The 72089-nt window shown below is 40.9% G+C and overlaps 1 long non-coding RNA gene across 1 annotated transcript; it reads left to right on the top strand.

Annotated features, from left to right (window-relative positions):
* The first annotated feature begins 11941 nt into the window (after positions 1-11941).
* LOC122235109 lies at positions 11942-39609 on the top strand. The gene is made up of 3 exons (XR_006213238.1): positions 11942-12183; positions 34332-34452; positions 39408-39609. It is a non-coding gene; the product is annotated as an uncharacterized LOC122235109 (long non-coding RNA).
* The last annotated feature ends 32480 nt before the right edge of the window (positions 39610-72089 follow it).

Genomic DNA, 72089 nt, shown 5'->3' with positions numbered 1-72089 from the left:
TTCCCTTGGATTAAGGCAGCGCGGTAGCAGAGAAAAAATAATTAGCTGCACAGCATATGTCCTTAATGGTTTGATAAAGGACCGCAAGGGGCATTGTGAAGAAGATGAGAATGGAAAGGATTTCCTTTTATTAAGCTTAGCAGGGGAGGGGGTTTAAGATATTCATTTCCATAGATAAACAAGCCAAGGAAAGGAACATCTGCCGGGAAGGCTCCTCCAACGTGTAGCAGATGTGTTTCAACAACAAAGCATATCCAAGAAGCATTTTAGCATTTAATTATTTAGCTATCTCACTGAGTTGAGGAGCAAGGAGGTGGGATGGATTGAGGAAGCATATTGTAAATTTACTGAGCCTGGAAATTCAATTCCGAATGCCGTTTAAGCCTCCACATGCTGAGGTTTCTCTCAGAACATATGCTAACTGCTTTTTGATACACAGACCCCAAACGCACCCACCCCTTCCCACACGTGTGGCGGCTATCACTGTGAAGCATCCTCCCCTCCATCCTCCCCACGACTCCCTCTTCTCTCCCTTGCGTTTCTGTAACTCCTTTTCGCCTCTCGTTGCTTTCAGTTTTCCCCTGCTTGAAACCCTTGCCCGGGTAACAGTCTTTCTAAAATGCAAATCTGATCACTGGATCTGTAAGAGAGAAAGAGAGGGACGTGGCATGAGGGCTTAAGGAAGGATTAGTGCAAAGCAAAAGAAAATTGATCAGGGGCAGGAGGAAGGAGTAAAATAAAGCAGAAGCTGTCAATTAGCCACAGGGTTCAGGGAGGAGAGAAGAGTTTGGAATCATGTGCAATACGCCTCGTCCTGGGAGGGGTGCAGGTTCCACAGGGGTGCGTCAGTAAAGAAAGCTATGCAAGTCTGTGTGCACTTTCCGGCCCGGCTGGTCAGGTAGAGGACCAAGCAGTCCGGTTCCGGCGGCCTAAGAGAAGCCAGACGACCCGGTCCAGATTCCGTCACGCTCTTCCGTTGCTCCAGTATAGAAGTCCAAGGACTTTAGTGTGGTGTGCTGGAACTGCCCCTTCCCTCTCTCTAGACTCTTCCTCCAAACTTGCGGCAAATATTTGCATTTCCTCAAATATCTATCATCTGTATGATTGCGCTTGCTTCTCTTATCACCGGATTTCCTGTAATTTCTTAACTCCGTGGTAGATTCCTGCCAGTCCTCTCAGGAATAATTCCATCTCTTCCCTTCTGAGGCCTTCTCTGCTCACCTCCATACCTAGTCTGTCAGTTACAGTGCCTGCAGGGGCCTTTCGTAAGGCCTGCTACTTCAGTGTACCTTCAGCCGTTGCCATTTCGTTGTTCAATCCTTCCCGTAAGTAGAATATAAACTTTTGGGGGTCAGAAAGTGTTCAGTGTATGTGTATTGATGAATGAACGGCTTAGTCAGTGTTGCAAAGTCCGGTGTAACTGAGTCACACAGTGTGAGGGTGGGATGGGGAGGCTGGGGTATGCAGGGACATCTCTCTCCTGCTAACTTATCAGAGGAACAACTCTGGCCCAGAAGCACTTGGGGACGGTGCAAGTGCCCCATCCCTTTTATTACATTTATGTTTTTCAGTCAGTACTTTAGTTAGGATGCTTTGAATTGCAGCTACTGGAAAACTCATCTCGTCGAATTTGAGCCAAAACATCCAGAGTTTGTGTAGCTTCAGAGATGGCTTGATCAAGGACCTGTGATATCAACGAGTAGGATTCAGTTTCTCCCATCTCCTGGTTGTGTTTTGTCTCATGGTGGCTTCATGTTCAGGCCCCCTGGCAAAGTGTGTACCAGCTCTGGATGCCCAGCCCCTTCATTGTTGGTGCATCTGGGAGAAGAGAGAGGCTCTTCTCATTTGGCATGAGGCTTACTGCTCTGATCACAGCATGAACCCATCCCCAACGTGGTCCCTGTTCCCAAGTGAATGTGATGTTCTGGTTGACTATGCCCAATATACATGCCTGTCTCTGTAGGCTACTTCATTCCAAATGCTTATACAGCAAGTGGAGAGCAAAGGGGTCTCTTGTAGGTGCAGAAACTATATAATCTATATAACTCATTGAACAAACCCAGGCACTTTTGAGAGTGAAGGGGGTACTGTTAATAATTAAACCACGGCATAAGCATAAACAGTACTGTCCCAGGTGACTCAGATGTATCATCACCCTAGCCGTATATGTATATGTATATGTATATACACATACACATATACATGTATATATACATGTATACACATATATACATATATATGCACATATGTGTATGAGTAGTTATAAAGTGTTTTAAAATTTTTGTTTTACATAAGATCACAGAAAGGACTCTGGCTTGCTTCACTGAAACGCATTCTTAGTTTTACCTCTTTTCTAACTGACAACTTTGAGGAAATCTCTTCACTTCTCAGATCCCTGTTTCCTCATCTTTTAAACATGGGTGCCGTACTAGGAATCTCTAGCATCCTCTCTGGTCTTGTGGTTCTCTGGGAGGACACTATGATTCAAAGGCAGGACTAAACCCAGATGGGTTGGGAGATCACTGACTCTTGAGACAGATTTTATCACATGTGTGTTATATTGTTGGCTCTATGTGATAGATTTGATATTTCCGAAGCCATAAAAACAAAATGAATAACAACAACAACCCTGTGTCCATGCTAATTATCTGCCAGGAACAGTATTGAGCTCTTTATATGATATTTCATTTGTCCTCACCCAGCTCAACTTAGGAAGCATCATCACCCCCATTTGTGAATGAGGAGTCTATCACTTCCATCAGTCACTCAGCTAATATAGAATGCCTCCTGAGTGCCAGGCCTGTTCCAGGTACTGAGGAAACAGCAATGAGCAGATAGTCTAGGTCTCAGACTTCATGGGATTTACGTTCTTCGGAAGTAAAGACATTAGGAGTTTGCCGAGTTCCAATTCTTTCATAGTTGAAAGGCGAGACCAGCTCCCAGAGGGATGCAGAGGTCTGTGGAAGGCCATTTGCAACTCAGGACTCCACCTCTGTGAGAGCTCAGAGCTTAGAGCAATGTCTGGGGCTGGGCCTGCGGTCATGGTTGGTTAGCAGGGCTGGATGTCAGGGAGCAGACTCGAATGTGGAGTGAGGAAAAGTGAGGACAAATTAGACCCTGCTGCCCTCTGCTTCTGTCCCTCACCACCTCTAACCAATACGGTGACCTTCAGAGAACCGTGACTCCTCACTCCCACCTCTCAGATCTCCAGCAAAATGCTCTGAGGGCCAGCCCTAACCTGGTTCTTTAAGGGAAGGGAAGTCCGAGAGGTCCAGCTCCAGTTTTGCTAGATGGACACGGCACAAGACCACCGTAGAGACGACGTGGAGGTTTGGGTTTGTGGTGAGTTAAGAAAGACAGAAAACAAACAAAACGATTTTAAAAACTAAAAATATCAGGTACCAGCATGCAGACAATCACAGTGTGGGGTTGTGCCAGAGTCACTGGTGGCTACTTCAGACGGGCGTAGCAAAATTTCAGTCGATATGGGAAGAAGCGAGAGTCAGACCCAGGCAGTGTGGCTCTGGGGCCAATTATTTTGTCTTCCACACAAATTCCGTGCAAACCTGCATGATGATAATAATTTCCTGGGGGCAGAGGATATGTCTTTAAAAAGCAAATTCTCAGGCACCTCGCGAGAACAACGGGATAAGAATCTCAAGGTCCTGGAACTTGTGGTTTTAATAAGTACCTGGGGTGGGATTTAGCAGACCAGTTGCGAGAACACCGAACCGGTGCTTTGCAAAAGAGTAATAAATTCCTGAAATGGACTGCTCACGTATTTCCAAAAAGAAGACCAAATTATCCCTGGGTGAGTTTGAACCACCAACCTTTCCGCTAGCAACCAAATGTGCTAACCAGGTGCACCACAGAGACAACTGTACAGCTTAGCTAAGGCTTTAGCTCCAACAGAGAAGCCACCTCTATGTGCCATTTTGTCTGGAATACCATGCAAGCGCCCAGTATTATGCACACACACACACACACACACCATCAACTTTTCTAGTTTATCATAAAAACTGTGTGTGTGTGTGTGTGTGTGTGTGTGTGTGTGTGTGTGTGTGTGTTCATGTTCAGGAAGCAGAACCAGCAAAGCTTTTTAACTCCTCAAAGGTACTTAAAAAGCACTGTGTTTAGACATCTCAGCAACTCCCTCATACACCTGGGAGAGATATGGGAATGAAAATGTGCTTCATTTATATGGAAAGGCTTTCAGGCTTTAGAAGCACAGGCTGAAAGGCGAAACTTCACCAATAGCAATAGACATTCATCAACATTAATGGAAATGTTCACTTCCCCCAGTGCTGAGGGCTTCCAGGGGGATTAATTGTTTAATATTCACAAAGGACTTTGAAGATGAAAAGACCCACATAAAGGCTGAAAATGAACACTCACTTTGTTTGCTTTTCTTATCCTTTAGTTGAATCTGCAGAGCCACCATGTCTTTGAAGCAGCTCCAAGATTATAATAATGATGGCCACCCTTGGATTTGGGAGAACAGAGAGAGCAGGGAGGAATAATTTACCCTTAGTCTAATTCGAGTGACTGCAGAAGCAAGGACTTTGGTATCACACAGAGTCCTGACTCTACCACCTGCCAGCTGTGTGACCTTGGGCAAGTTACTTGCCTTCTCCGATATTCTATTTCCTTAGCTGAAAAATGGTATAATGATATCTGCCTGGTTATGATCGAGTGAGAGGTGTTTAAGGACTTAGGTAGCACCTGGCGTATTGCTAGTAGCTGTGCAATTAAAATTACTGTTTCTGTTGCCAGTGTCTGAGGGATATTAATAAGTAAAGTTTCCAAGGCTTGATACGACAAAATTCAACACTGATCCTAATTAAATAACAAATGACAAAACAGTAAAATGAGCCAGGCTGACGGGCTAGAAATCTTTTGAATCATTTGTGGGTATGTGGACCTAAGAGAAGACTGAGCTATTATTTACTCAAGATTAAATCATTTTAAATTGTCCTTTATTTCATAATCGCTTTATTTTTTCCCTTCTAATATCCCAGCTAATCTCTAACATAACTCCTCTATCGACCCGCCTCTTCTACCCTCACGGTACTCGGTACTCGTTAATGTTATTGCAGTGTGGGTCAAAGTTGAGAACGTAAGGTGTTAGTTCTGTGAATTATCTGGGCAACTCTGCATTGAATGGAGACTCTTGAATACAGTGACCCTAACCTGTAAGATCCTGTGCGAGGAGACACGTCTGTTTTAGGCCCAAACCTGCCTGTATTTCGTTTGACATTGGGGATTATCTTCCCACTTTTTCCAAATCGGGAGCCTTCCAGGGAATGAGGTGGGAGTTGGCAAGAAGGGATTGGAGAACTACAATATTCACTCTGCCTGAGGTCCACTGCCCAACTCACTGCCCCCTTGGGTTGGGGGCTGCTTCTTCAATAATCTCAAGGAAGTGATGACATAGGGATTTTCTTCCATGTGCCAATCACACTGATTCTCTGGACACAATGGTTATGGGGACATGGATTAGACCATACAGCCTTGGGGAGAAATAAAAAGAAAATCAAGGACCCCAACTGGCATACCTTCTCAGATTTGGAAAACATTTTTCTATAGCCCACTGATTTACAGGGTAAGATACCCCACTTCTCTGATATGTACAGGTTAGGTAACTTGGGAACCTAAAAATTGCAGTGCCAGAATATGATGCTGTGCATCTGTGGCGGGGCTATGGCTCTTCGGAAATCAAGAAGGAGTTAGGAAAAAGAACAGAAGCCAAGAGTTTCTCACTGGTCTCCCATGTAGATTGTCGTGTTATAGGAGGGAGTGGAATTAGAGGGGGGCTTGGAAAAGTAAGTTATAAGGTCTTTAAGAAAATGTTCTCCATCCAAGTCAGGTCTGAGGGAGAAATTTCAGGGCCACAAGAGTTGGGTTGTTGTGTTTGTGTGGTGATGCAGAGGTGGGGGGTGGGGAGGGAGGTCCTTATAACAATATTAATAATATTGGAACAATATTAATAATAAAGAGCTCACCAAAAAACTCTCTAATCGTTTGTGAGTCAGGAGAAAAGAAATTTTAATTAGGATGCAGAAGACCTGAGTTTGAGTACTACCATTAACATTAATTAGCTCTGTGATGTTGGGAAAATCAATTAAACTTTGCTGGCCTTGTTTTTTGTGTGTTTGTTTGCTTTTTTTTTAACTTGTAAATTGAGACACCAAAAGAAGGTTTAACTAGACTGCTCACAAAGCTTTAGCAGGAATTCCTCTGCATGTGAATATTTTCCTCCAAGGACAAAACACATAGTTATCACTATTTAGCTTCTCGGTGTCCTTACTTGGGAGTTTGGAGTATGCTGGATCCCTATGATTGCATGTTGGTGCAGAATGGATCCAGGCAGAGCACGGAGGGTAGAAATTTGGCTCAAGCATCCAGGGCATTGTAATACGGCCTGTCTTGGTTTGGTAAGGATAGATATCCATGGATGTCCAAATGAGGAGTACGTAAGTAGTAATTAGGAATACTTAATCCAGAAATAAATATACTATATAGGGAATGCCAAAGGCAGTAGTAGATCAACAACTGAACACCCAGTAACAACCCAGGATAAATACTGAATACAGGCGACGTGTGCAAGGTATGGGGCCTGGTCAGAAATTTTAGGGACTGGTCTCAATGGCTTCAGAGGAGAGTTCTACTGGGAATGTAGAGCTGGAAAGGAGGAAACTAAGGCAGAAATCCAGGCAAAGAGGACAGAATGGTGGCAAAGATGGCACAATGGTAAAGAAAAGTACCATCGAATGGGAACTTGGGCTATATATTTGACAGAGCATTGAGTAGATCTTGACCCTTCTCTCCAGAGAACCAAAGTTAACAAATGTCTAAGCTGAGGGCACCATGAGAAGCGAGCTGCTAGAGATCTGCCTTCAGCCAAGATGGAGTAACAGATGACATTTACCCCTGCACCTAAAACAAATGCAAAACTGCACAAAATAGATGAAGTGATGGTTGTAAGACAATGGAGGTGGGTAACGGCAGTGATTTCTAGGATTCAGGAGACAATTTGGTGAACCCTACAACTGCTCTAGTGAGAAAATTTTCAGTCTGTGGTATGTACAAGGAGGTGAAACATAGTCGAAGCCTGGTAGAGTCTTTGAGATGGAGAAAGAGTCTGGAAGACCCAGGTGACCATATTTTCAAATGCCAGAGAGAGGAAGGCTACACAGAGAGAACTTTGCACCCATAGAGAGAATCTCCATTGAACATCCAGCAGAATACTGAGTGCTTGTGAGGCCAAATACCTGAGGCTAGGGAGAGATCCACCCAAAGGTATTGGTACTTGGTACTCACACAGAACTGTTAATACTGCCTGCCATGATGATTATCCTGAGTGTAACAGGGAACCAGTAAGGAGCCTGAAATAGAGCAGTGATGTGGTCAGAGTGGCCCTTTAGAAACAGAGCTTTGGGTACAATGTGGTGAACTGCTCAAAGAGAAGGAAACCCAAATCTAAATAAATGTACAAAATAAAAAGAGATCATTAACTTTTTAAAAGTTATTGTATTGTATTGTATTAATTTTACAAATACAGGTACTTACTATGTTCCAGGCGTTGTGCTAGGTCAAAAACATGCACAATCTTAATCCAATCACTAACTGAGGTCAGAGAAGCAAATAAGTTCCTCAAGTTCACTTGGTTAAAAGTAGATGAACCATGACTCAAATGTAAACATGTGGTTCCAAAATCTCTGCCTGGTCCCTAAATCATGCTGCTTTCCTGGCGTTGGCTAACTCAGTCCTGAAACTACAAATCAAAGTCCGAGATTTGTCCTAGAAGTAGAACTTTGAGAGCAAAGCTCTTGACTTGACACTTGACAACACAGAAAAATAATATTAATGTGACAATAGTAACAAATAGCATTTGTTTAATATTTAATATGTATCCAGTCTAAGTGCTGTACCTGCATCCAAGCATTTAATACTCCCATCAAGCAAGAAAGGAGTCTATTTATTTGTGCCTTGGAAGAGTCTAGCTGTCAGAGCCCATATATTATCCATGCAGGCATTTCACAGTTGACTGCCTTTGTATCAACTGGCCTCCTGACTTCATTAGCCACACACCCAAGATTAATGTAGTAAGAAAAGGCAGCGCTAAAAGGAGAATAACATCACAAGTAATAAACAAGCTTCTCTTTAACTACTTTAAGATCTTTATTCAATGTACAAAATGCAGAGACCCAGAGTGGTTCCTCCATACTAGGGGATAGTTGGAGCCTTAACAGGATAATGTGAACTTTGATTCTTTTTTCCTAAGAACTGCATGAACTTCTGAGAACTTCTTTTCCTAAGAACTGCTGAGACTTCTTTTCCTGTTTTGTGATCAAGTCCAAGGTTTAGCAAAACCTACTAATCCTCAACATGAATATTTCCACGATAGAGAATCTCTGTTTTTAAGTCCCAGCATTCCATGTTTTCACATTGTTCTAATTGCTTGAAGTTCTTTCCTGTATTAAATGAAATTCTACTTTCAGTTCATATCTACCCATTGGTCTTAATTCTGTTTTCTGGTCCAAGTGGAAAAATAAGTGTATACTGCTCTACACCCTGGAGATGGCTTTCATAATCCTATCTGCAAATATCCTTATTCCATTCAGATTCCTTCATCTTTTATTCAAGAATGGAGTGTTTCAAGACACAATTATTCATTGAGTATCGTATTTGCTAGTGGAGGTAGAATAGTGAGAAAGCAAACTTTGTTCTTGTTCTCATGTAACTTTCTATCTTATAGAAGAGACAAGAAAATGGCAATTACAGCAAAGTGTGACATGTGCTAAGATAGGAGAAGTGTGGAGGGTGATGGAAACATAAAGGAGGGGCCAAGAAACCCTGAAATCTGGAGTGAGCGCTGGCAAGAACTTTCAAGATAAAGTGATGCCTGAGTTAAGCCATAGAAGAATGAACAGGAATTAGCAGGCAAAAGGTGGATAGAGGGAAAGTGTGTAAGTGGAAGTTGGGGGTAGGAAAGCAATCCAGTAAGAGGAGGAAGTGGGAATCAGCAAGATCGGCTATGGGGTGTGTGTGTGTTTGTGTGTGTGTGTGTGTGTGTGTGTGTATAGAAGGAAATGTGTACAAGAACCTGAGGACTTTTTGTTTTTAAGTTTATGTATTTATTTTGAGAGAGAGAGAGACAGAGAGAGAACAAGTGGGGGAGGGGCAGAGAGAGAGAGAGAGACAGAATCCAAGCAGGGGCTCTGCTGTGCAGAGCCCAACGTGGGGCTGGAACTCGCAAATCGTGGTATCACGACCTGAGCCAAATCCAAGAGGCAGACGCTTCACCAACTGAGCCACCAGGACTGACTTTTAAACCGGAAGACTTTTAAAGCCTAATTAGGTGATTTTAACATAATTCCCAAGGCTTTGGGATGAAATGCAGCAGGTACAACATGAGCACCTTCGTGTTAGACAGACCACCCTCCCGCAGGATCGATAATGCATGGCGAGACCAGGAGCTCATAAAGGCTATTACTTTATGAAGCAAGAAGAGGTGGGCCGACCGTAAAAAGAGACTCTTAAATACAGAGAAAACCCTAGGAGTTGCTGGAGGGGAGGTGGGCAGGGGGATGGACTAGTGGGTGTCGGGCATTAAGGAGGGCACTTGTTGGGATGAGCACTGGGTGTGTTATATGTACCTGATGAATCACCGGGTTCTACTCCTGAAATCAATAGTACACTGTATGGTAACTAACCTGAATTTAAATAAATAAATACATAAATTACAAAAAGAAGATAAGGTGGGCAAAAATCAGGATAGTGGCATCATCTTGTCATCATGAGGGTCACTCACATCTCATTAAGTTCAGTTTTCCAAAGTTCCTCTGATGATCTAATACTCCACATTGAATAAAATATTCCAGGTGTAACCTGACTATTGCTGAATAAAGATGGGTTATCCCCTTACTTGTTTTGAACACTGCAGAAAAAGGTCAATTTATTTTTTTATTTTTTTGATATCTGGACCACATTGTTTATTAATATGATTGCAATAGGCTAGAACACATTAATCCTGTTGGGGCTATATAGACACATATATTCTTTCCCTGACAGTTGTACAATTTTTGTTTTTAGTTCAGGTACAAAATGTTGCATTTATGTTTGGTATAATACATGCTTTTTAAATTTGGCCCAATATTCCAGATTGCTGAGAACATTTCAGATTTTAGTTCTGCTATCCAGATGGTAACTCAGATTAAAAAGACTATGGTCTTTAAAGTCAGAAAGTATATTGGTGAATATACTGGCCTGGCCACTTAAATCAGCATTAGATCCTGAAGGACTTAGCATTCCTAACTGTAGTTTACTGTTGATTTAATGTAATCAAAGATTGAGTATAGTATCACATGACATATCACGCAGGGATTTTATGACCTCACATCGTCACAAGAAGGGTGAATAATTTCAATAAGCTATACTGATTAAGACTACATTCACATAACTTTTATTACAATATATTGTAATAATTGTTATATATATATCTGTATATATACAGTAGTGCCCCCTTATTCAGGGAATACATTCCAAGACCCCCAGTGGATTCCTGAAATCACAGGAAGTACCTAAACACACGATGTTTTTTTCCTATACATACATACCTATCATGAAGTTTAATTTATAAATTAGGCATGGTAAGAGATTAACAGTAACTAGTAATAACATAGAACAATCATAACAATATGCTGCAATAAAAGTTATGTGAATGTGGTCCCTCTCAAAATAACTTATTGAGCTGTATTCACCCTTCTTGTGATGATGTGCGGTCATAAGATGCCTGTGTGATGAGCAAAGTGAAGGGAAATGATCCCTCTGTCCCCTTATCTGGGAGTGGGAGCTGTTTCCTGCAGTTACTGTCTCTGTGTTACTGCTGTGCTTCCTTCTTGGCTTTTCAGTCCTCCCTGATTAACCAGTTCCCTATATTAAATTCCCTAAGTTAGGGGGCACCTGGGGGCAGAGAGGGCTCAGTTAAGCATCTGACTTCAGCGCAGGTCACGATCTCGCAGTTTGTGGGTTGGAACTCTGTATCGGGGCCCTGTGTTGACAGCTCAGAGCTTGGAGCCTGCTTCAGATTCTCTGTCTCCCTCTCTTTCTGCCCCTTCCCCCCCCCAAAAAAATAAATAAACATTAAAAAATTATAAAAAAATAAATTCCCTATGTTAAAACCTGGTGTGAATCTGATTTCCTTACTAGACCCCCTTTTCATCCCAATGTCCTATCACTGGAAATTTTTATATTCTTTGGGCTAAATAAAAGGCAACCTTGGGGCACCTGGGTGGCTCAGTTGGTTAAGCATCCAGCTCTTGATTTCAGCTCAGGTCATGATCTCACAGTTTGTGGGATTGAGACCCAAATCAGGCTCTGTGCTCATAGCATGAAGCCTGTTTGGGATTCTCTCCCTTTCTCTCTGCCCCTCCTGCTTGCTTTCTCTGTCTCTCTCTCAAAATAAATAAATAAACTTAAAAAAAAAAAGACAACCCTGACAGACTGTTGACATTTCCACAATGGAAACCTTCTCTTAGTACTAAGGCAAAATAGCTACAGAAATGTGGGCAGAGTGCTCTCCAGAGTGCATATTCGCCCTGCCATCGTCATAAACAGGAATTTATTAGCTCTTGTGCTTTCTTGTCTTGGGTTTTGTTAAGAGAGCTTTGAATTAACCCAAGAGCAGAAATTAACAGCTCTTCAGAAGTTAACTCCCCATTATAGCAAATATTGTTTAGCAAAGAATACTTGTTATTTACCAGCAACTCTTTAAGTGCTTTATATGTATAAACTCATCTATCCCCAGTAAACTTATGGGGGAGTTTACCATCATCATCATCATCATCATGCCCATTATACAATAGGTCACAATGGACACTGTACAGTTAAAAAATTGCTTTTAGTTTGTTGTAGTGCGTTGAGGGGTGATCCTCCAAAAGATATGTCCATCCAAAACCTGTGAAGCCAACCTATTTGGAAGAATGCTTCCTGTAGATGTAATTAAGTTAAAAACCTCAAGATGATATCATCCTGCATTAAACCGAATGATAAAATTGAATGAGACGTGTCCTCATAAAAGAAGAAAAGGTGCCATGGAGATGGCGGCAGAGATTGGATTGATACATCTGCAAGACAAGGAAAGCTAACGATTGCTGGCCACCACCAGAAGCTAGGAGAGAGGTGTGTATTTCTTTTTATTTTTTACTTATTTTGAGAAGGAGAGCAAAGCACAAGCCGGGGGGGGGGGGGGGAGGGGCAGAGAGAGAGGGAGAGAGGGAGAGAGAGAGAGAGAGAGAGAGAGAGAGAGAGAGAATCCCAAGCAGGCTCTGCACTGTCACAGCCAGAGCCCAACACGGGATTCAAACTTACAAACCATGAGATTGTGACTTGAGCCAAAATCAAGAGTCAGAGGCTTAACCAACTGAGCCACCCAGGCACCCCTAGGAGAAAGGTATGGAACAGATTTTTCCTCAGAGCCTCCAGAAGAAACCAACTCTGGTGACACTTTGATTTTTGGATTTCTGACCTTTAAACCGCGAGATGATAAATTTCTGTGTTCTTTTTTTTTAATTTTTTTTTTAACGTTTATTTATTTTTGAGACAGAGAGAGACAGAGCGTGAACAGGGGAGGGGCAGAGAGAGAGGGAGACACAGAATCCGAAACAGGCTCCAGGCTCTGAGCTGTCAGCACAGAGCCCGACGCAGGGCTCGAACTCAGGGACCGCGAGATCATGACCTGAGCCGAAGTCGGACGCTTAACCGACTGAGCCACCCAGGCGCCCCTCTGTGTTTTTTTTAAAGTCATGTTTGTGGTAATTTGTTATGGCAGCGCTGGGAAACTAATGCATTCATAGAGTTAGTAAGCGTGAAAATGGGGCTTGAACCCAGCTAGGCTGCTCTGGGTGCTCAACAATTAAGGTATACTTCCCTATTTGCAAAAAGCAGGTGACATGATTTATGCTGAACTCTCCCAGCAGGTGGAGCAGAGGAGATGAAAGCTATAGGATTTGAGAAAACCTTTAGAGTTTCTCCCCTAGAGCTGGGATTGGAATTGGAATTTGGGAGGGGTGGGGAGAACTCAAGGATTAGCCAATAGCAGTCCCCCATCCTCCTGCATGGTCACCATCATCTGTTTCCCCTGGAGGTGATAATACCTCTGATGGAGTGGCTTGGTGATGCTGATGTGACAGAACATGAGGAGTGAGAGCTTCTAGAGCCACACGGAGAAACTGCCTGCGCAGGGTTGGCAACAGGAGCTTGTGGCCCTGGACCACGAACACATTAGCCGTAACTAGTATAAACACTCCTGATGGTCTGCACTATGAAAGACCCAGGACATAATCCTGGGGGAATGGATGCGGTAGCCTTCTTAATGAAGATTGAGCTGGACTTTTCTACAAGCCTAGTGAGTAGGAGCTAGAAGTAGATGCAATTTAATTTGGAAAAATTGATAAACTTATGAATGTGGCATTTATTGCACTTTACCGTTATAGGGAGTAAACTTCATAGCTGATATCCACACTTCTTTGTTAGTGCATACAAGATTTCATTAATGGGCTTCCGTGGATGGATGAGAGATCATGGATGTCCTCCAGGGAATACTGTCATTGAAACTGTATGTAAAGTGTGTGTGAGTGTGTGTGTGTGTGTGTGTGTGTGCCCACAACTTTGAAAATGTACTTCAAAAGTTCACATTATTCAGCATGGTAGGGACCACTAGTATACATGAATTGAAAGGCACCTTCCAGTTCTGATATTTTTTTTGATTCAGTTATTTTCCAATGGCAAAGATTAGGAATCTGTACAATTCCTTTTTTTTTTTTTTCAAGCTTCATTTATTTCGAGAGAGACAGAGACAACACAAGTGAGGGGAGAGAGACAGGGAGACAGAGAGAATCCCAAGCAGGCTCCATGCTGTCAGTGCAGAGCTAGACATGGGGCTCGAACTCACAAACTGTGAGATCATGACCTGAGCCAAAACCAAGAGTTGGACACTTAACCGACTTAGCCCCCCAGGTGCCCCAGGAATCTGTATAATTCTTAATATCAAAGTACCCGTGAGGTAAATAGATATTAAAAAGGTACCTTCTAGTCTTGCTCTAGTTGAATAAAGAATATAAAGACATATTCTGCTATTCTATTGTTCCTGTTCTTCTACAGCTAAAATATCCTCCCCAAACTGTATTTCAATGAATTAACCTTTGTTCTGATCATGGGACTCATGGGTTTTCAGGGTTGTTAGGCTGTTTAATCCTGGATTATAACTAACAATGGCTAAATTTAGAAATCAGAGGTTTTCAGGTTGGTAATATTCTTTCAATTAAATAAACACAGCTCAGAGTATTAATTCAGGGAGATCTTATGTGCTCATAAAAAACATCATACTTATTTTTTACCCCCCCAGGATATTGCAATACTTCAATGAGACTACAGTCTGTGGTCCATAACGAAGCTGGATAAGGCTCAGAGACGTGATGGTTCTGTAGAGAAGTGGGGCTCAGAGGAATGGTTGACATATAGAAGTCTCAAAACTTCAAGTAGATGGGTAGATGGATGGGTCGATATGTTTGGCAGCGAATAATGGACATTGGTTCAAAAAGGTCAGGGTAACAGGGATAAGATTTTCGTCCTAGGAAGGATGGGAGAAGGAAAGAGACTAGGGAAGACTCCAATTCCAGTCCATTCAATTCAACATACAATTCTTGAGACCTTGTGTGCTCCATACCTAATGCTTGGCACTGGGGATACAAGGTAGATGAGGCCTTCTCCCTATCCTTGTAAAACTCATGTTCTGCAGAAAGAGAAACAGAAAGAGAGAGAGAGAGAACATTATGAGCAGTTAATCTAATCCAATTGATAAGGGCTGCCAGAGAGATATAAACTAAGACAGGAAACTACTGCTTCTGCAGAAGTTAAGGAAAGACTTTGGGAGGGAGTATATTGGTTAGAAACATGCTATGTGCTATAAGTAATAGACCCCAGATGTATAAGTTTATTTTGGCTCATGTAACAGTATCAGTGATTGAATGGGTCTGTAGATTGACTCCTCACCACGGAGTATTTCAGAGACCCAGACTGACAGGTGCTGGGCCATCTTCAATGCAGAGCTCCCCAAATCATCCTGTGCTTCTCTGTGTCAGCAGGCAGAAGTGGAAAAGACACATGGATAAGCCAACGCAAGAGATTTTTATAAACTACGCCCAGAAATGGTAGTATCACTAGGAAGTGATACTACATTCCATGCCTAGAACTAAGGCACTTGGCGATACCTACCAACACGGGAAGCTAAAAAACGTAAAGTAGTTGCGTGATCATGAAGAAGAGAAGAGAATGCAGTTTTGTGAACAGCTAGCAGTATCTGAGCAGAATTTTGTAGGACAAGAAAGAGTTCACTAGTTCACTAGTTCACTAGTTCACCAGTTAGAAGGATTGAAGGTGCACTGTGATTATATACAGAAACATTGCAAACTCCCAAGCAAAACTGAACATTCTGTACATCCCTTCTCAATTACCTGCCACCCAGCCCTGCCACCTCTGAAAAGTTTGTTTTCATAATTGTCTCCAAAGACACTCTAGAGAAAGGAGAAAAATAAAGACTTATTTATGTGTTCCTAGTGTTACATACATTTATATCAGGGTAAATAATCACGTGGCTGTATTTTTTCCATGCTGTAGTGTATAGTAAGGGCAATCAATCTTTTCTAAGACTAGAGAATCAGAAAAACTTGGAAACATTTATGTCTTCTTCCATGCAGAGACAAACTAATTTAACTTACTGATTCAATAAGGGCCCATCCAGAAAACAAAAACACGCCAAGTAAATTAAATAGAGGGACATTAATATAGGGAATTAGTTACAAGGATGCTGGAAGAGATGAAAGAAGAAAAGGGAAGGTGAAAAATGAAATTAGAAACTCTAGGAGGACACTTCCATCCTGAGGGCTGGTGGGAAAATGGAGGTGGGGGTGGGGAGTGCTACCAGAGTGGGAGCCAGGACTAGAGGTATCAGAAGAGGGGAGGGAAGGTGCTGCAGCCACAAAGAGACACCAACCAGGGCACAGAAAGGGAGATGTACCCCAACCCTGTATCTGCCCTTGCTTCAGTCAGCCCCTGGGGATTTCAACTGGCTCCTCTAACACCTCTGTAGGTTTATTTTAATATTTATTTATTTTTGAGAGAGAGACAAGAGTGTCAGCGGGGGAGGGGCAGTGAGAGAGGAACACACAGAATCCTAAGCAGGCTGCAGGCTCTGAGCTGTCAGCACAGTCTGATGCGGGGCTGGAACTCAGGAGCTGTGAGATCATGACAGGAGCTGAAGTCCACCTCTCAATCACCTGAGCCACCCAGGCACGCCACACCCCTGTAGTTTTCAAGGACCTGCTTTCCCATGATACAGATCAAGGAAAGAGCAGGAAATGGATCTGAAAGCAAACAAGCAAGTGGCTGGCCGCCTGTCTTGATTGTATTCACAACAGCTAATTTTCCGTTTAAGTCAACAATGAAGAGTAAGTTTCATTCCCTGCTTTAAGGGTTACAATGGCTCTGCACTGCTTTATGGCTGTTGTTTTCTGAAGCGGTGGAAGCTTTAACAAGCTAGGTTAATAGAAAAGCAGAACATGGAATTCTGTTTGTTTTTGTTTTGTTTTGTCATAGTCTCTGCAATTAGGTTAGGAAAAGGATAGAAAGTTAAACTTTGGAAACAAATAGCCATTTGATTTCTTCACTCCATATTTGAAGATTCTAGCTGATGTAATTGAAAACTAAAATAATCAGGTTGGCTTATATTTCCACAGTCCTTTGTGACAATGAATTGAACAGTGCTAGACGGCTCAAAACATTTTCACAATCATTTTATTCTCAGATACTCACTATCCCTCTGAAAATTAGTAGATCCGGGAAAGATTCCCTTTTTTTAGGAGAGAGAAAAGGCCTAGGGAAAGTCAGTACCTTTCACAGAGTCTCAGTTTTGGATGGTTACAAATCAAGAATGAGATCTGTTAACCTTAAAAAATAAAGTTGTCAGCAAACTTTATTTGAGCAAAATGGGTTATTTGAGAATAGCAGAGAATTACAATTTGAGAAAGCAAGCTCTAGGCAATCCAGGAAAACAAAGGCGAGAAAAGGGAGAGGTAAGAGGAACGTGGTAAACATAAAGGTCCATTGGAGGACAGTGGGACTCTGAAGTATGGTGGCTTCTCATTGGCTGAGTCGTGGCTGTCTCTCATTGGCTGGGCTATTGCTGGGGGAGGAGGAAAACCTTTCCTATTCCTGCCGGGAAAGTAAAGTAGTGGTTAAAGTAGTATTTGCTTACAGGGTAAGTCTTCCGGTTAAGTCTTCAATTGACAAGGAGTGGTAGGGGGTAGTGCTCCCCCTGCTGGCTTCCTGATTCTATTTTAGTGATGAGGTTTCCTTTTATTAGTTTTCACAGATCCTAGCTCTCTAATTTTGAATACTTGCACTCTTTGCACTAAACTGGTGGATGGGGTCCTGTGGAGAACTTCCCTGTTTTCTAACCTCATCCTTATCCACATTTAGTAAGCGCTCCCTTCCCTTGAAACGCTGGGGAAAACGTACTAATGCATCTTTCATTTTGAAGCCATTTCACTCCAGGGACCATTGAATTGGTAATGAAACTAGATATTCTCCCAAACAAATCCTGTATTAGTTTCCTAATTAGGGCATCTGCACAACTGGGCGGCTAAAAATAACAGAAATGTATTGTTTCACAGGCTTAGAGGCTAGAAGTCTAAAATCAAGATGTCAGCAGTCCCAGTGGCTTCCCCACCTCCCCCCAAGCTGGCAGATGAGAATTCTTCCTTGCTTCTTCTACCTTCTTGTGGTTGCAGGAAATCTTTGGAATCCTGCATCATCTAGTCTCTGCCTGTGTCTTCTCTTGTCCTTCTTCCCTGTGCATCTATGTCTGTATGTCCAAATTTCTCTCTTCTTGTAAGGATACCAGCTTTATTGAATTTACAACCCATCCTAATTCGGAATCACTTCATCTTGATTATATCTACAAAATCTTTATTTCTAACTAAGGTTCCATTCACAAGTTTTGGGTAGACAAATTTTGGAGAGGAACTATTTTTGCCTCTATCAGTGCAAAACCCAATGTAGTAGCAAATTATATTCCAAAAATCCATAAGGACAAAGCAGGCTTTAGCTAGTTTTAAATATTAGTGTTCCATTCTTTATGCCCTGTTCCAAAGCCCCAGAATTTTCCGTTTTAAGTATTTTAGAATAAAATATACTAAGCTCTAGAGATGCAGATACCAAAAGCATTGAATTTCGAGTGAAATAAACTTGAGTTTGGTTTTTTGCTTGGCTACCACCTGGTTCTCTAGCTCAGTTTTGTATTTGGAAAAGCAGGAACCTTATTAATTGCACTATCAATATTACAGGTATATGTACATCATAAAAAGTGTTAGAGTTATCCAAGATATGGAAACAACCCAACTGTATATGTATGTGTGTGTGTGTGTGTGTGTGTGTGTGTGTGTGTGTGTAATCTATGTCTGTCTATCTCTATCTATCTATCTATCTATCTATCTAATCTTCTTTATGTGTGTATGTGTGTATATATGATGGAATATTATAGGTATGTGTACATCATAAAAAGTGTTAGAGTTATCCAAGATATGGAAACAACCCAACTGTATATGTATGTGTGTGTGTGTGTGTGTGTGTGTGTGTGTGTAATCTATGTCTGTCTATCTCTATCTATCTATCTATCTATCTAATCTTCTTTATGTGTGTATGTGTGTATATATGATGGAATATTATAGGTATGTGTACATCATAAAAAGTGTTAGGGTTATCCAAGATATGGAAGCAACCCAACTGTGTGTGTGTGTGTGTGTGTGTGTGTGTGTGTGTGTATACACACATCTTGCCATTTGCAACAACATCAGTGGACCTAGAGGTTATAATGCTGAGTGAAAGAAGTTAGTCACAGAAAGATGAATTGTATATGATTTCACGCATGGAATTTAAGAAACAAAACAAATGAAGAAAGAAGAAAAGAGACAAACAAAAACACAAACTCTTAAATACAAAGAACAAACTGGTGGCTGCCAGAGGGGAGGTGGATGGGGGGAAGGGTGAAATAGATAAAGGAGATTAAGAGTGTGCTTATTGTTATAAGCACTGAGAAATGTATAGAATTGTTGAATCATACTGTATACCTGAAACTAATATAACACCGTGTATAAATTCTACTTTAAAGAAAAATGAAATGAAACAGTTAAGTGTGTTGCAAATTCTATAGGGTACAAAATTATAGGTCCTAATAGTATTAGGGAAGGCAGCCATCACTCAGTACTTTACAAGGTAACATAATTGGGATTAAAGGCAAATAGGAGAGAGCCTTCTATTCAGGCCCCTTTAAACTTAGTGTAAATTTTGACATGTCCAGCAAAACCTTGTTGGGAGACACAGTAAACAAACTAGATGGGCGCACCTGAGTGGCTTAGTTGGTTAGGCGTCCGACTCTTGATTTTGGCCCAGGTCACAATCTCACAGTTTGTGAGATCGAGCCCTGTATCAGGCTCTGCGCTGCCAGCAGGGAGCCTGCTTAGGATTGTCTCTCTCTCCCTCTCTTTCTGCCCCTCTCCTGCTCTCTTCTCTCAAAGTAAATAAATAAACACTTAAAAACTAAACAAACAAAATAGATGAAAATGGAACTATTCTGTTTGAAGTGGTTGTGGTGAGACGGAGCCACCGTGACTTCTCTCCCCCACCCCCATCTCTCTAGACAGCTTTCAAGCAACTCTTCACAAGTGCCAGGGCTCAACTTAGCACATCTTAAATACCACTGGATAAAAAGACATTATAGATATTAGAGTTTCATCCATTGCTAACATTTTGATGAAATATTTTGATACTTTAGTCTTGGGAATGCAGAAGTTCTCAGGTTCACCTATATGCTCAGCTGTCTTTGGCCCCTAGTAATAAAGAATTTATGTCCAGACTCTAGCTTGCTCCATCCATCGGTATGTCTACCTTGACGCCAACATCACACTTGGTAATTACACACGGAATTGTTTTCTTAATTTCATTTTGGATTGCTCTTTAGAAGAATATAGAAACAAAACACGTTTTTGTCAATTCTCTATTCTGCAACTTTGCTGAAATAATTTATTAGCTTTAGTGTGTTTTCTGTGGGTTCTTTAGGATTTTCTGTATTTAAGACCATATCAAATGGGAAAAATATAATTTTACTATTTTCTTTCCATTTTGGTTGATTCCTTTTTTTTTTTTTTTTGTCTTATGTAATTTCTCTGGCTAGAACCTCCATACAATATTGAATACATATCACAAAAGCAGCCACCTTTGTCTTGTTCCTGATCTTAAATTTTTTTAATGTTTATTTATTTTGAGAGAGAGAGAGAGAGCGAGAGAGAGCATGGGGAGGGGAGGGGCAGAGAGAGAGGGAGACACAGAATTCGAAGCAGGCTCCAGGCTCTGAGCTGTTAGCACAGAGTCTGACATGGGGCTCAAACTCACAAACTGAGATCATGACCTGAGCCAAAGGTGGACACTCAACCAACTGAGCCACTCAGGCGCCCTTGTCTTGTTCCTGATCTTAAGGGGAAGGAAAATGTCCAGTGTTTTAGCTGAATGTGGTCTTACTTGTGGGTTTCCATCAATACATCATGTGGAATAAGTTGTATTCTCTTTTTAGTTTGTTCGGTGTTTTTATCATGAAAAGGTGTTATATTTTGTCACATGCTTTTTTCTTCATGAATTGAGGGGTGTGTGTGTGTGTGTGTGTGTGTGTGTGTGTGTGTGTGTGTGTGTGTTTCTTCATTCTATTAATGTGGTTTATTACATAGAATGATTTCTTACTACATTCCTGGAACAAATCCCACTTAGTCAAGATGTATAATCCTCTTAATCTGCTGCTGGATTTCATTTTATAGTATTTCGTTGAGGATTTTAAAATCTCTTTCTTTTTAAGTGGAATGAAGTTATAATTAAATTGTGATGCAACTAATATTTGTTAAGTGACTTTGTGTCAGCCACCAACTCCTAATCACAGCTCATTTAGATAAATTCCAGTTTCTATCTGAATTTTAAAGTAATACCTCTATACATTGCTTTATAATGTACTATAATTTAGATTGTTTACTCATCCACATGGCAATTTCCCCCAAATTAGCCTGAGATCAACAGCCTACCTTGTCCAGATAAAAGTGATCTCATAGAAAATGAACTGTTTCATTTTGATATTAAAATTTCAGTTTTGCCCATTTTAAAATGTCAGGGATTGTCAGTTAAGAACTCTGAGATTATTTGAAGGTCATCTTGTTGAATTACACTGTTGTAGACTTAGGTTCTGGAATCAGGCCTGGATTTGAATCAAGGTTCAAATACAGTACTTGTGAGTTTTTAGACAAGTTATTTAACATCTCTGTGCACCTATTCCTTCATTGTTATTCACATTATAACAATGGTATCTACTTAATAGCATTCTGGAAGCATTAAATGAGAAAATGCAGGTGAGCCATTTAGAATCATGACGGGCACACATTGAGCATTCAATTAAGGATGGCTTTTATGGTAATTATCCTATTGGATTCCAGACAATCCACTTCTCTATTCTCACTTAAGTTTAATTCCATTTAGGGAGAATCGGTTACTTACTGAATTATACATGTTTGTAAATTTTCTGTAAATATCTCTGAGAAAATATTAAATAATAGGAGGAAAGGGATAAAATGATGGGCAAAACAATGATACAGGAAAGAATAGTGCCACTTTCCCCAGAAATATGTAATATGACACTAGGCTATGAAGTCAAAGTAGCCAGCCCGAAGGCTTCTTAAATGGAATTAAGAGGAGTCAAGTTGGGGAGAAAAGGAGGCGTTGCCACACATGGCAAAACAAGTGGGATACCTTAATTCTTCCCGTGGAAAATGTATTCCACATTAAATCAATCCTGTCCATTCACAGATTGACACACAATTCTGAAAGTGGCCAATTAAAAGAGCTAATTTGTATCTGGATAGAGTTTATTATGTTAAAAATAATTACATCCCTTTTCCTATTGTGCCCTCTTTCTGAGAATTTTTCTTTTCGTTCCATTGACGTCAGGTTTGCCCATGTGTCTGGCTTTCTCCAATGAAAGGTGAATGGATGTGACATGTGACTTCTCAGCAAAAATTTAAGGACCATTGAGTGGTAGCACTATCTCTCTTCCCTCCTCTGTTATAAGACTTGCACTGTCCAAACAGAGGTTTGCTCCTTCAGCCCATGTCTGAAATGAAAACAATATGGAGTAGAACTTGTCTGTCAACTTGCAGTAGAAATGAGGCTTGGTTATTGTAAGCCACGTGGCTATTGCGGTTACCCTTGCTGCAGTATGACTTTGCCTAAGGAAAAAAAATGTCCTTCCAAAACAGTGCTAAAGAGACATCCACCACAAAAGGATATTTTTAGTGATACAACTACATGACTTACATGATTAGAAAAAAACCGTATTTACCGTGTGCTATAAGACATCGTCTTATTTTTTAATTGCAGAAATCTGATTCTGAAATCCATATGGCAATGCAAAGGACAGAGAGTACCTAAAATAACTTTGATAAAGAACAAGTCTGAGGACCTAATCTTCCAGTTTTTAATACGTGTCATAAAGCTAGAGTAATCAAGATAGTCTGGGGTTTTTGTTTGTTTGTTTGTTTGTTTGTTTGTTTGTTTTGCTGAAGATAGACATATCAATGGAACAGAGTAGAACATCCCGAATTAGACCCACACATATGCAGTCATTTGAATTTTGAAAAAAAAAAAAAGTGCAAAGAAAAGACAGTGGAGGAAACAAGTCTTGCTGGAATAACTGAGTTCACTGATAAAGACATGAACTTCAATCCATGCCTCGAATCCTTTACATATGTATGGAAATAAGTCAATATGGATTACAGACTAAAACCCAAAACTATAACATTTCTAGAAAAATAATTGGAAAAAATTTTTGTGACTCTAGGTCAACCAAAGATTTCTTTTTTTTTTTAAAGTTTACATATTTATTTTTAGACAGGGTAGAGGGTCAGAGAGAGAGGAAGAGAGAGAATCCCAAGCAAGCTCTGTGCTGTCAATGCAGAGCCCGACCTGGGACTCAATCCTACAAATTGTGAGATGATAACCTGAGCCGAAATCAAGAGTTGGACACTCAACCAACTGAGCCACCAAGGCACCCCAAAGATTTCTTACGTATGACTCCAAAAGTATAATCTATATTTTAAAAAGTTATAAATTTGGATGTCATCAAAAGTTAGGAACTTCTCTTCAAAAGATACTGTTAAAAGAATAATAAGCCAAGTCACAGCCTGGTGGGAAATAGTTTCATAATAAATATCAGATAAAAGATTTCTATCCAGAATATACAAATGACTCCAAAATTTGATAAGAAGGCAAACAATGCCCTGAAAAATAATGAGTCAAGTACCTGAACAGACACTTCACCACAGAAAATATATTAAAAAGATTCTCAACATCGCTAATCATGAAGGTCATGAAAATTGAAACCACACGTTTCCATTGGAATGTCTAAAATGAAAAGAGTGACCCTATCAAGTGTTTGTAAGGATGTAGAACAGTTTTCTTACACTATCAGCAGAAGTGGAAATGGTTCGACCACCTTGGAATACAGTTGGGACGTTTGTTAAGAAGTTGAACATACACATTATAGTGGAAATGTAAATGACTCAACCACTTTCGAAAATAGTTGGGAAGTTTCTTAAGAAGTTAAACATACACATTATAGCCATAAAATGCAATACTACTCATCAGTAAGAAGCAGTGGGCTATTGATGCACATAAAGACATTGATGGTTATCAATTTAATTATTCTAAGTGAAGGAAGCCAACCAACAAAAGAGTATATAGTATACGGTTTTATTTACACAAAATGCCAGGAAATGCAAACTACTCTGTAGTAAAAAATCAGATCAGTGGTTGCCTGGGGCCTGGAGTGGGAACAGACATGTGGGGAAGATTTCAAAGAGGAATGAGGAAACTTTTGAGAAGATTGGATATATTCATTATCTTAACTGTAGTGATAGTTTCACAGGCATATACATATTTCAAAATGTGTCAAATTGTACAATTATAATAGTGCAGTTTTTTAGATGTCACTATTACCTCAGTGAAACCCTCAACTGCTACTTAATTTCCAACCAAGGAGATGAAATTTAAAATCCTCATGTGAGGTCTTCCCAGATTAACTCTGATACATGATCAATATTTGACCATTTCTAGACTTTCTTATTATATCCTGTGTCATGTTAAGCCTTCTTTTTCTCAGGAATAGGTGGCCTGTTCATAACAGATTCTTGGAGGAGAAAGAGTTCCCTATAGCTCTCTTTTCTCACCCCCTTTTTCCTCCCACCTTCCCTCTGCCCCACATTTACCTATAGAAATTTAATGTGTACCAACCATAAACTATTTATTCCACTCATTCCTGTAGCTGTGGACTTGAAAACAAAGCAAAACAAAATAGACAAACAAAAAGTTTTTGCTAGGGGTTGGCTCAGTCAGTTGAGCATGTGATTCTTGATTTTGGCTCACATCATGATCCCAGGGTCATGGGATGGAGCCCTGCTTTGGGCTCTGTGCTGAGCATGGAGATGACTTAAGATTCTCTTTGTCTCTCTCTGCCCCTCTCCTCTGCACGTGTGCTCTCTCTCTCTCGTGTGCACGCACTCTCTCTCTCTCAAAAAAAAAAGCCTTTGCTCTCAAAAGGAGCTTGCAGTATAGTAGAAAAATGAAAAATTATACTCTTATTTTAAGTATTCTCCCAAAAAGTTCACTCTTAAGGAGGTAATGTTTAATTTTTTTCTGGAAAATCATTTTTTATATACTTGAAAATAATCGTTTGAGCTTGACCAATAACTAAAATATAAACAAGCAAACAAATAAGTAAGTAGATAAATAAATAAAATAAAAACATCCATTATTCCAAAGTCTTTTAAAATTTAACCTCGGTTTGGGAGAAGTATCTTTATACCGTAATTAATGAAAAGACTGAAAAGAAAAACATCTAGTTGCTCAGTTTCAGATCACTGTCCCTGCCTTTTACTAAGTCCTGTGTTGCCAAATATGGTTTCTACCACTCTACAGTTTAGAAAGTGGGAAACAGGAAAAGTCCACTCAGAAGAACTACCTTCCCATGGGAACCAAGAGTCCCAGTGCAGCCTGCTACCCGTCATGCCCACTAGAGGGTTGGAGGGGACGTTGGTAAATGCCTTCGAAATGACCAAGATCCCCCTTATGGTCTAAAATAGCACCTCCACATTAGAGGGAAACATTAACTGCACAAGTATGTGTTGACATCCTGCTGTATGCTAGACATTGTGCAAAATTTTCCAGGTGAAGAACAATGAGAGAGGGTGTTCGAGACAAGGGCAGGATTTATGCATCTCTTAGAAAAAGTAGAAAAAGTAGAAAAATTCCTTGAGGATCAGGTCATTATGCCCTTCTGAGAACAAAAGGAGTGCCATTCATCTTTGGGAAAAAAAGGCCAGAAGAATGCACGCGGTCTATACCAGTCAAGCAGCCGGAGAGAAATGGGATTCTTATGCTCACCTATGGTGTAGCTGAGGGAGTGGTTTTCTCCCCTGAAACTGCTTTAACTCTGTCTTTGTTGAGACCACACCAGCCTTTGTCTCTGAGTTCTGGAGAGCCCACTTCCCTCTGCATTTATTTGCTCTCTCCTCCTCTGCCACCCACCCAGCATTTTCCTTTACTTACAGGAGTCCTAAAGACCTGAAATAGCAGCGAGCTGATTAAAAATTAATAAGAGCCTCAGAGGGAAAGTACCAAGAGGCGGTTGGCTCTGTGATCGGCAATTTTTTGAGATTCTTTAAATACCCAATTATTTTCGGGACACCTACAGAACAGAAACCATAGGACATGGGAAATAGCTTTTTGGACCAGAGGGAATATATTTTTAAACAAAATTTTTTAACTTGGAGAAGAGAAGAATTATGTTTACAGTACTACTCTTCATTAGCACGCCCGTGCCCTCCTCAAATCTCCGCATATTTTTTTCCTTTTTATGGTTTCAGGTGACTGGCCCAGCGGCAGCAAGAAGAATTTATTTTCAGTATAAACTTCATTATTCTACAGCGGCTCTTAATTTGCCCAGAAGGTAACACTGCTATGTAGAAAAACAAATGGCAGTGAGTGAATTAAAATCAGGCCTGGGAATACTTGATGATATATATTACATCCAAACTCAACCAGGAAGCAAATGTAAACCTGATATGTCAAGGAATTGAGAAGCACAGGTTTATATTACTCTGTTTCTTCAGATGAGAAACAGTTTCTTAATGAGCCTAATGAACGCACCAAACCATAACATGGCATCTAAATCCTGTAAAAATGAATCCATAGGAAATCTTTACCACTTTCATTCTGCCTTATCCTACAAACCTATATTGTGGTTAGTAAAATATTTATGTGCTGCACTTCAGAAACGTATTATTTATGACTCTCAAACAGGAAGGATTGCATCTGATGACCAGGTTTTCATTTAACCATGGGAAGGAACAAATTGCAGTTGAATTACAAACATGGAAACAAATCAGGCAGGGCGCAGATGATTTGTTTAGCCAGAGACAAAGTTGTCAGGGAACTGTGCTGTAATATGGCTCAAAGGAAAATCTGTGCTATCATTACCTTCCAACAGGTTGTCAAAAATCAGCAGGCAAAGAGGGAGTTTTCCACAAAGACAGGAAAGATAAAACAAAGGATTTTTTTTTAATATAGTGTTAATTGATGCTAAATTATTACCATTGCAGAAAAAAATAAATGTAAATTTTGGTACCTAACAGCCCGTTGGACTGTAAATGTTTTAATCATATGTATGTTACTTTTCAATCAAATTGAATGTTCTTTTCCACCACTAACTGTTAACTTTAAAAAAGTAGAAAGCTCAAGAGATCTGAATTGTTTTTTCAGAATCGTCTCATAGGTCTTCCAGTAAATCACTTAGCTCTCTGAAGCAAGATCTTTGCACTATACTCCTGCTGTAGGAAAAAAAAAAAGATTATGGATATGTTCCTACATGCCACAATTATAAAGTAGTTGGTGAAATCACTTAGAAGAACAAAACTCAAAAATGAAGGAAATTAACTACAAAATAATACCCCACTTAACATTTATTGACCATTTATCAAGAGCTTTTGTAGGGAAAAATTATTTGGAACTCTGGTTGGCTATGATTTATATGACTCATGCTTCTTGTTTCTCTGGATTTATTATTTATTTATTTATTTACTTATTTATGTATTTACTGGAAACACACTTTATGTATTTGTTTATTTTTTGTTGTTTATACTTCTATACATTTATTGTCTCCCTCTTTCTAAAAAAAAGGATTTGAAAAGATTAACCACAGTATCCTTCTCCTCCTGGGACAAAAACAAACCAAATTCATTAGTGAAAAGACATTACCAAAAGGTGATAATACATCAGTCTATTGCTCAAAAAATGTCAGTGGCTCCCTGTTGCCTACTGAATAAAGTTGAAACGCTTTCAGCATAACATTCAAGTTACTTCATAGGCTTTCTTCAACCAGCATGATGGAAAACACAGAAGTCTTAGAAGTCTGAAATCCACCGTTGGTCAATTGGGTCCCAGTTAGCAATATACTTAGTCTTTCTGTATCCAGAAAGAAAGCACAACGTTTCCATGATGTATAGTTCTGATTGTGATGTCAGCTCCAAAGCAATAACCTGGTCTTCTAATTTTTGTTGCTCTTGTGACTGGTCTTTGTTTGTCTTAGTTGTGTCTTTCCGGGTTATCAGAAAGGCCTGATTTGCTTCTCCTGGGGGTTCTAAGCTTCCATCTGGCATGCTTCCTAGTGTGCAGTCCAGATTGGTGGACTTTGCTGCTAAACCCTGCCTCATTTTGGGGTGGTCTCACTGTTCTCCGTGCCTACTCTTCTGCCAGCGTCTGTCTTCCCCAATATGTTAGAGTCAGGCTAGGAATTCAAATCAAGGAGAAAGGCAACAATCGCCCGGGACGCAGACTCATCTTCAGCACAACGTTGCTCCCAAGTTGAAATCTAGTTCCCCATTCAGGACCCTGGTGATGGCATTTTGAAATCAGTAGGTGTCAAAGGGATGTCATTGCCTCGTTAGAGGTTTGAGTATCCATGTTTATTCCATTACCAAAATAAAATGTATTTTACAACACACTTGCTGAAAGAAAAGTGACCTGATTTAGGTTGGCACTTAGCATCATGATGTAGAAGAGTGTACATTTCTTCATGTAAAGAAACGTGTGTGTGTGTGTGTGTGCATGTATAAGAGCATGTGCTCACATGTGCGGGTGCATGTATGTGAGTACACAGGGAAACTTGGCAAAGGGAAGTTTCTTTAGTAGTCTTCTGGGTTTAGGATGTGTGTGTGCGCGCGTGTGTGTGTGTGTTTTCTGTGACTTTGGAGTTTGGTTATTACTAATTCCCAACATCAGAACTTCTCATTTTCAAACTTAAGTGTGATAACACATTACAGACAAATGAAAATGCTTGGAGCATTATCTGTTATTTCTATTTATTGCACACCTGTCACCACCCACTGTAAGTTCTGCCGCAGTAGTTTTAAACAAGAACAGGCTAGGAATGTATTGAAATAAAAGTTGGCTCATCAAGTTTTTCTTGAGAAAAACTTCTAATTATAATCTAAACTAGCTCGGATAGCATCAATCAAGTTATTTGTGGGAATAGTGAGTACTTTTGGGTCTGAGCTGAGATCACGATTGTTATGTGATTCTGGCTCACCTGGGATCTAGAATATTAGATTCTAAGGACAATTCTGAATTTGAGTGGATCAGAATTGCTCCAGACATTGACTTTATGAGTAAAGTTTTCACCAATCTCAGACAGAAGAAATACAGAAAACAGTCATTTTTCTGAGAGTGGATGGGTATGACCTTGGTGGTCTTAGATGGGCAGGTATAAAAGTAGAGTCTAAGAAAGGGTGGTTTGGCCCAAGACAAGAAAAGACAGAGAGCAAACCCAAGTTGAGGCAAGTGATCAATGGTAAAATTGCAGGACTCCCCAAAAGAGCTGGAGGAGGAGGTCTGAAAGCCAGGAATGACTATGGTGGGGGTGGGGGGGGGGCAGGGAGACACCTGCAGACAGGGTCAAAAGGGGGTCACAAATCAGCTTTAAACTCTCTATCTTGATACCCATCAATTGGCACCTGGCGTGGGAAGACCATAATAAAAGATTTAGCAGTTGGCTAGAAAATCCCACTGTCTCTCATCCAGTTAGGGAGACTGCACTCAAGAGAGTGGTCAGAGGGACATTTGTTTGCTAGTAAACCCACCAACAATGGTGTCACAAGAGATAGGACCAAGAATATGGTCTTTTATGTTGCACGTGAGAAACCAAGCGGACACAGAGCATTAAAGGTGGAAGGGATCTCGGATACAATGCATGAGACCTAAAAAGGGAAAATGATTTGCCCAAGGTCAAACAGCTAGTTAATGGCAAGAATATTGATTTACTGGCTCCAACTTCCTTGTTCTTGCCAGGATTGTAGCACAGCTGCTCTTATTCCCTTACGTTTATTTCCAAGGAGAAGACGGCGTAAGAAATGAAGGTGGCGTGTTTCTGATCACAAAAGAAGGAGATTTCTCAAAAATAGACAAGTTTCTTTCTTTGTTTTGGATTTTTTGTGAGAGAGACAGAGAGAGAGACAGAGAGAGAGAGAGAGAGAGAGAGAGAACATGCACCCATAAGCAGGGGAAAGACAGAGGGAAAGGGACAGAGAATTTTAAGCAGGCTCATGCCCAGTGCAGAGCCCAGTGCAGGGCTCTATGTGGGGCTTGATCTCATGAACCATGAGGTCATGACCCGAGCCAAAATCAAGAATCTGACACTTAAACAACTGAGCCATTCAGGTGCCCCTGGTTTGGTTTTTTTGGTCTGCTCTTTTGTTTGGTGGTAGTGGCTTCAGCGATTTCTTCAATGCTTCTTTTTAAATGCTTGGCTCTTGTGATTGTGTGTGTGTGTGTGTGTGTGTGTGTGTGCATATGTGTGTGCCTATGTGTGTGCATGGGTGTGTTAGAGTTAAAGGGGGACTTATAATTTTCACTACTGACATGATAACAAAAGCACAGGCAACAAAGATAAAACAGATAAGCTGGGCTACATAAAAATTAAAAGTGTCTTTGCATCAAAGGACACAATCAACAGAGCAAAAAGGCAACCTATGGAATGGAAGAAAATATTTGCAAACCATCTATATGATAAGGGGTTAATACACAGAATGTGTAAAGAATACCCGCAACTCACCGACAAGAGAACAAATAACCCAATTTTAAAAATGGGCAAAGAATGGGGCGCCTGGAGATCTCAGGCAGTTAAGCCTCTGACTTCAGCTCAGGTCATGATCTTACAGTTTGTGGGTCTCTGTCCTGACAGCTCAGAGCCTGGAGCCCACTTCAGATTCTGTCTCCCTCTCCCCTCTCCCTCTGCCCCCCTCTCACACTCACATTGTCTCTCTCTCTCTCTCAAAAATAAATAAACATCAAAAAATTTTCAAAAAAATGGGCAAAAGACTTGAAGAAAAGTTTCTCCAAAGATATGCAAATGATCAATAAGCCTATGAAAAGATGCCTAAACACTAATCATTAAGGAAATACAAATCAGAATCACAGTGAGCTATTACCTTATACCCATAAGGATGGCTACTATCAAAACCCCCCAGAAACTAACAAGTGTTGGCGAGTCGTGGAAAAAATAGAACCACTGTGCACTGTTGGTGGAAATGGAAAATGGTGCAGCCACTACAGAAAACAGTATCAAAGTCCCTCAGATAATTAAAGGGAGGATTACCATATGATGTAGCAATTTCACCTCTGGGTATATATCTGAAAAAATTGAAAGTAGAGTCTCAAAAGAGATATTTATATGTTCATGATCATAGCAGCAGCTCACAATGGCCAAAAGTTTGAAGCAACCCAGTGTTCATGGATGAATGAATGGATAAACAATTTGTAGTATAGGCAGTGAAACAATATTCAACCTTAAACTGTATACTTCATATGATATTAAGGAACAGGGCTTGATTGGAATTAGAGGGTGGAGGAAGAAGAAAGCTGGAAGGGAAATAAATATTGAGCACTTGCCATGTATGTTTCTGTGCCAGCTACATCTGATACACTGTCCTCTTCGGTATTCACGACAACCTTGTGCAGTTGAAGTATTATCACCATTTCCCAAACGATGAAACTGAGGCTCATGTATGCTAAGACTTTCTAAAGATTATCACATTAAAAATGGCAGAAGTAGGATTCAAACCCAGGTCAACTTGACTCCTTTATCCGTATATCCCATAAAATATATGTCCCCGGCATGTCATACTTTTATGGCAGCAATTATGTCTGAAACTCATAGGAAAGATCAGGAAGGTGCAGGTAGGTTGGAATTTAAATAGGGTGGTCATGATAGGCCTAATTTAGAAGGTAACTGTGTTAGACAGAATAATAGCCCTCCAAAGATGTCCACATCCTAATCCCCAGGACCTGTGAATATGTTATCTGACACAGCAAAGGGGAATTAAGAATGCCAATCAACTGACCTTAAAATACGAAGAATATCCTGGGTTTTCCAGGTGGGCCCAATGTAATCACAAGAACCCTGAAGTGCAAGTAGAGTGGGAGGCAGAAGAAAAGTCAATGTCAGAGTGGGAAAGACCAGACTGGCAATTGTTGGCTTTGGATATGGCAGGGACTACGGGCTAAGGAATGCAGGCAAGTGTCTAAGAACTGGGAAAGATAAGGGAACAGATTCTCCCCTTGAGCCTTCAGAAAAGAATGCAACCCTGGTGACACTTTCATTTTATCCCAGTGAGACCCACATCAGACTTCTGACTTTCAGAAATATATGATAACAAATCTTTGTGATTTTAAGCCACTAAATTTGAAGTAAGTTGTTGATAGCAGCCATAGAAGAGCAATACAGTCACATTTCAATTTCTTTTGCTTAACCTGCTTTTCCCTTGAAATGCAGAATGTTTTCAATTTTTTTAGAAAGGCAGTATCAATTGTACCCCAAATATGGCAAGGTTTAGGCTGTTGTTTTGTTGTTATCTTTCCTAATTGGTCCTCTGCCAAGAGAAATGTGTAAAAGACTCACCTGGGCCTAGAGAAAACTTGAATATCATCTGTGTAAAGGTGAGAATTGGAACAGAGACCAGAATTGTGCCCTTGACCTACACTCACAATTACTGCTCTGGGCTGGCAATATTTAGGAAAGATCACTGGGACCCTGAGAAAGAAAGCAGATGAAGACATCTCTACTTATCATGATCGATGGGGAGCATCCCCTTTACCTAGAGGCTTCTAGAGGGATCAGGAAGGGACCTGTACTTATTTGATATATATGCAAGACAGTCTTCTAGATGCTGGGTATGCATTCCATCATTTTGTTCTTACAATACCCTATGTCATTGGCATTGTTATTCCTTGCACAACATACCAGGAAAATTAAAGCTGGTAATAGCTTAATAAAGTGGGTGACAACCATGAGTTGTTAGATCTCAAACACTAGACTATTTTTCACTGTATTGTTCTTGAACCATTTCTTATGGAACCTTACACCATTCTGAGAATTGAATGAAATCAGTAGAGTCTCTTCTCAGAAATGTGCACACATAACCACAAACATGTATGCATATCAGTGTATAGACATTTTTATATGCAATCCTCAGGGGCCTTGAAGGTTACATACGGGTTAAAAAATCTTGCCTATATGCCATTTCCTGCCATTGGAGGCAGTATGTTCCAGAGCGAGGGAGCTATCTATAAGGAAATGCCACATTGCAATCCCTTGCTCTACCATTTGCTATATTTGAAATAAGAAATTACTTAACCTCTCTGTGCCTCATTTTCCTCATCTATAAAGCAGGATAGTAGTAGATCTGATCTCCTGGGGTTGTGGTGGGGATTGAAAAAGTTTTTACACAAAAAAGCACTTTTAGAAGAGTAAGTGCTTAATGGTCTTTAATAAATGCTTTCTATTATCATTGATGTTGACTTATGAGCTCCAGACTCAGGCAATATGTTTTCAAGGATAGCCTTAGTATGACGGATAAAGCAGGAAGAGTCCAAAGCATCAATAATTACAATACTTGGAGAAGAAAAATCCATGTTTCAGGTAATGCACCTGCCATCTCTACAGATATTGACTCTTTGAATAACAGGGTCAGTGGAGACAAAGGAGCAAATGCATTTTTATCTATCCAAAAGCATTTTCATGACACTTGTCTCCAGAGAATCAGTATGCTGAGAGAGAGATTAGACAAAACATCAGAAACTTGTGACTTATAACTTCAGGGGAGAAAACATTTCAGAACACCCAGCAATTTATGATGAAAGAACATTACTGAGAAGTTCCTTGGGGATGGAACAGAGAACCTTCAGAAGGTACTTGATGTGTTTCCCTCTGTAGGAAAAAGGTAGAAGGGAAAAACTGGCAATGCTTTGATCTGCTGGAAAAAAATAGTTTAGCAATCTTCATCCTCTATAAACATATCTAGTCTCTTCAGTATGAGCACATTACTAAGTGTCCAACATTGCTGATAAATTTAAATAAGAGTAACCATGGTGATAAGAGGAGAAAAATGGAAGCCTGTGTATTACCTGTTTCCTGTATTTAAGTAGTCTGCCTAAAACATCTAGAGATGTTCCAACATAGGAAAAAATAATATTTACAGGTTTCTTGGACATGTTGATTGGTTACTTCAACCAAGGATTTGTTGGAATAGATTTTTTTCCCTAAAGAATTGCCTTGAATTCTCATTATTTCCTTTCTCTGTTCCTTCCTGTATATTTTTCCCTTTCCCTCTTTCATTTCTTCACGTATTCAAGCAAACTCAAAATATTTATTCTTATTTAAGGTAGCGTTCAGGGTGTGTGGGGAGTGCAGATCTTCACCTGATATGACCACTTAAGGAAGAGTCATACCTGCCCAACTTGTAGGTAATTAAATTCTTCAAGAACCAATTCAAAATGATAATAGGAGGAATCTTTAACCCGGGACTTTATAAAGACAACCAAAGGACTTCTTGGATATGACTGAAGCCTTACACACTTATCCGCCTATATTGAGTGTTTACTATGTGCCCCAGGTGGCCACTTGCTAAAATTCTAGCAGCATTAAAAGATGATAAAGCATCTTTCCTGTCTTCAGGAAGTTCACAGTTTGGTCGCACAGTTAACAAGTAAAACTAAAACATGAACCTAGGATTTTTGAGGATAAGTTCAAGGCTATTAAGAATGAAAATAACTTCAATGCAATATTTGTTTTACAGAACTTTTGGGGAAACCACCAGAGCATTCATTCAGAGATCATTGTTTTACTATCTCTGCATCAGGGCATCATAAGCATTTGGAATGATTCTTCCTGACCAGAATACACAGGTGGCATGTTTGGTAAGTGAAAGAATTCATGTAGCCTATACAACACAACTGCTTTGCAACCAGTGCTTTGTAAAGTCACATAAAAACCAATAGTCCGGTAACTAGAAATAATTAAAAACAATGGAAATATTTAATATAGTACCTCTCAAAAAAAACCCAAAAAGTAATGGTAGCAGAAGATTCTAAAGTGGTGGCTGTGTTCTTGGAAGCTGGCAAAACTGCTTTAAAAACCCCCTTCCCCGTATCACTCCTTGTCAATTTCTCTTTCCCTCTCTACAGTTGTCTCAAATCTCTTCCGTCTCCCACTCCATGCACCTCAAAAACCCCTATTCTCTTCAGCTGAAACAGCCCCATCTGTCCTCTAACATTGGCCTTTTTGGCTCAGGCCTTTTTTATGTTTTATGTTATCCTTTGCCTTACTCTTGTATTCTATATAAATAAAGGAGGATCCCAAATTGACCTGGCAAGTAATATGTCTCTATCCTTTGGGAGAAGTAGGAGAGAGAAGATGGTACATGTTGATAATTTAATGTCATTCCTTTTATGCTCTTCACACTTGGGTTTTTAAAAATGGAGTTAATGTTGCATGCTGTATCTTCAGAAAGGTGCTAAAAGGCCCAATCTCTGCTTTTATTTTTACTCGCATAAAAAATTGTCGTTCTGAGTCACTGAGAACCTAACTGTTAGGCCTGGATATACAATAGATTCATTGGGAGTTCACTAACTTCTTTAGTAGCAGATGAAATTTCCACAGAAAATACAGGCTTATGGCTCTCACAGAATGGATTTCACTGGTGTGCTGGCAGGGGAAGGACATTTAGAGAAGACTTCACACGTTTCTCCACCTCTCAGAGGCCCCAGAGCCATAAGCTGAGTCTATACTGGAGGAAAGGTGGAAGGCGAAGTTTGAGATTAGAGCTTTAGAATGGGCTGGACTGAAAATAGATTGTTTTAATAATTGTAATGCTTCAAATGGCTGCTAACCAGTGGGAAAGGAAGATTCAACAGTAACAGTTAACAGTAACAGGGAGGAACACATCTCGTGTTTTTATACCTTACAGCATTCAAGCTCTTCCTTCACCAGGCCAACTATCCTTCTCGTCCTGCACCACAGTGATTTCCGCGTGTGTACGTAAGTGTGCAGGTGCATGTAGCAGAACAAAACCTCTCCTATTTCTCTTCTTTAAAACGAAAGGGCTATTTTATTCTTTTCTTCTAGCTGAAATTTAGAATAATTTTTCAAGTTCTAAAACAAAAATGTCAATTTGTTTTGCAAGTGGAAATGTGGTTAAATTCATAGATTATTAGAGAATTTGGCATCTTTCCAATGCTGACTTCTTCCAGCTAGAAATATGTTAGTAGCCTCCTTTTAGGCAAGTTTTCTTTGTGTCTCAACACAGTTTCATTTTTCCGCTACACATTCTGCACATTGGAAGGGTCGTTTATTCATTCATTAAATATTAATTGGACATTTACCATGTGCTAAGCATTGTTTTAGATACTGGGGACATAGAAGTGAAGAAACTGGACATGATGATCCTTGCTCTGATGAAGCTGAAATCCTACTGAAAAAGAGTAAAAAGGAAACTAGAGTTTTTCTAATGGTCATGCTTAGGAATTTTATGACTTTATATGGAAAGATTGGTATGTCCTTTTGGATTATTTGCTTCCAGTAGACTTTCAGAAGTTAAATTCCTCTATCTACAATTATGAACAGGTGAAGTTCAATTGCTTTCTGAAGAAGTTTATATTTAGTAATATTCCTTAGAGAAGTAATCAGTTGTGACTAGATGGCATGCAGGCCACATTTCATCTAAGCCTTAAAGAACCTGCAGGATTCTCAGGGCAGAGAACAGGGGGTGGCTTTCAGGAGTGAAGAGTAAGACACGTGGCTGTAATCACCAGAGGTGCGGAGACTTGGTCAGAGATGTGGACGTAATGTGACACATCACCCAAGTTCTAAAACCCTAAGATGGTTGTTCTCTGCCCTTCATACATGACACCCCTACGAAGTACAGTGATGTGCTGTGTGATCTTTATACCCAGACAACTTTCAGGAATGTTCTCTTATTGACATGGAACCTGGAGGGCGACCTAGGACCAGAGGGACCCAACTCTAACAGGAACGCTCTGGGAGCCTTGTATAGTCATAAATAAATTGGGAGGAAGAAACTCCCTAAATGCCATTTGGCGAATGGTCATTAAGACTTTTCCACACTGTCCTGAGCCTTCAAGACCCTGGAGATAAAGTAATGCTAAGGGATGTGCTCATTGAGACCTGGATCTCTGCCAAGACCACAGACTTAGCCTCTGACGACAGCTCAGTTACTCCTTGGAAATCAACAAAATAGTTGCATCCTGATGCTCATGAAAGTGCTCCTGATATTTGTTAAGCCCTGATGTATTCATTGATACTACAGCAAATATTTGATAAGTCATTAGAGCCCTCTCGGAAATAGGGAGATTAGCTGGAATTATCTGCCACAACAAAGATGCACGCTCTACCCCACATTGCAGTTTGGGTATCCTAGGAAATAGACTCCGAGGCATTGATGTGCGTGCAGTAAATGCACTGGGTAATGCTGTTGGGGTGAATAACTGTGGTGTCGTGAAAGCAGAGGAGCAAGTTGAAAGAGAAGGAGACCCTAGCAGCCTGGGATCTCACAACAAAGGCGGCAGTTCTGGGGCTGGATGCTCTCCTGGAGTTGTCCCCCTCCCCACTGATGCAAGGGGAATGCAGGTATCCTGCACTTTCCAGAAGTTCCTCTTGCACCACATCACATTTAGGAAGACCTACTTTCGTATCTATCTTGCTAACTGGAAGAAATCCAAAGAGGAATTTTGCTTTTTCAAAAAGAGCCTTTACCATACTAATGTAGGTCTTTCCTAAAAGCAGAGTGGCATATTGTGAACTTTCAGAAAGCAGGGAGATACTCTTTGCTTTACCCCATTTCTGCTTACAAAAGTTTGCATAAGAAAGAGCTACTTCAGAGAGCAGGGGAAATCTGCAGTCCTTTGTACTTGGGTATTGACCAGTCATTGGATGTGAGCTGTGTCCAGGAAGGAGATTGACCTTGGAAGAGTGGGTTCTCTTCATCTCATAGCAGTGTTCCAAGGGGATTCAGCTGAGAGCTGGCGGCAATCAACACTCCCAGCAGTTGGGGGAATAGATACCTTGGTCCTCCAGGGAAGGATCTAGGTGACACAACACGGCATACACTGCATTTCTTAAAAAAGAAAGGCTACAGATTTTAATTGCTTTCTTCTTTCTTGTACTTCATGCATATCAATGAAGGTGTGAGTACATGTTCTCTCCTCTGCAGCCTTTGCTCCCAAGACTAGACTTGAACTTATAGGATTTAAGGTCCTGTTCTATAATTAAAACAAAGAACTGTGAGAGCACATTTGAGTTGTTGGTGGGATGGGATTTATGCTCAGTGCTCTTTAATTCCTTTTCCGTCTCTCATAATTGTTACAATTATGGACATTCTGACCCTAACCCTATTTTACTCTGGGTGTTATAAATGCTCTCTCTGGTCCAAAGTAATGTGGTGTAGTAAAAAGTTTTAAGAATAGACCAGGATTAAATCTCACTTTCCCACTTGTTAGCTTTGTAATATTCAACCACGCTGAGTCTTGGTTTTCTAACCTATACAATGGAATAATAATCACATTTCTAATAGTTAGCATAGGATTTTATGAGAGAACAAATCTGTGACCCAGATGAAATCTCTCTGAAAAGTAATAATAAAAATGAAAATAATTCTAACAGCAGCCTGTATTTCTGAGTATTTTCTATGTACTCGGTACAATACTAAAGGCTTTACTTCGGTTAAGTAATCTTTACTGAATCTTCACACAAAAATCATAAGTTATGGTTATTTTGACAGAGATGAGAATGATGACGGCCAGAGGGGAGGGGGGTGGGGATGGACGAAGTGGGTGAAGGGAGGTGAGAGATACAGGGTTCCAGTTATGGACCAAATGAGTCCTAGGAATAAGAAAGCACAGCATAGGGAATACGGCAATGGTAGTGTGACAACATTGCATGGTGACAGATGGTAGCTACACCTGTGAGCACCACATAACATAGAGAATTGTGGAATGAATGGATTATGTCGTACACATGAAACTAATGTAAACATCATGTGTCAACCATACTCAAATTAAAAATAAATAAGTAATGATAAAAATTAAAGTTAAAAAATACGAATAGAATTGGAATAAAAGAAATAAAATTGAAACCGTTCAAAACCTTTTAAAGATATGGCTATTTTATGGTTATGTGGCTAGGGCAGTATCTAAAATATTTAACACGTGATATGGCTTGGTTACAGATCAGTCAGCATGGAAGCAATTGAAACAGTTGTCGTAAGCATCTGATTGTACCCATTTTACAGATGGGGATATTGAAATATGGAAACTTCAGCTACTTGCCTAAGGACATAAGGCCTACAGGTGGCAGAGATGGGTTTAAATAGTCCGATTTCACAGACTATAAACTTAAAGGGTTTTCCTAAACTGCCTCCCAATCTCAAGATCTAGCTGGGGTTGCTTGAAACCTTTAATTTTATTATCTTGAGAATCCCTAATCTTACTGAGTTTTCAGTATAGCTCTGACCCACCAGACCCAGCCATCATAGCTATTTTCTTACTAATACTCTAGATCTTCTGCCAAATACAGTTGCCAGGGTTTATTGGACTAAAGGCTAATGTTATGAGTCACTCAGAGCCAAAGTGGTTACTGTAATTATAAGGGACAATAGCAGTTATTAAGAGTGATTGTGGTAAAAGCAAGCTTAAAATTAAGTTTATTTAAGTAGTTCAATCAGGAGAAATATTAAAATCCAGACTTGGGTGGAGAGTGACTTGGGTGCAAAAGAGTGAGGGTGACATTAATGACAAGGAAACTCTCAGTAATAAAATGACATAAAATACCATAACCAGGTTAATTCCACTTCCCACAGGCTCTTTGACAATGGCAGAATCTGGGGACTAACACAGAAGGCTATTCCCTGAAGCAAAATGGATTGATCCAGATGCAGAAAGCAAAACAGATCATCGTGATGGAGACATGGGGTAAGCATAGAAACAGATGCAAGTTTCTTTTACTTTGTCTGAAAGAAACACAAAATGGAATTCTTAGAGGAGCATCTCCTGGAAACCACAACTGAAATCTCTACATCCACTTCAAAAGACTCATGCTAATTATGAACTGTTGAAGTAGAATTGTGTCAGATGTGTGTGTGTGTGTGTGTGTGCACATATATGTATATCTTCATGTAGTTTGTTGAGTGACTAGTGATCAAACATGTGTAAGTACCTGTTAAACTTGTGCAAGTAAACATACATACATGTACATCTCATAAAGTTACACATATGCAGAGACAAGAGGCCAATGTCTATGAAGCCTTCTCTGGAAAACCCCATTCTATATCTAAACATTAGACCCATCTCTTCCTTCCCTGTGTCTACATCCAAACACTTCCTGTACTTTCTTTGGATACTTTGACTTTGGTTATTTGTGCTTCTGACCCCCCTCGATCAACACTTTATCTCCTGCTCATGCCTTATCTCACCCCAACTGTTATCTCAGTCAATTGGATCTAACCTACAGCACCTGACCTCTGGCTGACTTCAGGACCCCAATGAGTTCCAAACTGATGCCCCCCCACCCATCTTACATTGTCTGGTTCAACCCAGCCAGGCAAAACACACTCACACACCACAGTAAAGGCAAATCTGGAACACTCCAATACTATTTATGGCAGTCACTCATACCTTCAATCTCTATTTTTATCATTCATCCAATAGCTGATTCTTTAAAACATATATTGATTACCAACCTACAGTAGGCAGTGTCTAATAGGGAAGAATTAACAATTTAGGGAGAGTTTAATAAAGGTGGGGCCAGGGTTAATGGAACCAACAAAGAATTGTGCAGTGCCCCAGGGCAAGAAAGAGAACCCCTTAATCACTCATAGTTTTGAAGACTCACGGGGAGGGACCAGTAGCTCGAATCCTGAGATAGTCTGTGGCCTTAAGTAGAGAAACAGAGGCAACCCATGGAGGGTTGGCTACGGGAAAAAGCCAAGGGAAAAATATCCCAACCTCACCATCTCATCTTTTATGTCCTACCTGTGCTTCCCACTAGCCAAACCCAAGTGGAATCACAAAGCAAAAGTCCCCACTGATGCCATTCTTACAGTTTCCGTGATATAGAGTAAGGAGTGCAGACAGTAGATTGAGGGTGGGTGTGAACAAAAGATACCCAGCACATCTGTCATGCGCCTCATCTGTGATATGTGTTAAAAATACAAATACTTGTGGGTCACCTTTATCTTCAAGGAGCTTACAGTCTAGTGGGAGAGAATCATAGGACCACATGGCATATGTAATGAGAGAGGTAAGAGGTGGTTGTCATGGACACACAGGGGAGCCCACCAGGTGGAACTGGGGTGAGGGATTGGCACTGATAGATGGTAAAATGCCAAAGCTGACCATTAGAGCCTGAGTATGAGTTGGTCAAACAAAGGGAGCTGGTGCAGCAGGGAAGAAGGCACAGCTTTCCCCGCTGAGAGAATGGTATAAGCAAAGTCCTCAAAAGACACAAGAGAATTAGCTCATGTAACCAATATATTTGGGGGTGGGGGGTGTGATGGATCCGGGGGTTTGAATTATATTTTCTGAACCTTTATTTCGTGTTGGTTCTATTCTTGGATGGCCTCTCACCTTAGAGTGGTAGGATGGAGCAGTGGCTCCAAGCTTCTGCCTCCAGGATTTGGATTTAAAAGAGAGAGATCATTCTCCTCTAGCCCTTCAAAGATCGCGGGATTTCTCATTCCATCTGACTTATACATGTGCTTATCTCTGAATCCCTGTAGGCAGGCAGATGCCCTCCACCTCCCAAGTGGACACATAAAATGGGAACTGGGGATGATATACCTGCAAAAGATCCTTTGGGTGTATTTTTCTGAAAAAAAAAAAAAAGAGAGAGAGAGAGAGAGAGAGGCAATACAACCAATTGTTCCATGACAGCCAGTTTCTACTGTCTGTTATTTTTTCTTTTCTCCTCACTTTATTCCCACTTAACTATCGTTAAACCCAACATTTTGCTTGGGAAACCAGGACATTTCTGACGGAAGGGATGCCGATGTGGATATGCTCACATGATAGCTTTGATCTTATTACATAACATTATTTCATGTCATTATTATGGACACATTCTGATGGAGCAGCCCAAGGTTCGCCTAATGTCTGTGAGGTTGCAAAGAGGAACCTCCAAGATCAGATTCTGAGTTCTAAAACAGATTGTCCTACCTCTCCACACTGAGGGAAGGTTTCCTTTCTTTATCTCTCTGCCTTCCTATTTCTCTATCCACACCTGCCTTGGCTTATGGTAAGCTAAGATCTATTTTTTTCCTACTGCTCTTTAAATATAGCAATAATGGATTGACGTCACTATACATTTATACCCACTTGTTTTCAAAATGAGGAGATACCACCACCACCACCAACAAAAACTAACGAAACCATCAAAAAACCACTGCCTAAGAATACTATTAACGCGAAGTAATTTTCAAGATGTCTGTCTATATAGATATAACTATGAGAATAAAAACCGGATTACTATCTTACACCCTGCATGCTTTTAAATGTTTCTATTTTGGATTATTTTACATGCTATTTTAAATAAAGTATTACTTTCAATTGTATTTAGCAAAAGTGAAGGAAACTGCACTGACATCAAAATTATTTCTAAACTTCAGACAGCATTTATTTACTACCTTACTAGTCCTCTTACCATGCCCTTTGGTTGGCAGGATTTCATTAACTCTTTTTGATAAAAAGGGCTCAGGTTTGAGAATATCTGCCTGGTGCTCCGTATTTGAGATACTATTTGATGGTGTTTAATTTTCTTTAGAATTGTGTAGACTTATGTAAGTTGTCTTTGGCACTAATTGGTGCCACAGAGAACTTCTAGATAAATCTGATTTTCCTCCTTATTAGCAAATTTCTCCTATGCCTGGATGCACAGTAAGTCTGTCTTACAAAAGTCATTATTTTCTGGGAACATACAGTATTATTTTATTCTGAATATTCAGTTCTCCCCTGATTCCAAGTCTTCTATTTCACATACACAAATTCCACTTTATCTATGGTTGAGTCTATAAGAATGTCCCCCTTTCCGTAGACCATCACCGTGTTACCACAAACTCTCTTTCTGTCACTCGTTAAAATTCTCTAATATAACTTACTTTTTTCTTTTTGGTTTAAGTTTATGATTTTATGGTGGTGTTTTACTGTCTATCACTTTTTTCATATAATTCTCTTATTTTCATGCAATTACCTTATTTAGTGATCTTTGAACTCTTGGTTATTGAAAAAAATATATGTATGAACACTTAGAGAAAATGTTATTCTTTCCTTTGGGTTATGTTTGTTTTTCCAGACTGGATTAATCTTTTTCGAACCATATTCATTTCTTGAGTGCACATTTGAGTGTTTAGCTGTAGCTAATTTTGCATCGAAGGTCATGCTACTTTGTTGAATATTTTTCTCAAGTCTGTCTTGCTCAGCTATGGCTTTCTCTTGAACTCCTAAAGTATCTGGAATCTGTCTGAGCTCTCCTAGATCTATTCTGAGGCGAGGTTGTTTCAGTGGGAGGGAGAGGGCAATCTCCATGAGGCTCTTTAGTTTCACTTATGTTAGGGTATTGCTTTCTTTTTCTGAAATATTTTTAATTCCCTATATCATCATTTATATCCCAGAGTTGGAAGTGTATATCTTATTTCCATGAGTTGATATGCTTAAGTTTTGATCATTCTTCCAGTTCACCAGTGATCTCTAGGAAAATACTGTGACTCCTAGCAGCAGTGTGTGTGTGTGTGTGTGTGTGTGTGTGTGTGTGCAGACACAGAGAGAGAGAGAGAGAGAGAGAGAGAGAGACCAAGAGAAAGAGAAAGCAAGTACCTCTGCTAAGATCTTGAAATCTTCAAGGATAGAGTTTTGGGTCCTAGGGATTTGAAAAAAAAATATGTCCTTAGTCTGTCTATTAATAATAATTTCAGATTAGGGGGTATTGATGAACCTTTCCAGAATTTTATTTACTTTCCCTATTTTTCTGTCACTAGGATGGGAAGTAGGAGCTGTCAAGTGACCACTTCTACTCCTTGTGAGCCTAACATTATATCTAGTTTCTTGCTTACTTGCTGCTGATGGGCTTTTTGCTGACACTGTTTTGGGGGTGGTGGTTGTGTTAGGTAATAGGAAGGAAGACTGTGTGACCCAGCTTTACCCTCCCATCGTACCTCCATGTTTTCAGAGCTAAATTTCATGCTTACTTGCAGCAATACTTTTCCTTCTGGTTTTTGGCAAAAGAATTTCCCTGCTTCGTCTACATGGTGTTGAGGAGGATAGTCATCATCCTCACCCTTATTGTATTCATCAAATTGCATCCATGCTTTAGGTCAAACTTGCCTCAAATAGCTATTGGTACAGGAATGGGGAACCCTAAAAAGTCAGAGGAAAAATAGATATCCTCTAGTTCGTATCCTCCAGTTTGCCGTTGAAGAAAATGGACCTAGAACAATTAAGTGGAAGTCCCATTCACACAACTGATTGTCTTCCAAGAGAGTTCTAGATTACGAATGAAGCCAACTTTGTATTAAGGCTTAAACTTATTCTCAAATTATTTCTGTGACCTGGGTCGAAATATTTAATTCTTTTACAATCATTTTCCTAATCTTGTTTTCCAAGAGAGTTCCAGATTACGAATGAAGCCAACTTTGTATTAAACTTATTCTCAAATTATTTCTGTGACCTGGGTCGAAATATTTAATTCTTTTACAATCATTTTCCTAATCTGGAAAATGCAGTTAATCACCTGCCATGCAATATCGTGAGGCTCAGAAATAATTTAGCATATTGTCTGACACATCATACTTACCAGTCAGTAGCTCCAGTTGGTGTCACCTCTTACTTTCAGTACGTAGTCCTTTCCTTTAGACAATATCGGGATAGAAAATTTTAAAAAAATTCCCCCTCTATGTTGAACAAATTTTATTTTCATCTTCAGAAAGAGAAAAATAGTGGCTAATGTTTATCATCCCTGTTTGCCTCTACTAAATGCAAACAAGTAAATACTGTCACAAATGAAAGCATGTGTAATGAAAAACTCAGCTTGATTTATTTGCTTATTAGTACCGGTTACACTTTGAAGGGACAGGCGAATGATGTGTTCATAGAAATATCTGAATGTGACAAAGCCGGTCAGGTTTGCAGACAAGGGTTAGTGCTGGCCAAGCCAGGTGCTGGGGAGATATGCCCAATTTATGAGAATTCACTGAGAGCATGAGATGGCATGCACTTTGCATAATGAGAGGGTCAAGACAACACAGCACAGCAGGGGGTGAATAGAAAGAGGGGATGAATGGTTGGAAAACACCATTAATCAGGGGAGAAAGCTGGCATTGTGAGTTATGGATGTGTAAGCAGTTCATTTAAGGTGTTTCCATGATCTTGTAATTTTGTGGGGTTTACCCAGCACTTCACTTTCAGAAGGAATTCAGTGCAATTCAACAAATGTTTCCTGAGTGCCTTCAACACATCTGCCATGAAAGATATAAGATATAAAATTCCAGACAGAATCTGTTCTTTTTTTTTTTTTAATTTTTTTTCAACTTTTTAAATTTATTTTTGGGACAGAGAGAGACAGAGCATGAATGGGGGAGGGGCAGAGAGAGAGGGAGACACAGAATCGGAAGCAGGCTCCAGGCTCCGAGCCATCAGCCCAGAGCCCGACGCGGGGCTCGAACTCACGGACCGCGAGATCGTGACCTGGCTGAAGTCGGACGCTTAACCGACTGCGCCACCCAGGCGCCCCCAGAATCTGTTCTTATGTAACGTATAATCTAGTGGAAGTATCAATACGTATACAAAGACATCAACTAATAGGCTTGTTGTGATGAATGTTATAATGGGAAGAGTAATAAAGAGCTATGGAAACGCAGACAAGAACTAAGTGAATTCTGAGTATATTTAAACTCAGTACTGATTAATGAAGAACACTTTTAAATATTTGGGAAAGGTGGTAAAGTTACGAATAATCAAACTGAATCACTCATCATTGGGGAAATACAAATCAAAACCACAATGAGATACCACCTCACACCTGTCAGAATGGCAAAAATTAACAGTTCAGGCAACAGCAGATGTTGGCAAAGATACAGAGAAAGAGGAAATATTTTGCATTGTTAGTGGGAATGCCAACTGGTGCAGCCACTCTGGAAAACAGTATGGAAATTCCTCAAAAAATTAAAAATAGAACTACCTTACAACCCAGCAATTGCACTACTAGGTATTTATCCAAAGGATACAGGAGTGCTGATTCGAAGGGACACATGAACCCCAAAGTTTATAGCAGCACTATCAACAATAGCCAAAGTATCCAAAGAGCCCAAGTGTCCACTGATGGGTGAATGGATAAAGAAAATGCGGTGTATGTATATATATAATGGAGTATTACTCGGCAATCAAAAAGAATGAAATCTTGCCATTTGCAACAATGTGGATGGAACTAGCGTGTATTATGCTAAGCAAAATAAGTCAATCAGAGAAAGTTAAATATCATATGATTTCATTTATATGTGGAATTTAAGAAACAAAACAGATGAACATAAGGGAAGGGAAGCAAAAATAAGATAAAAACAAAGAAGGGGACAAACCATAAGAGACTCTTAAATATAGAGAACAAATTGAAATTTGCTGGCAATGTGTTGGGTGGAGGGGATGGGCTAAATGTGCAAGGAGCATTAAGGAGGACACTTGTTGGGATGAGCACTGTGTGTTATATGTAAGTGATGAATCACTAAATTCTATTTCTGAAATCATTAAAAAAAGATATGGATATGGTGTTTCCCAGTCTCTCTCCCTGCTAGAAGTGGTCAAGGAGACATAAGTGAAAATCACTGGCTGAGAGCTTCCATGAATTTCCTTTAAAGAGAGCTATTTGGCAGGAAGGGGTGCCCTTTCCCCCTTCCTTCTTTGTATTGCCTGGATTGCAGATGTGGTGGCTAGAACATCAGCAACAATGCTGGAACCATGAGGCACACTTGAATAGAAGCCACATGTTTATGACAGTGAAGCAGAAAGAAGGAACCTTTATGTCAACCCTGTACGCTTTACCTGAGGACTTCTTTTACATGAAAGAAAATAAGCACTTATGTTTTATCCAACAACAGCAACAAAACCCCAAATAATCAAATTGATATGGTATTTCTGGCTATTCCAATGGATGAGGAGAGGGGTTGAATAACATCGGTAGTAGAAAGTTGCAGAGTTAAGGGTTTATCAGGGTATTTTGCCTGAAATGTGCTGAAACTATTTAAGCATTGCACTGAGCAGATATTGTTCTTATGTCTTTTGTGCTTCTGTTAAGGTTGGTACAATGGCTGCAGGCTACTGGGGACCAAAGAAACTAATGTTCTCTGATAGTTTGAAGTGGTGAACTCAGTTCATGATGACCTATGTTCCAAGAGGATAACTGATAACTCAATCAGGACAGAGAAATAGCCAATTGACAATATGGTACCTGGTTTCACTGAGCTTATGTCCCAATGGGTATGACAGGTCGTAATCAAACAAATAGAAAAGATAAGAGCAGATGACAATACATGCATTGGAGGAAATAACAGGGACAGCAGAGAAAACCCGCAAACCACTAAAGAGTGGTTGAGATAGAGTGTTGAGATAGAAGGATTGTGAAAACCAAGGAGAAAACCATTCTGGACAGAGGGAAGAGTAAATATAAGAGTTCTGAGGTGAGAAAATGTTTGGCATATTGAATGAAATAAAATGAAATGAAAACCAATGTGGCTGGAATATAGTGATTAAAGGGAAGACTGGAATGAGACAAAATGGAACAGGTAGCAAGAAAAAGACCAAGTAAGCTTTGCAGGTCATGGGGACAAGTTTTGGTTTTATCCTAAGAGAAATGGGAAGCCACTGAATCATTTTAAGCATGGTTGTAAACTCATCTGACTGCTGGGTGGCAGATGGTGGGGTGGGCTGTCTGCTGTCACCTGAGTGCCACCCTCATGTCCTTGTAAGGTTGACAACTTTATTCATCCTAATCACCTTCCATGGTTTTGTCAAGGAGTGCAATATCTGTCTGTGGTGTCTTGAAAATAGAAGTGAATTGAAAGCTTTATTCTCTAGCAGTGGTGGCAGATAGACAAATGTGCAGATGTGAGCATCAGAGAAGCCTGCCGGCAAACGCTTGAAACCCACTTGCTCTGTGACTGCAGACCATGACGGTCTAGGAGACATTCTGAGAATTGTAGCAATTTCTAGGCAAGCTTTGGAGAACCACCACATTTGGTGCTGTGGGCTGAGACCTTCGGTGTTGACTTTGATGACCGTAAGCTTCAGTTCCTCTGACATCTGCCCCCACCTCTCAGCTTTTCTAACAATCACATAAACCCCTATTGTGTGTTAACCCACTCATTTCTGGAATGCATAGGATAGGTTGTTTCTCAACTGACATAAAAAATGTTGGAGAAGATTAGAAGCCACGAGAGAACATAGGACATTATAGAATACTGGAGAAAAATGATAGATTCGAGACATGCTTGATAGAAGCACAGAAAATATTAACACATGGATTGGATGAGACAAAGAAGTAAAAGAAGATATGGAGGATGTCCTCTAAGCTTTTGGCTTGATGATGGTGCCACTTGATGAGATGGTGAAGTTTAAGAATGCACAGGTTATAAGGATGGATATCCTCAGAATGAGGGGAAACTTCAAGAGAGAGATAACTAGCAAGAACCATGGATTTCCTGGAATGAATTTGGGCTCCTGCGATCCCTGGAGGTGCAGGAGACCTTTGAGTCAAAGAGTCAGTGGGTCAGGATATATTTTGCTATCTCTGGAGAGCTTGAAGGACCAAAGGGCACTAAAGGAAAGGAATAAGGAAGCTGACTTGAGGAATCTTGGGAACAGTTCATTTGTGGTGGGAAGAGTAGATTTTCTGGAGCTGAAGAGAACTGAGTCCAAATCCCAAGTTTATAACTTATTAGCTATGTGACTTTAAAGAAGTCACTCAACCTCTTTGAGTAATAGTTTCTCTACCTGTGTACGGGAGATAATCTTAGTGTCTATGAGAAAACATCAAATTAAATTATGGATATCAAATAGCTGGTCATTGACAATGTCCTTCATCTATGCAACACATATTTGTTGAGCAACCACTGAATACTTGACAGTGGTTTTTTTTTTATATCCAGGCAGTGTGGATATAAATGTTCCTAAAAAGTACAGGGTGTTCCTAGTCAGTTTAGGAGGAACCCTGATCTACTCTGGGGAGTCAGAGAAAGCTTCCTGTGAAGTGATGTTGGAGCTGAACTCTGGGAGTTGAATAGGAATCAACTAGGTACATACATAATGGGAGTTTTTTGTCAGCTGGAGGCGGGTAGAGATGAAGATCATTCCAGGTCACAGATACAGCATTGTTAAAAACACTGAAATGGGGCACCTGGGTGGCTCAGTCGGTTAAGCGGCCGACTTCGGCTCAGGTCACGATCTCGCGGTCTGTGAGTTCGAGCCCCGCGTCGGGCTCTGGGCTGATGGCTCAGAGCCTGGAGCCTGCTTCCGATTCTGTGTCTCCCTCTCTCTCTGCCCCTCCCCTGTTCATGCTCTGTCTCTCTCTGTCTCAAAAATAAATAAAAAAAAAAAACAAAAAACAAAACAAAACAAAAAAAAAAACACTGAAACAAGATGCAGGAAAGTACATTTGGTGCCCGGAACTCAGACCAGTGTGGCTGGTGCAGAAAGCCTGAAGGCAGAGAGAATGGGAAGATTGGATTCCTTCTCCCCAGTCCAGTCCAGCTCCCAAGAGGATGATAACGACAGTGCACTGAAGTAGGTATTGTAATGAGTCAAAATCATAGTCACTGTTCGGTAAATACTTACTATTTACCAAGCTCTGCATTAAGTGCCAAACTCTGTTGTGAGTATGTCCAGGCACTAGGACATGATGATTAAGATAAACAGCCCTTTCATTTTCATTCACATTTTACTTATTTAGTTCTTTTTTTAAATGTTTATTTACTTGGAGAGAGAGCAGGCATGTGAGCGGGGGAGGGACAGAGAGAGAGGGAGAGAGAGAATCCCAAGCAAGCTCAGTGCTGTCAGGGCAGAGCCTAACGCGGGGCTTGATCCCACGAACCTGTGAAATCATGACCTGAGCTGAAATCAAGAGTCAGACATGTAACCAACTGAGCCACCCAGACACCCAACTTATTTCTTACAACAATCCTCTGGTGTTATAGATGATGCTTAGGTAAGTCAACAACTTGCCCCAGCTCATAGAGTTAGAAAATATTATAGTTACAGTCAATTTATTCATTCACTTTACACATATTTATGGAGCACTTACTATGTGCTGGGCATTGTTCCAGATTCTTGTGACATAGCTGGGAGCAAAACAGAGGTCTCTCAAGGAAAGCATTCTATCAGGATTGTCACACAATAAATTATAGAGGTGATAAGTGAATTATATCAGGGGTTAGAAGAATGATACATCTTTGAACAAGGAATAAGGGCAGAATGTGGAGAACCTGGAATCCTGGCATTGCAATTTTAATAGAATATTGTAGGGGGACTTGCTGAGAAGATGACACTCGAGAAAATGCTGAGGGAGGTTGGCAGTTAGCCTCATGGAGATCTAGTGTCATTGTCTGCCTGGCTACCATAACTGAATACCATCAGTTGGGTGACTTAAACAACATAAATGTATTTCTCACAGTTATGGAGGCCAGTAGTCCAAAATCAAGGTGCTTGCCAATTCAGTTGCTAGTGATGATTTTCTCCTGCTTTGCAGATGGCTGCCTTCTCACTGTCTTCACATGATGGAGGGAGAAAGAGTGAGAGAGAAGAAAAGAGAAGGAGAGAGGGAGGGAGAGGGAGACAGAGATCTTCCTGTGTATATAAGGCCCTAGTCTTGGGTTTAGGGTCCTATCCTTATGACTTCATTTAACTTTCATTACCTCCTAAAGACCCCATCTCTAGATACAGTTCCACTGGGGGTTATTATGTGGGGTAACACAATCCAGCCCATAGCTCCTGAGGAAATGCCTTTAAGCAGAGAGAGGAACCGTCATGGCAAATGCACTAAGGCAGGAGTGAGCCTGGCGAGTTAAAGATAAGCAAGGAGCCTGGTGTGGCTGCAGCTTCTGGAGGTGTGGGAAAGCATGAAGTCAGAGGGGCAAAGGGTATTAGCTCGTTAGAAACTAGACAGCTGGGTTAGGGAATCCGAATTGTGATCTGAGTGAAACAGAGCCGATACAGAGCTTTGAGCAGAGGAATGACCTTATGTGATTTTGTTTTAGTGAGATCAGTGTGACCAGTTGGGGCATTCTCCCCGGAGGCAGAGACCGATCTGGTGCTACTGCGGTTACCCGGGCAATAGATGGTTCCAGGTCAGTCTAGGCAGGAACAGTAGAAATGGTGCAAAGTAATCATTTTATGGATATATTTTTTTAAGTAAACAGAGTTTCATGAAAAATTGTATCTGGAATGTGAGAAAGAGGATCAAAGATAACATCAAGCTGGGGCACCTGGGTGGCTCAGTCAGTTAAGTGGCCAACTCTTGATCTCAACTCACAGTTGGTGAGATCAAGCCCCACGTGGGGCTCTGCACCGACAGCATGGAGCCTGCTTGGGATTCTCTCTCTCTTTCTCTCTCTGCCCCTCCTCCACTGGTGCATACACATGCACGTGTGCTCCTTCCTTCTCTCAAAATAAATAAATAAATAAATAAACTTTAAAAAAATGTTAACAAAATTAACATCAAGCTCTCTGAGCTGGGCACCAGGAAGTTTGGTTTGTCATCACATAAGATGAAGGAGGAAGTGGAACAAGTTTGAGGGCAGATAATACGGCGTTCGATTCAGGTCATGACAATCTTGCGATGTCTCTTACACTTCCAAATGATGATGTCAGGTAGGCAGTGGGAATGCATCCTGAAGCATGGAGAAAATGCATGCTCTGAAAAGCAGAGTGTGGGAGCTGTCAGCTGACAGATGGCCTTGGGCCCCAGATCATTCCAACTTAAAAAAATCCTTGGTCTTGACTGCTATATCACTTTCTGATAACAGAAGACTAAAGGATTCTCTTTACTGAAACTTCCTGCGTGTTATAATCCAGAAGGAGGGCGATGACCGACAACGTCAGAAAGAATCTACTGAGTTTGAATCCCACGGAAATTGTAATTTGTCATGGACAAATTTAAACAGATGTGTGGGGAGAACAAAACGACACCCGCCGGGAAGGGTCTTTAATGATGGGATCTTAGACAATGTGACATCTGATTGGGAGAGGAAGCTGTGAGTTTTGGAAACTTCTAGGTTCCCCTCAAGCTGTACCACATAAGGCCTAGCTCTCTGTTTGCAGGATAACCTTCTTTGATGCTAACTCACCTGTCAGGCTACTCTTTGCTGCCTCAGAAGGAAGCCTATACAACATTTCAAACATGGACTTGACAGTTGGCACTTCTGGCTGAGAGCCGCTTAAGTGGCCCTCTTAGAAAATCAGCTCTCTCTTTCAACCTGCCAGTGCCAGAGACAAGCCAGCAAAACAGCTTCTGAGCTGAAATGAACCTTAGATATTAATGACTTAATGCATATATCAGAGTCTGTTCAGGCTGCTATAACAATATACCAAAAAAAAAAAAAAACTGGCTGGATATAGACAACAGACATTTATTTCTTGCAGTTCAGGAGGCTGGAGGCCTGAGGTCAGGGTGCCGGCACGGTTGAGTCCTGCGATCCTCACATGACGGGGAACTCCCTGGCGACTCATATAAGGGTCATAAAGTCTCCTTCATTAAAATCTGAATTCCCTCCCAAAGGCCCCACCTCCTAATGCCATCACATTGGGATAGAACCTCAATGTAATAATTGTGTGGGGGACACAAACATTCAGCCCATAACAATCACGTAAAATAATTAGAATGGTGCCCAGAACACAATAAGCAGTTACTATTCATTATTACTTTTATTGCTGCTGCTGTCACTCTTATTATCGTTATCCTGCCTCTTTTGTCTTATGGATGTGGAACCTGAGGCCAAGAGATTTAAAATAAATCTCCCAATGTCACATCGCTAGTAGACAGCAGAGCTCGGACTGTCTTTTCACATTCTGGAACGTACGGAACATAAAAGAAGAATCTTAAGGGGCTCCTGGGTGGCTCAGTCGGTTAAGCGTCTGACATCAACTCAGGTCATGATCTCACCATTCACGAGTTCCAGCCCCACGTCGGGCTCTGTGCTGACGGCTCAGAGCCTGGATCCTGCTTTGGATTCTGTGTCTCCCTCTCTCTCTCTGCTCACACATCCTCTCTTTCTCTCTCTCAAAAGTAAATAAATATTTAAAAAACTTTTTTAAAAAAAGAAGAAGAATCTTAGAAAACATCTAGTTGTGTGATTGTCAATCTCAGTCCAGTGGAGCCCTGGGGTTCCTCAGAAACAGGCAGGTGGTAGTGTGTGAGCAGAGGGTTAGGGTACCACTGAGGACATTGCTTCTGTCTCCTCAAACCTTCACTTAGATTCTAATTGAGCAGAGGGCTCCCTGGGTAAAAACTTCTTTGAAACCCACTTATATATTTCAGTCACTCTGTTTTACCAGAGAGAAGCCTGGAGCCTATACAGATTCAACAGTTTATCCAGTTATGTTACACGTTTGGGTAAGGAGAACACAGAATTCCTGATTGGGCAGCGTTCTTTCTACAGCAGAACCAACAGAGAATTAGTGACCCGACTTTGAAGATGGGACACAGACTCGGATCTGAGCTGGTATTTTTTTAAGTTTATTTATTGATTTTTAAGAGAGAGAGCATGAGCAGGGGAGGGGCAGAGAGTGAGGGGGAGAGAGAATCCCAAGCAGGCTCCATGCTGTCAGCACAGAGCCCAATGCAGGGCTTGAACTCATGAAATCATGAGATCATGACCAGAGCCGAAATCAAGAGTCGGACGCTTAACTGACTGATCCACCCAAGCACGCCTTTGAGCTGGTATTTTAATGGCCTTTTACTTACCCAGTTAGTGAGGGAGGGATCCCCATCCCAGGGTTATGAGGATGGTTGGGCACATGACATCCAACACTGCATAGATGAGACAGACAACTTGTTAGTCGCAGAAGCACAGCCCAGGAGACAAGGACACCGCACGCCACACAAGGACATTGCGTGCCATGCAAGGTCATGTGTGGGTTTCACTCAGGAACCCGATAAACGGTAAGGTCCATGGGAGGCGGGCTTTGCGGTATTGAGAAAGGGGTGCCTCCTGGCTCCTGTGCGAGGATGTGACTGGCTTGTTTGAGTCATTCCACAGACTGGCATGAACTGAAACCTGCTGTTGAGAGGTGAGCAGGGGCTGTGCCCGGTCCTTTGATGAAGGAGGTTGTTTAGCGAGGGGACCCTGTATCCAAAAGAGCAGAGTGAGAAGGGAAACTTGCAGTTACACCTTGGGAAGCCCTGCTGGTTTACAGCGTATAAGATTTTGTACCACAACCAGGAATATGTGGTCATCTGATTATTGCCCCTCCCCACCCCCGAGAGCTACAGGTAGGCCAGGCAAGGGTGGGCTTCCTGTTGGACCGTCTCCCTGCGATTCCGTTGTATCATAGGATTCTCTCCTTTTCCATTCCCCTGTGACCCGAAGGCCAGGGAAAATGATACAGACTCAGTGGGCTTGTCACAGAAATATGGACGCATGATGCAAGAGGTTACCTGGTGGATGACAGCAAATCATGGACGCGTATTCTGAGCACTGTGCTGACCCCGGCGGTCTAGTTGGGAGAGAGAGTTTACACACGTGAAAGGATTGGCCAAAATGTGTTTAGAATAGAAAGAGAGCTAGAAGCAGGCAATGGGTCTGATCCTCGCTTGGCCAAATAACGGCTAATGAATCTGGCTAAGTCATTTAAAACCTCTGGGGCGCTTGGGTGGCTCAGTCGGCTAAGTGTCTGATTCGATTTTGGCTCAGGTCATGACCTCACGGTTGCGGGATCAAGCCCTGTGTCAGGCTCTGCGCTCGGCATGGAGCCTGCTTCAGAATCTCTCTCTCCCCCTCTGCCCCTCCCCGGCTCGTGCTCTCTCTGTCTGTCTCTCACACGTGAATGAAAATAAAATCTTAAAACTTCTGAGCTTGGTTCCCTCATCTGTAGAAGGTGAAGGGAGAGATGTAATAATATAAGCTGCACAGAAGCCCCAAATATGTTGCCTGGCCTGACCTGAAACAGCATCTTGATTGCTAAGAGTCCTTATCAAACAGTCAAAGTGCCCCTGTGTCTCTTGGGAGGGCTAATTTCATTTATATGGTTTAAAGTTTAGAAGTAACAGAAGTAAAACCAAGGAATCACTAAAGTAGTAATTAGTAAGAGTTTATTGTGTACACACCAAAAAGACAGTTTGCAAGCTGGGAGCGCTCAAACCAGAACATGGAGTGAGGCTCAGGGGTTTACTGCTATAAAGCGGCTTAGCTAGTGAACTGAAGCAGTAACTGTTTATTCTGCCTAGTGATTGGTTATGGTATTAGAATTGTTTTAAATGGCAAGGAATTGGTCAGTGGCTAACCCAGATCAGCCTTGAGAAACAGCTTAAGTTTTACTTACGGTTTTGGGACTCCTGGGTGGTTCAGTCTGTTAAGCATCTGACTTCGGCTCAGGTCAGGATCTTGCAGCCTGTGAGTTCGAGCCCTGTGTCAGGCTCTGTGCTGACAGCTCAGAGCCTGGAGCCTACTTCAGATTCTGTGTCTCCTCTCTCTCTGCCCCTCTCCTACTCACACTCTGTTTCTCTTTCTCTCAAAAATAAATAAACATTAAAAATTTTTTTTTAAGTTTTACTTACGGTTTTCAGAGGCATAAGCAAGAAGTGACCCAGGTCAAGCTAGTCTCGCAAAATAAGCTAAATTAAGCTTTATTTGCATGACTCAACTGGTTTTGTCTGCTCAGGGAATTTTCTTTCTTTTTTTAATCGGCTCTATTGAGACATCCACGTACAATTCAGTCACGTAAATTGTACAATTCAGTAGTTTTTAGTATATTCACAGGGTTGTGCAACCATTACCACAATTCCAAGACATTTTCATTGCCCCAAAAAGCAACTCTGAACCCATTAGCAGTTATCTCCCATTTCTCTCCAACAGCAGCCGCCTCCCCATCCAGCCCTAGGCAACCACTAACACACTTTCTGTCTGTAGGATTTGCCCGTTCTGCTCAGCGAATTTTAAAGATTGGTCTCAGTTTGCTTTTTATTTTAGCAGTATGTTTGTTTTGTCCTATTTTTTTCTCAAATTTTCCTAATCATGAAAGTTATCCTGTAGGTCACTCAATAAAAATACAGATGCCTAGGGACCTGCCCCTGAAGATTCTGAAAAGTAGGTCTGGAATGGGAACTTGTTAATGGCTCTGAACATGAACTTACAAGGCCTGAGTTAAGTCAAATCTCTGCCTCAGATTAGACCCATGACATTGGTCAGGCCAACTGGCTTCTTAACATAGATGTAAGCAGGGCTGATGTGAGGAGAAAATGAGAGCATATACCTAATGCACCCAGCATCCAGCACCCAGCCCAGTACATTGTGGGTGCTTATTGAGCCAAACCTGAGCTCTTGATATTTGGAGCTAAGGTCAACACACTGACCTTTTCCATTGGTCAGATGGAGGCACATCTTCCATTTCCTTTAGGAGCCATCGAAGAACTATGGACTGGAGTCCTCTTCCCCTAAAAGTCTTACAGCTGGAAAGGTTTTCAGTCAGAAGCACTGACTTTGCTGCTTCTCTTCTGAGACCAACACCACTCCCATCATGCCATGTAGCAAGAACATTCACAGACAAAATATCCAGAAATAGATGAAGGAAATTTCTGTTCAGTCTTAATATTGGGCATTGTAAAGAAGCAATCTCTCCAATACTGTAAGTCGGATATACATACTGACGAGGGAAGGAGTACCATCGACTGAGTTCCAGGCACCCATACTGTATCATTTAATTGTGCGGCAACCCAACATCACAGATAAGAAAAATTGAGGCTTTGCAAGATTAAAAATAAGTAGAACTTCAAATGTGATTTAATGGACACAGCAGGAAAGTACAGAGTGGAGGCTACAACTCTTGTCTCTCTTATCCTCAATCTCACATTCTTTTCACTATGCCAGGAGGAATATAGCACCATTCTTTTATTTTAAGTACTGAAATATAACCCATGCCCCTTGTTAGAATACTGATCTGGAAAATACAGACCGAAGTCCTACGATGTGGGTATATTATTCACTGATAGGTGACGTGGAGAACAAAGAATTGAGTTAGAATTCATGATATAAACCATAAGTGACATCCCTGGCCGCAGAGCCCTTGTCAAACAACATTTTATCCACTGGACAGCTTGACGTCTACTAGCTGGTGTCAGTGGCATGGGGACTTTAAGAAGGAGGAGAAAAGTGTGTGGTATAAATAACATGCATGAATTATTGGGTGCTCAATAGCTCATGAAGAACAAGCCTTTGTGATATATAGGGCCCCTCCTCTGGGACCATAGGGCAGTCATAAATGCCATGGAGTGACAAATGACTATAAAAAATCTCCAAGCCAAGGCTTCTGACTCCCCAGCTTCAGCAGGTGGGGGGTCAAGCTGTGGGATGACAGAGGGCAGCCCGCTGCCTGCTCCGTGAACTCATCACCTCCTTCATCACTCCCGCATCCCCCATATAACTGCTCTTTCTCGTACGCCCATCATTTATTTCCCCTTTTGTTTCTGCTGTACCCTTGCCTGGAATCCTCTCTCCTCTTGTCACTGTGGCCAGCGACTTCTCTTGCTTTAAGATTCAGTCCAAGCCCCACCTTGCCACAATAAGCTTTTCCTGCCCCTTCCGGTTAGTTGTCCGCATTTTTACTTTCCTCATTTCTCACGCGTTATCTCCTCGCTGCATTTACAATGCACCGATAATATATGATTATGATTGTGTTTGCAGGCTTGTCTCCTCTGCCAGACTCTGAACTCCCTGAGGTCAGGGAATCTATTTTTTTTTCCTTCGTAAATCTGAGTGCTTAGCATACAGCCCACGTGCCAGTGGCTCGCAAACTTTAGCGTCCATCCGAGGGCTTCTTGGGTCCAGCTCCCACAGTGTCTGATTCCACTGGTCTGTGGCAGGGCATGAAAATGAGCATTTCGAACAAGTTCCCAGATTATGCTAACGATGCTGGTCTGAGGACAAATGGCAAGAACCACGGCTATGGTTGGTCTTTACGAAGTACACCTATGTTAGTGCCTAAGTGGACATACGCGTAGGCTATGGAGTCACCCGGAACCTGGATTTAAATCACAGTCCTCCAAGCTGGAAGACCTTGGGCAAGTGGCCTAAGCTTTCTGAGTCTCCACATCTCCCTTATCTAAAAAGTGGGCACAGTAAGAAAATACTAAAGCACTTACCACAGTGCTCCTACTAAGTAGAAGCACTAAGAGGAGGGAGGGGAGAGGGAAGGCAGGATACAGCAGTCCAATAATTCCCGGGTGAGGACCAGCCCCAACACAGAGCCCGGCAGTGAGTTTAATTAAATAGTACACACATTTACTTACTGAAGGATCCTATTTTCTTAACATGAACAGATAAGAGAGCAGTAGTACATGACAGCCTCCAGGGTGCTGGAAAGAATCTGTTTTTGAATTTTTTTACATCAATCAAGTGATTCACAAACACAACTTCTTCAGCGGATGGCTTGCAGAATTGAGTCTAGTGGGTTTCCCACCAGGCCTCACCGCTAAAACCCTCTCATTAATAAGTAATCAGTTTCTACTGATCTGCTCCTAAGCTGCCTTCCAGAGCAGCTGTTTCCCCCTGTGCTGTGATTTAAGCTCTGTTTAACAGTGATGAAAACAGATTTGTGTTGCTTCTCTTCTCATTAACCTTATTATAGAGTTTTGTTCCCCAGGTACACACTTCTACAATGTATATCATATTTATAAAAGGGTGAAATTTTTTAAACCAAGGTTGGCTTGGTATTTCTCAACGGCTGGCTGAAGAGTAAATGATTTGGTCAATCGTCAAATTACGGGCTAGATAGCAGGTGATGGGTTGTCCATAGTCCAGACTCTGATTTTTCATGAGTGAGGAGAAAGGAATTTCAGAGAATAACAACATATAATAACAATTTAATTCTTACTGTATAAAGTTAGGCACTGTGATTTGTGTCCCATTTTCCTTCTTTTTTTTTAATTTGAGCATCAGAATCCTAGCATGTAATATGTATCAAAATTCCCACTTTGCAGTTAAAAACAGTGAGGCTTGAATGGGTAAATGTTTTGCCTAAGGCTGCATAGCTGATAAGTCAAAGACTTGGACCTCGATTCCACAGATGTGAAGCCTGTGCTATAAAACCATGCTTTAAGCTTAATGTGCACAGGAATGACCTGGAGATCTCTTAAAATGAAGATTCTGATGCAGAGGATCTGAGGTTCTGCATTTCTCACAACTTTCAGGCCAAGCCTGTAATTCTGTCCAAAGAGTAGCTTTGGATACTGAGTATCACACTTCACAGAAAAGTGGCTTTTCTCTTTCCTTGGGTCAAGTGAGTTAGCTCCGTCTTGTTTCCCGGTCATCAAAGCTTACAAATATTCTTTTGGCTTCTAACTTTGACTTGATAAATATTTTGAATTGTCTATCCTGTGCAAAGCTCCATTCTAGACCTTGGATGGGAGAAATGGAAAATTATTCAATTAAAAAACACTGGCTGCTACCCTAGGCCATTTAGAATCTAGAAGAGACCCACACATACACTTAGCCATAGACGGAGTATAGAGTTTCCAATATCTAGCTTCTCCATTAGATTTATATTATAGTAAAAAGAGGGGAGGATCCATTGTTTTTAATGTTTTATTTTTAAGTTTATTTACTTTTGAGAGAGAAAGCACAAGCAGGGGAGGGGCAGAGAGAGAGAGAGAGAGAGAGAGAGAGAGAGAGAAAGACACAGAATCCAAAGTAAGCTCCAATGTAGGACTAGAACTTACCAACCATGAGATCATGACCTGAGCCAAAGTTGGATATTTAACCAACTGAGCCACCCAGGTGCCCCATGGATCCATTTTTTTAAGTAGCAAAATAGCACTGTGAAGATGGATCAAGATAGATCACAGGTCATCAAGTCAAGTCACATAGGGCAGGCAGTGTGATAATCACCTGAAGTTCTCTACCGGTCTTCACTGAGCCCATACACCACATATGTTAACTGCTCATGGGTACAGGACACTAGAATTCTGCCCAGTAAGAGTCTTGCCAATGTTGTATAGGGTGTTCCTTTACACCAGAGCAATAGTTCTCAACCTGGGATAAATTTTGTCTTCTGGGGAATATTCTACAATGTCTGGAGACATTTTTGGTTTTCACACTTGGGAGAGCCTACTGGCATCTAGCCGATAGAGACTAGAGATGCTGCTACACCTCCTATGATGCACAGAACAGGCTCCCCTTCTCTCACTTCCCCCACCCTTGCACCCCTACCAAAATGTTAATAGTGCTGAGCAAAAAGCCCTTCAACCAGAGCCTTAACTTTCGCTTGATACATCTAAGGGATCTGGAGCTTCAACAGTGCAATTAGCAGTTACGCACACTCATTTGCAACTATTCCTACAGACCCCAGTGAGTCCCATAGGGACTCAGCAGGTGAGTCTGACCTTCTGGGGCGTTGTCTTAGCTGTCTGGAACTTCTCCGCCTGGAATATAGTCCGCCTGAATTCTACCCAGAGGAGAGGTTAGAACCTAGAATAAGAATTCAGGGAATGATTGGGGTAGGATGGGAGGGGAGAGGACATTTGAGCTGAACCTTAAAGGGCAGGAGAAATCAGTATGAGTGGAACAACACTCCAGGAAAACAAACCCCCATACACAAAGGCCAGGGAAGAAAGAGAACCTGGTGCCTTTGAGGAACCACCAATAATTTAATATTACCAGAGTAGGAGAATGATAAGATAAGAAAAGAGTCGAGAACAGGTCAGAGAACTCTCCATTTCCAAAGAAGGATCTTGGGTTTTATCCTCAGGACAATGGGAAGCCAACAAACACTTCTATGTTATCCAAACTTCTGCTCTTTCCCTGCACACCAACCTAAAAACTCAATACCCTCACCCTACAAATGTGTCTCTTCCCGGTATCACTAGTCCCTTGTTCAAGGATTAAAGCCTTTCCCTAGAACTTCGGCCTGATATACACCCCACTCCCACTCCACCCAAGACTGTGGGTTACCTGCTTGAGCTGGTAAGTATTATTTGTCCTGGATTCTTGAGGCTTGAGGCTCGTTAGTTCATTCTTATAATCCTTCTGACTGCTTGTTTAGGTGCTTCCTAGGGCACTGTTCCTCTCCTTTAGGCTGACTTTCACATCTCTGCACCATTTCTGGGGTGGTCGTCCTCCGCAAACCACTGGCCTGCCTCGCTGGCTTATTGAATGATAGCCGGCTAGACCTCCAACCCTCCCCAGAGTGACCAACTCTCTGTTTGCTGGGGGCAGAGAGCTCTCTGAAAGTGAGGCTTCCAGTTTTAAAACCAGAAAGGTCTGGACCAGCCAGATGAGATGGTCCCTCCCTCACCCATCCCGCACTTTGCAAGTACCCATGCCCTCCTCGTCCAGACGCCAAGACTGTTTCCGGGTCATCTTTACACTTCTTGCGTCATGTAGCTTAGACAATTGTGAATTTTCACGCAGCTTTTAATCATCATCTCTTTCTCCTGTTTCTACTTCCCATACTGGTGACAGTACTAGGCAAAGGTATAATTAATTAACCGTAAAAGCAGGGTGAAGATTATCATAAACAGCTTTAAACCCAGCCCCGGGGAAATCAGTTGTCAGCAGTTCAGAAAGATATGCAGCGGTGTGGGGGATGGTGGTAATGTTTCCCCTAACACATTTCTAAAAGGCTGGGTTTTTTCGCCTCTGTCTTGTCCTTTATATGTTCGTTAAAAATAATGCATATGCCCTGCATCCCTTTCAGCCTCGTTGTTGTTCCAATGCCTACAGCTATTTGTACTCCAACCGCTCCACCGCAGCTAAACTTTGTTTGCATATTTCAATTTTGAGATGAGTCAGCCTCGGGCTGATTTCTTCTCCTTCCTGACTTCCCAGCCCGATTTTCTGCTTCCACTTTCTGGGGCTTCGCGGAGCCTGACCCAGCAGTGGGTAAGGATGCACGCAGGTGCAGAAAGGCAGAGGATGAAAAGCTCGCTGTACTTTGTAACAGCTTGAAGATATTTTACCCAAATCTGAAATGTGCTCAGGTAACAAATTTGAAAACATCCATTCTGATGCCTACCCGCTTCACCTCCCCAGTATCATCTCCCCGGACTGTACCTTTCGAAGCAAACTGATTCCAGGCATCCGTGAAAAGGAAGTCCTGTAGTGAAGTGTGTGTGAAAATGGTTGTAGCTTTGGCCAGCACACGGGAAGCAGATGTTTTCTGAAAGAACTGATGGCATCCTAGGCTCATCACAATCTGGCCACAATCTGTCTTTCCAGACATATTACCCCCCACCCCCATACATGTTATACTCAGCCACATAAAATGATTCTCCAAAACCCACGATGCCTTTTCATGCCTCCATTTCTCCTTCACTTGCTATTTTCATGACCTAGAATATCCTCTACACTGCACTTTCCCTTTCCTTGACTGCTAAATGCCTACTTATTTTTCAGGATCCAACTCAAATGACGTTGCCAAAGCCTTTCTGGACTCCAGCAAGCCACTATTCATTCATGCTTCTTGGATTCCTTAGCATGTTGAACATGCCCCTGTGTATCTCTGGCTCCAACAGGACGTTAGCCTCTGGAACCTATGTCAGTCTGGGCATGTCAGGGAGCCCCTAAAGACATAGTATGACAATTAATGGCGAGTAGCATGACGAACTGGAAGCCCTGTGTGAAAGGGGAATTATGATTACTTGAAACTGATAGCTTATCCAATAGCTTAGACTCCTTGGAAGTTGAACATTATTTCCCCCCTTTAACCTTACAGTTAGCTGTGGTAACTTATATTTTTGCCTCTCTAATAGGCTTTTTCATGGCTCTTCTTCCAGTACCATGTAGACCCCACACTTGGCCACAGTGGTAGGCTGTCCAGAAGCCCTGCCGACCATAGAACCTCTTCTTTCCGCAAAGAGCGACTGGCCCAGAGGATGGGCACATGACCCAAAGAGTCGATCAGAATCCTTCCCTGGGATTAATGTGTAAACAGTGGGGAGAGCCACTCAAGAGGTCAGTTCAGGGCGTGAAAAAAGAAGTTGGATGTTGAAGCCAACCAAAGGGCCGTTGCCATGGTAACAGTGAGAGACTGGGCAAGCCGACAAGGAGCAAGTTCCTTTTCCCTAAACTTCTGCCTTACCTTCCTCCTCCTGTGCCCCCTGCTGACAGAACCTAAAAGGAAGCCGGCTGGCAAAGGGGACATTTCCTTTACAGTTTCAGCTCAGATCACAGAACAGAGCTCGGAAGGTTGGTTTGCAGCTGAGGTACACGAAGTTATACAGAGAACAGACAAATTTATACGTGCATTTTGCCATTGGCTTATATGGTTTCTCGGATGTCTGTGGAAATATGTAGGTGTTCTGGGGCCTCTGGGCACACAGGTACAAAATAAATGGTTGATAGAGTGATCTGGGAACTAGAGGGTCATGAAAGACCATGTTAAAAGACTAGAAATGTGAAACCACCCCCATATTCTATTTTCAATTCCTTTCCACCTTTCCTATTTTAAGTAGCAGATCAATGATCTCATTACTGAGAGCAAATCATGGAATATCCATATAGCAGGATAATTTTGGCAATATTTTCTGCTACCTTATTAAATCCCCAAACTTGACAAACAACATTTCCATCTCCAATAATAGCCCTTTCTCCTACTGCATTGAGTGTTTTAATGTCCATCTCCCCCACCAGACTATTAATACTTGTATAGAGATCCTCTGTCTTACTCATTTGTGTGCTGGTTTAATGCCCAGGATTTGTTGAACATTCACTCATCCATATTCATTCAATAAACATTTACTGAGCACACTTTATGTGCCATATCCCAAACTATGGGTCAGGAATATGGCGAATCTTAATTGCTGCCTTTAATATGCTCATAGTCTAAAAGAGGAAACACTGATTAAGAGGCAATATTGATGCAATCTATGTAAGTGCCCGGACAGGAGATGTTCAGGGCATAACAACAACACAGCCCTGGGGGCTCTAACCCAGGCTGAACCAGGGAGACCAGAGAGGGTATCAGTGAAACAATCCACATTAGAGATTAGAGGGGTTTTCACCAAAGGTTGGAAAGAGATTAATAGACAGAACCGAGACCTCTTGGATCTCAAACTTGACTGCCCATAAGAATCACCTGGAAGCTTATACAAATCCCACTGGCCAGACCTCTTTCAAGACCAGTTACATAATACTCTCTTGAGGTGGGACCCAGACACCAGTATTTTTTAAAGTATCCCAGATGATCCCAGGGTGCAGTCAATCGTCTTAAAAATATGATATCAACAGAGCTTGATGACAGATTTCATGTATGGTGAGGAAGGGGGAGGAGCTCAGGATGAATCTCTCTACCATCTACATAGATGGTAGATGCTAAAATAAAGTTTGCTAGTATGATTATGTATCGTTTTGTCATTTCCAAGGTGACTGTAAATACTATGTAAACAGCAACTTCTCAATAAATCTTTTTAGGATAAACAAGTAACTGGAATGTGATGTCTGTTCAGAGAGGAAGATAAGAAGCTGAGTTTTGGGTAGGTCTGGTGTCTACCAGTAAGCACAGCTGTGTAGTAAAGGTTTGGAAGATAATCAGTGGGGATGGTTGTGAGCAAGGCATCTCATGTGCAAAGGTAGCTGGCTTAGGTAATAGACACTCATACATGCAAAAATTCACACAGGTTTTTATCAGTAGTGGGATCTTCAACTGGAAGTAATATTTAGAAAACACAGTGTTTTAAAAATATTAAATCACTAAAAATAAGTTATGGTAGACTGTTGTAAGAATCACATGGTGTTAATGACTACCGTCATTCACCAAACATTTCCAGATTGCCCTCTTCCCAGGCACATGGTAGAATTGTGCTTCCCGCCCACGTTGTGTTTGCAAAGGTTTCTGTTCAACAAACGACTTGAAAATGGAAGGGACTCTGAGCCACAATATTTCAATCCCTGAGCATTTGATTAATTTTATTAGCCAAAAGACTCTCCAGAGCTTGTATCTCTTGGCATGGAAACCAACAACATTGAAGATGATGGCTTCTCCATCAACGTGGTGTTCTAAGCTACGATGTGTCCAACCTGTGAGGGCCATGAGTTAAAAAAAAAAAAATCTGGGTGGCTCAGTCAGTTAAGTGTCTAATGTTGGCTCAGGTCATGATTTCGTGGTTCATGGGTTCGAGCCCTGCATTGGGCTCTGTGCTGACAACTCAGAGTCTGGATCCTTCTTTGCATTCTGTGTCTCGCTTTCTCTGTGCCTCTTCCCTGCTCATGCTCTGTCTCTGACTCTCAAAAATAAATTAAAAACTATTAAACATTTTTTTTTAAAAAATCTATGTTTTAACCACTAAAATGTGCGACCTGCAGCATATAGCAACCTATCCTGATTGATATACACTTTAAGCCAGGAAGATTGCTCTTCTAAATTCCTGATCCTTATCATCTGTATTGACTTGATTAGAGATCCCATACCTGCCATTATGGTACTTTTTAAAATAATTAACATACAATGTTATGTTAGTTTCAGGTATACAAGGTATCAGTGCAACAATTCTATACACTATTCAGTGTTTGTCACAACAAATGGAGTCAGCACCTGTCACCACGCAATGTTATTACAATATTATTGACTCTATTTCCTATTCTGTACTTTTCATCTCTGTGACTTCTTTATTTTATAACTGGAAGTTTGTACCTCTCAATCTCCTTTATCTATTCCACCCATCTCTCCACCTATCTCTCCTCTGGTAACCACGAGCTTGTTCTCTACATTTAAGAGTCTGGTTTTTGTTTCTTTCTTGGTTGGTTGGTTGGTTTTGGTTTTCAGATTCCACATATAATTGAAATCACTTATGATACTTTTTAAAATACCGTACAGCTTTTTGGATCTTCAGATAGATATTACTTATGCCTCCAATTAGAATACGAGTTCTTTCAGGGCAAGACCTGACTCTGGATGAGGTATTTAATTTCTCTGAGCCACAATTCTAAATGTGTTAAATGGGAATATTAAAAACTTCCTCAGGTTTTTAGGAAAATTAAGATGAGCCCACAGAGAATAACAGCCACAAAGCCTAATACAAAATAAATAATAAAAAAAAAAAATGATGCTTTTGGGGGCAGTCAGTTAAGGGTCCAACTTCGGCTCGGGTCACGATCTCAGGGTTCATGAGTTTGAGCCCCACGTTGGGCTCTGGGCTGACAGCTCAGAACCTGGAGCCTGCTTCAGATTCTGTGTCTCCCTCTCACTTTGCTCCTCCCCCGCTCTCACTCTGTCTCTCAAAAATAAACAATAAACATTAAAATTTTTTTTTAAACTATGCTTTTCTTTCCTTCCACTTATCTTTGTAGTCCTCACAAAATTTGGCACAATTGCTAGCTCAGAAAGTACAGTTATATTTTGAATACCTACTAGGTGCCAAGCCTTAACTAGATGTTATTTTAATCCTTATTAAATATGTATTATTGTCTCCATTTTACAGGTAAGAATATTGAGGCTCAAAGATGTTAAAAATGGTAAATAATGTATTCAAATGATAAGAGCCAGTATTCAAATCTACCCTAAGTCTAAGGCCTGCCTTTGCTCTTCCCAAAGTACACTGCTTTCTTTGTTGACTTAATTATCGGTTTATGATTTAATTATTAATTATATCAGAAAAAAATGTAGTTTGGGACAATAAGAAACGTGATTTTTTTTAAGTTTATTTATTTTGAGGAGGGGAGGGGCTGAGAGAGAGGGAGAAAGAGAATCCCAAACAGGTTCCACACCATCAGCACAGAGCCAGACTCGGGCTCAACCCCACGAACTGTGAGATTGTGTGACCTGAGCCGAAATTAAGAGTTGATCGCTTAACCTCCTGAGCCACCCAGGCACCCCAGAAAAGTGATATATTTAATCTAGCCACCTATTTTTTTTTTATCTGTCTCTATAATATTCCTCATTCCAAAGAAGTTGTTGAATGTAAGATGCACTATCAATTAAATATGTTTAGCAAAAGTACATACGGATTTTAAGTTTCACCCAGATTTCAGAAATTCAAACTGGAAGGAGAAAAAGAGATAGGTTAAAATTAATTACTCTAGGTCTAATTATTTAGACCTAACGCCACTGGCAGATTGAAAGTGAGGGGGTGGAGAGACATTTATCACAGAAATGGATGTCTAGGGGCGCCTGGGTGGCTTGGTCAGTTAAGCGTCCGACTTCGGCTCAGGTCATGATCTCACGGTCCGTGAGTTCGAGCCCCGCGTCAGGCTTTGTGGCTGACAGCTCAGAGCCTGGAGCCTGTTTCAGATTCTGTGTCTCCCTCTCTCTCTTACCCTCCCCCGTTCATGCTCTGTCTCTCTCTGTCTCAAAAATAAATAAACGTTAAAAAAAAATTAAAAAAAAAAAGAAATGGATGTCAAAAGAAAGTCAGGATAGCAATACTTATATCAGACTAGACTTTTTTGTCCTTGTGTTGTTTTTATCCTGCTTTGCTATCAAGCTACTGCTGGCCTCATGGAATAGTTTGGAAAGCGTTTCCTCTGTTCCATTATTTGTAAGATTTTGGTACAGATCGTCATTAATTATTTTTTAAAATGTTTGGTAGCATTCACCAGTGAAACTATGTGGTCTTGGGCTTTTCTGTGCTGAGAGATTTTTGATTCCTAATTCAACCTTCATTCTTGTTATTCATCTAAGAAAATTTCCTCTTTCTTGGATTTAAGATTCATGATTCAATCTTGGTAACTTGTGCACTTTTAGGAATTATCTGTGGGGTTTTTTTTCTAAGTTATCTGATTTGTTCTTATAGAATTGTCTATAGTAGTCTATTATCATAGTATGTCTTTCTGTGGTTATCTGTTGTATTGTTTTTTCTCCATTTCTCATTTTGGTTTTTTGAGTTTTCTCTTTTTTTTCTTAGTTAATGTAGTTAAGGCATTGCCATTTTTGTCATTTATATTGGAAAAACTGGACATTACTTTCAATGTTTTGTTATTGTTTATTCTGGTCTCTATTTATTTCTGATTTTTCTTTATTATTTCCTTCTGCCACTAAATTTCAGCTAAGTTTCTTCTTTTTCTAGTCCCTTGTGGTGTAATGTTCATTGTTTCCTTGAGCTTTTTTCTTCATACAAGCATTTATAGCATAAATTTGACTCTAACATTGGCTTTTGCTGAATCCCATAGGTTTCAGAATATTGTATTTTCTTTTTCTTTTCTTTTGAGATATATTTTGATTTACCACTTGATTTCTTCTTGGGCCCATTGCTTGTGCGTTAGCGTATTGTTTAATATTTAGATATTAAATATTTAACATTTACATTATAAAAAAGAAAGAAAATTAAAATAGCTGTGGTATGGTGATCACAAAGCAAGAATTATGTTCTTAAAAATGAAAAGCTACAGGGGCACCTCGGTAGCTCAGTTGGTTAAGCGTCTGACTCTTGATTTCGGCTCACGTCCTGATCTCATGGTTCATGAGATCGAGCCCCACCTTGGGCTTCCTGTGCTGACAGTGTGGAGTCTGCTTGGAATTCTCTCTTCCTCTCTCTGCCCCTTCCCAGCTCATGCTGCTCTCTCTCTCTCTCTCTCAAAATAAATAAATAAATAACAACAAAAAAAGCTACAGTATAAAAACCCTCAAGTTTAAAAGATAATTTTATAATAATAGATTGGGAGACTCCTCTTGCCCTTCTAAAATTCAAACAAAAAATTAAAGATGAGGCAGGTAATGTAAGCAGATTAATTATCTTACCTTTTGTAGGTGGTGGGGGCATAAATATTGTTTCATTTCTAAAGTTGGCAAATTTAGAACTATAAGTTACAACATTTTATTTACAGATAATTTTACTTAGTTTGATCTAAGAACAAATTGGATATATTTTCTTCCAAACTGATCGCCAATAGAGGGGAAGTAAAAAAAAGAAAAAAGAAAACAGACAATGAGGCAAAAAAAGTTAAATAAAAGAAACAGTACAGAAAAGTAAAGGATAATCTATAAAATAGAGATGATGCAAATCCAAGCATGTATTTTATAATATAATATAAAAAGTTTAAATCCCCCTCTTAAAGAAAAGTTATACAGAAAGTTGTATCCAGCCAAATGCTCTCTACCAGAGATACACCTAAAATTAAAAAAAAGTTTTGACAATTGACATTAACGACATGCTACCCAAGAGAAAATAGGGATTATGATGTCATATAATGTTGAGATCAATATTTATTAAATGAGGGGAAAATATTAAATATCTTGATATAAATATAGATAGTGGGTGACAGGTACCTTACTCAGATGGCACTTTTCGTATATGTTAATGTCTTAAATCTTTAAAACAACTCTGAGAAAAAGTATCACCGTCCCCACTTGGTGTAGGGAAAATAGAGTAATAAAGTTACCTCCCTAAGTCACATAACCAGTGAGAAATGGCCTCAGCAGCATATCAATCCCTTCTTACATGTTAGGCAGAATTGGTGTCTGTTTGTGCAGAGTGATTTGAGATTTCAAAGTCACAGGTCAGTCTCTTAAAAACATTTTCTCACCTATCCGTAGGTGAAATCAACTATAAGACAATTCCCGAGACCCTGTGATTTAGTGTGCCGACTACACCAGGGTGTAAGCTCCCCAGGGAAGAGGGAAGTGTCCACACAGAGCGACGGAAGGAGCATCCTGTGCCTAAGCCCTCCTCCCCCAGGCTTCCCACCAATCTACCCAGACAAAGGGTTATCCCTGTGGTGTGTGTCTAAAATCTTATGAGATAAGGTCAGCTTGGGAAGGCTGGAAATGTCAGTTTCCTCAGCCTCACAAGATAAGAAACTTTGAGCTATAAAAGAAAGAAATTAAAGTCACAGACTATTTGGCACCAGGGAACCAAAAAGATCAAAGTCCTTGGATACCAAGAAATTGATAATATCAGGAGGCTTGTGCTAATAAAATGGTTCAACCCAGAACAAGGACCTTTGAGAACCAGGGTGTATCACTTGCCCATTACTCCCAAGACCTTCTAATGATATCATCTGTACTATCAATATCTAAGTCCCCCACCCCCCTGAGCAGGGAGAAGCTCTGTGACTGACAAAGGACAGAGTTGTCTGGAAATAAGGCTTTTAAGGGAGGGTATTCAATTCCACTTTGCTCAATACTCCTAGAAATTAACTAGTAAGTCTCATGTCAGCCAGCCCCAACTCGATTGCCTACCAGGCATGTGGGTCTGTTTTTAACTAGCCACATGGAATAAAACTGTTCCCCAGGTGCTTGTCAGGCACTGAAACTCTTTGCTGCCTAATATTTATCAGAGCTCCACCAAAGGACACAACCAAGAATGGCCTGATGGATGTGCCAACCCCACATTCTACCAAAAAGGTTGAAACGGACTTCCAGATTAAGGTCAGTCTTTGTAAGCCTGTACCAGACTACAGCCAATCGGTTCCTTAGAGAATCGTTTTTATTGCCTTGCGCTTTTATTGACTTGTGTCTTGGTGGGAGACCATTAAACTGGTTTGAGGGTTACTGTAAGAAACATGTCATGATACTCGTCACAGAGTCCACTGAGAGGATGTGAGGTATTGTTCAGTACCACAATCATTACTTAGCATATTGCGTTCTTCTCAAGGATCCTGGGGAGAACGTCCTGTCTGTTCCCAGAAATGAGAATAGAACTAATCTATGTATAGCTTATAAGCACTGTAAACTATGGAACAGGCAGGGTTTTTAAAATCTTCTTTTGGTTGCCAACTCTCACAAAATAATTTTTGGAAACATAAGTATTTATAATATGCACATTTAGTTTCATCCTAGCTATTCTTAGTTCTCTTGCCTGTTTCTCTTTATTCTTTTACTCCTAATTTTAACCTATTCCATCTTGCTCTGTATGAGGCAAGTTACCTTAAATCCCTTTTGCAACAAAATTGAAGTTCCTGAACAGACTTATATTGTGTGGATGGTAGTATTTTAACAGGGTCCGTCCCTTCATCTTTAGAGTGTTTTTCTTTTACAAAATTCTACTATTCAAGTGAAAATGCTTCATTGGACAGGACTAAGTGAGTAACACGGGAAATTGTCAGAGACATTACATTCTTATTCAGCATCACACAGCCTGCAGGTGCTGAGTTAGACAACCGTGGACAACCCAGGGATCTAGAGTTGAGGGTCTTGTTTGTTCCACGGTGAAGCAGGTATGCTGTCTCGGAGAGGAAGGGGAACAGGTGTAGAAAACAATTTCAACTCTTGCCCTCTGATTCCACCTGATCTCACTTTAAAAGTTTTGCATACGCACACACCAGTTTCTTCGTGCTTTGCTTCTCCTGATCAGCATCTGCGATCTTCTTCTGAATGTTGCCTATGAACTACCAGGAGCCACTTGAGTTGGGAGCATTTCTTTGTGGGTGTCACTGTTTTGTATTTCACAAAAGAAAATTATTCTTATAAATTCTCTCCTAAGTCATTGTCTTATGTTACCTGTTCACCTTTCATTGCAAAAACATTTAGAAAAGTAACTACCTGACAAAAGGAAGTGAGACAACTATGATTTGTTTAGCAGGATTGATTTATCTCATAAGGCTGGGAACATGGCTTATAAATCGGGGTTTTATAAACTTAGAAAGAGGCATATGGTAGTTGGTAGGAAAAAAGTGTTTACTATATGGTGAGAAATGAATCAGAAGATGTAACTTTCTGTCCTCTTTCTCCAAATCCAAGTAAGGTCCCAAAGTCCATTTTGATACAGGGAATGGCTCCCTCCCAAAGCTGTGTGCTGAGAGTATTTCAGAGAGCAGGAGTTTGGGGAAGGCCCTGAAACATTGACATCTGACACTTTGTCACTCATTTCTTGACAATACTGGGGATGAGAGTGAAGATGAGCAATAAGAGAAGAAAGAGAATTTCCTGTTTTCATTCCATTGCAACTACCAGCCCCAATAACACACGCCCTGAATGGACAAAGTTCAGCCCCAGTGAAGCCAGCACATTAAATGAGCACAATATTTTTAGTAAGAGCAGTGACCAAGTACAATGGTCAATTGATTTCTTTTTTTTCAAATGACAGCCCTAGTCCCTAGAAACTCATCTCTCTTTGCTGCCATCTGGTATCACCCACCATGAACTTGACCTTGGCACAGGTGAAGAGAAGCCCATCTTTCATTTGAGGAAAGCTTTAGAAAGGGAGAGAGATTGAGAGTGTATCAAATCCAGTTCTGGAAAAAGGACAAATGTGGAGAATTGGCATCCTTGAAACAAAACTTGACACACTGAGGTTTTGAACAATGATAAAGGTCCAGGGCTTTAAATGTTAAGTGGTCAGGCCTTGCTGCCCTGCCCCAAATCGGACTTTCATGTGGTAACATTCTCATCAAATGGAAGAGGCACCTCCCCAACTCCAAAAACGGCTCACTTTT

Source organism: Panthera tigris, chromosome F2 (genome assembly GCF_018350195.1).
Source record: "Panthera tigris isolate Pti1 chromosome F2, P.tigris_Pti1_mat1.1, whole genome shotgun sequence".
Taxonomy (NCBI): Eukaryota; Metazoa; Chordata; class Mammalia; order Carnivora; family Felidae; genus Panthera; species Panthera tigris.
The sequence above is the reverse complement of the archived record's forward strand: the minus strand, read 5'-3'. Positions and strand labels throughout refer to the sequence as shown.